This window comes from Grammomys surdaster, unplaced genomic scaffold (genome assembly GCF_004785775.1).
Source record: "Grammomys surdaster isolate TR1022 unplaced genomic scaffold, NIH_TR_1.0 194, whole genome shotgun sequence".
In the NCBI taxonomy this organism is placed as follows: Eukaryota; Metazoa; Chordata; class Mammalia; order Rodentia; family Muridae; genus Grammomys; species Grammomys surdaster.
The window spans coordinates 10,798,015-10,858,619 of NW_021604639.1; the positions used below are offsets into that span (position 1 = coordinate 10,798,015).

The 60,605-nt window shown below is 38.4% G+C and overlaps 1 non-coding gene and 2 pseudogenes across 1 annotated transcript; 2 read left to right on the plus strand and 1 right to left on the minus strand.

Annotated features, from left to right (window-relative positions):
- Window positions 1-6,884: 6,884 nt before the first annotated feature.
- On the minus strand, window positions 6,885-16,394 carry LOC114623169 (annotated as a pseudogene).
- Window positions 16,395-17,915: 1,521 nt separating this feature from the next.
- LOC114623170 lies at window positions 17,916-19,164 on the plus strand (annotated as a pseudogene).
- Window positions 19,165-43,231: 24,067 nt separating this feature from the next.
- Window positions 43,232-43,342, plus strand: LOC114623246. The gene has a single exon (XR_003711741.1). It is a non-coding gene; the product is annotated as a small nucleolar RNA SNORA44 (small nucleolar RNA).
- The last annotated feature ends 17,263 nt before the right edge of the window (window positions 43,343-60,605 follow it).

Genomic DNA, 60,605 nt, shown 5'->3' on the forward strand with positions numbered 1-60,605 from the left:
AGATAGATAGATAGATAGATAGATAGATAGATAGATAGATAGATAGATATAATACATTCTATCACTTCAAAAATTAATTTCTGTTTATAGAAAAACATTCAAACTATTTTAGAGATTTTAAAACTATACTCACCCTACTATACAATACCACATTATAGTTCCTTTCCTGCATCAACTGTTTCTTGGTGTGCTATATTAGTCTTTTCACTCTCTCCCCCATACTCTCTCAGCTTCTGTAATTGTCATTGTACTCTTAATATCTTCCAAAGCATCATTTTTACAAATATTACAAATTTGTGGATGAGATAAGTGCTTCCAAGTAATGTTTACCTTTTTTTTGTTTTGACATGCAGTTCTAGTGATATAATTATTCCCAGGTTCATTTATGTGTTAACAAATGTAAACAAAGCCATTTTAGGTGAATAGCTTTTGTGTGTGTGTGCATGTGCGTGTGTGTGTGCATGTGTGTGTCTGTGTGTGTGTGTATTCAATGCTTTCTTTACTTATTCCTCAGTTAATGGATGATGGGTACCTAGACTCATTTGTCAGATGTCAGAATGATGCTACCTTCCTGTTTCTTTTGCCCATTTGCTTAGAATACCTTTGCCCATTCCTTCAGTCTAATGTGGTATGTATCTTTGATAGTGAAGATTGTTTCATGGAATCAATCCTGTTTTCTGATACATTCTCCTTGCATTAGTTGTATAGTATTCTAAGTAAGCTTATTAAGAAGTACAGTTTTCAGTATATACAGTTTTCTGTATACGTATATACACTTTTCAACAGAGAAATATGGTAGAATAAGCAGAAGATTATCATGAAATAGATCAAAGTTCTCAGAAAGCTATACTACTCACAAAGCAGATAGAGGCCTGGGGATTGATAATCATATCCCCTTTGGGTGGGAAGAGTTGAGTTTTTCACAATGAAGCTTCAGCTCTCTTAAGACTGTGACTTCATATTACTACTGGCTTTGTCAAACTTGCTTCTTGCTTTAGACAAGGAGTTATGTTCCTTCTCCATGCAACAGGTCTTAAGTGAGACCCTTGGATCAGCTTGCTTCTCAATATCTTCAATTCAAGAATAACTTCTAATAACTCCTGTAGGAGTGGCTTATACCATGGATTCCTTCAGTTTTGGTCATGAAATATATTCTTTTCTCCCTCATTCCAGATGAGCAGTTTTTCTGGGAATATTAGTCTAGGTTTAAAGTTGTGGTCTTTTAGAATATGAAGTATATATCCAAGACCTGATTGCCTTCAAAGTTTTTGTTAAATAATTGCCTGTTGTCTTTACTGTCCTGGTTTTATATGCTACATGTTGTATCACTCTAGCACCTTTTAAAACAAATTATTTTTCTGTATATTTAATGTTTCAATTTTGATTTACAATGAGGTAGTTTTTCCTAGCCTTGTCTATTTGCTGTTCTATTAGCTTTTGAACCTAATTTGGCCTCTTTTCATGGATTTGGAAAACATTCAATTATGATTTTATTGAAAATGTATTCTTTGTATTTGTTTTGACGTTTTCCCCTACTATGCACCAGAACAAGGAATACTCCTCCATTGCTGGTGGGATTGCAAACTGGCACAACCACTCTGCAAATCAATCTGTACATTTCTCAGAAAATTAGAAATATATCTAACTGAAGACACAGGTATACCACTATTTGGCACATACCCCAAAGATGCCCCACTATACCATAGGGGCCCGTGCTCCACTAAGTTCAGTGCAGCTTTATCTGTGATAGCCAGAAGCTACAAACAGCCCAGATGTCCCACAATGGAAGAATGGTTACAGAAAATGTGGTTCATTTACACAATAAATGAACCACACTATTCTGCTATTAAGAAAGAAGACATCATGAGTTTTGCAGGCAAAGAGATAGAATTAGAGAATATTATCTTGAGTGAGGTAACTCAGAGCCAAAAGGACATGCATGGTATGTATGAGTACTAATAAGTAAATAAAAAAATGTACAGAATACATAGGATATGAGCTACAAAACTCAAGAAGGTTAATAAGGAGAAGAGCCCAAGTAAAGATGCTTCAATCCCACTTGGGAGGGTAAAGAAAGCATTTATTTGAGGCAGAGGGAGGGAGGAATCTGAATGGGAGAGGGGAGGAGAAGGGGGAAAAGGGAACATGATCAGGTATGGTGGGGGGGGGCAGAGACAGAAGAGAACCCCTGAGGACTATCAGGATAAATGGAAGTATGTAAACTTGGGGAGGTGTGGGAGGTAAGGAACCCTATAGAAAATATCAGAGACATGGAGGTGAGAGACTCTCAAGACTCAAAGGGTCCTTAGATAAGATACCCAACAGTGGGGACGGGGAACTTGTAGAGTCCACCTCCAGTAGAAAGACAGGGCATCAAGTGGAGAGATGGGGTTGCTATACCAATGTCAAAAACTATGACCCAGAATTCTTTCTGTCTAAAAGAACTGCAGGGACAAAAATGGAAAAGAGACTGAGAGAAAGGCGATCCAGTGCTCAGCTCAACTTGGGATATATCTAAAGGGGAGGCTTCAAGGCCTGACACTATTACTGATGCTATGGTGTGCTTACAGACAGAAGACTAGCATGGTTGCCTCTGAGAGGCCCAAAAAGCAGCTGACTGAGACAGAATCAAGTACTTACAACCAACAATTGGACTGAAGACAGAGATCTCTTTGGTTGATTTAGGGAAAGGGTGAAAGAAGCTGAGAAGGGGGGCAAACTCATAGGTCAACCAGCATTCTTAACTCAGACCTCTGATATCTCTTAGACACTGAGCCACCAACCAAGCAGCTTGTCAGAGGCCCCTGACCCATATACAGCAGAGGACTGCCTGGTCTGGCCTCGGTGCGAGATGAAGCAGCTAACTCTGGAGAGACTTGAGGCCCTGGGGAGTGGGGAAGCCTGGTGGGGGGAGGGGTGCATTCTCTGAGACAGAAGGAAGGAGAAATTGGATGAGGAACTGGGATTATGGACCAGGAAAGGAATAATGACTGGATTATAAAAAAATAAAAATAATAAAAAAATGAAGAGAAAATGTAGTGTAAGTATTTGGATGTTTCATACTGATAGTATCTCTCTGGTCGCATCAAGTGGCTTTGGCAAGCTTCCCTTGACAATAACTGTACAATACCATAGTATCAAGAGCAACTTAGGAAGAACTTTCTAGTTCAATAATGAACCCCATCTATTGCTGGGATTTTTAAAGACAAAATATAAATAAAATAATCCCTTTAAAATTACCTCTCAGAGATCTTAAATGATCCATTCGTATTTTTTTTAAAAAATGCCCTTTTAATTAAATGAGTAATCCTAGTACCTTGTTGTCATCCTCTGATAGTTTGTCATTCCTATGTTACATTCAATCTGTGAAGCTCCCCACTGAGCTTTGTGTTTGATTAAATTGTTTTTAATTCTTTAACTAGAATTTCATAAACACCCTTCTCATTTGGGAGGCATTTTTCTGGGATTGTTAATTTTGGGGATGGCGGGTCATCTTGGATTTTCATGTTTCCTGTGTTTTGTACTGGGACTTATACCATTAGGAATTCAATCTTTTGCTTATCTTTTTCAGTATTTTAAGAAACTCTTCTTTAATAATGAGGCCCTGTTGTAGAAGACAATATCTACGTACCTCATTGAATAGAGAGGTCCAACTGGTCCATGCATATAGCCTTCAACCATAAGTTCTAGTCTCTTTGGAGAAAGAAGTTATACTGCAGACTACTAGAAAGAGAAACTTGTACACCAATCCTGCCACAAAACCCGTGATCTACAATCTGATCTGCCTTAAAGATATTCTAGGGCAATGGTGGCATAGAAGTTGTGGAAGTAGACAACCAATGTCTGGTTTAACAAAAAGTCAATGACCATGACCTACCCTGCTTGGATGGCCAGAACAGGATGTATAAAGACCTAAGATACAACCAAACACTACTGTCGCTCCAAAAAAAAAAAAAAAAAAAAAACTCAATAAAATGATTCTTAATGATATTCTGCAACAATCACAAATCAGTACTTTGTCTAGTCATCATCAGAGAGGCTTCCAACAGCCACAGTTGGGAGTGGCTACAGAGACTTCTAGCAAGACATATGGAGAGAAAGTCTAAATTAGAGGACCCCATCTGGTCCCTCTCCTTGAAGGTGGGGAATTTTGTTGAAGAGGGGAAAGAAAGATTGTAGGAATCAGAGGGAATGGAGAACATGGTCCAATCAACCAATCAGGACACACATGGACTTATAGAAACTGATATAGCAAGTACAGGGCCTGCAGGGATCTGCACCAGGTCCTCTGCATATATGGTATAACAAGACCATGTTAGCTTGGTGGATTTGTTTGTTTGTTTGTTTGTTTTGTATTTTTTTGGACTCATAGCAGTAGATGTGTGTGTTATATCTGACCTTTTTGCCTGCTCTTGAGATCCTTTTCTTCCTATTCAGTTGCCTTGTCCAGCCTCCATATGAGGACTTTTGCCTTTTCTCATTGTATCTTGTTCTGTTGACTGTTCTCTTCAGATGACTTCTCTTTTGTGATGAGGAAATGAAAGTGAGTGGATCTAGAAAAGATGGAAGTGGTGGGGACTGAGAGAAGTGGAGAGAGGGAAAATTATGGTTAGCATTTATTATATGAGAGAAAGTCTTGCCAAACAATGAATGGGAAATGTCTTCTTTCAGTGAGAATGTTTAAAATATTGTGGCAGGACTAGACTGTATTATGGTTATTCTGTCATTTTGTTTTGCTAGGTTGGTGTTACGAATCTCAAGCTCTGTCCCCATACTTCATCTCAGAGTAAAATGTCAACTGGAATATTACACACTATCCAGGTCTATGCTCCTGATTGCTGGGTTTCTTTTATGGATTATTACCTTCTTATCTTAGCTCCAAAGCTGTCTTACCGCTGAGCTTTTCCTCTGTGATGGGTAGTCACTTTGTTTCACTTCTGTTTCTGAAGACTGTTTCAAACCTGTGTGTGGCTCTGGCTTTAGATGGAAGCAAGTCTTTGGCTCTGGCTCCAGACAAGGCTGGGGTTTGGGCTCTAGAGCTTGAAGTCTGGAAATAGCTATACTAGTGGATTCTACATTTTGGAGTAAGTATCTGACACTGAGCTGGGTGAGTGTTTGGCTTGATCTAGAGTGCATCCTCAGCTTAGCTTGCCTCTGTAAGATTGGGTCGCCTAAGAAGACATATGGAAATTTTCCTGGTAGAGTAAGTGAGGTGATCTCAGCTTGGCAAGTGGATATACTTACAGAATTCATATAGTAGATGAATTCCTAGAGCCATGGAAAAGACTACATGCTGGAGTTACAGTTCTCTGACCTCAAATTGACCTGTCTGATTTGGTGCCCATCATGAAAGAGCTGTAGTTGTGGGTCTCAGGCTTTAGGTAAAAGTTCAAGGTTGTGGTGAGAGAAAACCAAGGTTGTGGTGAGAGACTGAGAATGGGCTAGGGTTGGGATTACAGATCTCTGACCTCACACAGAGCTAGTTTGAGTTCACACAGGCTTGGGGGTGAATGGCTGGAGTGTTGCAAAACTCTACTTACTTTTCTAGCTGTTTGTTTCATTGCTGTGGACATAGCTTCTTAAAAGAGCCTGAGATTGAATTTGTAATTTCATAAATCAATATTTGTTATCACTATGTAACCTTAATTTCCAGTGGTTACTCAAGAGTTGATGACCACTTTCTGATTGGATTTAAGGATGACTCCAAAATTTATAATTTATATCTGGTACTGTTAACCAACTCACAAATCTGTAGTTGTCTAGGTCATAGGTCCTCAAAGAGAGCCTATTATTCTTCTGCTAAATGGATATACCAATAAACTGCCTGCTACATATTTATCTTTATTTCTATAGCCTAGTGTAGCTCCCAAACCATACCAGAAAGCTTTTTCAGTAAATGGCAATTTATACAAGCTCAAAATTGGTAAAGGTGCAGAACGTAAGAGACTGTGGATTGCTTAGTCCTAAGTTAGAAATCTATATCAAAGGCTTTTCTCTAAGGCTCAGGGATCACCATGGGGCTGGGGGTAGAAGGATGATGGGGCCTGAATGTAGTGGGGGGCTGCTGTGAAATAAGTCTGATTTTTCTTAATACGTCAGGATTTTGTACACATGGACTCACAGCAGCTGTACCTGCATGAACAGTCCTCACAAGTTTAGAACCATTCATAACTCCATGGTGGATCCGACGGATCTTACAGATTCCCATTCCTAGCTGAAGGACTATTGTTAATTGATGGCTGCTACAGGAGAGAAAATCTGTGTTCATCATGTGCAGCTTCTGATAGCGTGCCCGTCTTGGAGTATGTCAGCCATGCACATACAAGTGGTACTAAATGGACTCTGGATTTAAGGAAGAGTACATGAATTTAGAAGACAGTGTGGGTAAGGAGGAGTTGGAGAAAAGGACACAGGCACAGATTTTATTAAAACACACCCGTATATGATATTTCAGAGAGAGCCCTCTCAATTATATTCCAGCCTTCATTTCTTTTTTCCTCTATACTTAGTCAGGTTTTCTGTCTCACTTCTTTAGGGAAACACCTGTGAACACAGGATGCTTCCTGGATTCAAGAGTACACACTCTATTTTTGTAAGTGAAATCAGGACCTGACATTCTCTTTTCAGGTTCTCTGAGGTCTCACCTTTATGGACTCACCTCCCATATAGCACAGAGATCTACTGTCTCAAACAATACTTTTCCATTTTCATCTTTTGTAAATTGCTCCTCTGATGGCTGTAATAAAAGCAGTTGTTATAAAATTCTCTGCAAAGACATGCATTCCACCACATCCAGTGGCCTTAGGACACTACTAGAAATAGGAAAGTAAACATCCATGAAACGGGAGCACAGCATCATCTATCATTAGTATATACAAAGTTAATTAGGCTACATGATGCAAATTACATACCTTAATTGATACTGGGAAATGAATAAGATAGAGGTCAACAAAATCTAGTTGAAAGTTTTTCAGTGATCTTTCTAAGCCAACTTGAACCAGTTCTGGTCAATGGAATGGACACCAAAGCTGTAGGGTTAAAGAATTGAAGATGTCTTAGATTAAAAATAATCAGAATTGAGAAATTTTGTAATGAGTAGAAAGTTATAACCACAGGGAATACTATGCACTTCAGTTGGGCTATTTGATCTAATCTATATATGTATGTGAACTTCAGAATATTTCTGGTTACTAATAGTCAGTTGAATTAATATGGGAAAACATTACTAAAGATAAAAAAATTATCAAGACATAATATTCAAACCTCTGAATCATATTGTCTTAGGGCTTTACTGCTGTGAACACACACCATGACCAAGGCAACTCTTATAAGGACAACATTTAATTGGTGCTGGCTTACTTGTTTAGAGATTCAGTCCAGTATCATCAAGGCAGGAGCATGGCAGCATATAGGCAGGCATGGTGCAGGAGGAGCTGAGAGGACTAAATCTTCATCTGCAGGCCGCTAAGAGAAGACTAACTTCCAGGTAGCTAGGACTACAATATTAAAGTCCACATCCACAGTGACAAACCTACTTCAACAAGGTCACACTTCCTAATAAAGTCATTCCCTAGCACGAGCATATACAAACCATTTGATTCCATTCCTTTCAAACATATGAGTCTTTCTTTGTGTGCCATACGTAAATGTAGCATAATGCAAAGTACATTTAGTACAACTTGCAAAATCCCCATAGTCTATAGCAGTCTTGACAATGTTAAAAGTCCAAAGCTCAAGGTCTCTTCTGAGATTCATCTAAACACTTAACTGTAATCCACAAAGCAAGTCAGGAAATAAGTTGAGAAAACTCCAATCTCTGCATCTTTGTGTCTGATGTCAAAGCAGTCTTCAGATCTCCAACTTCTTTTTCATCTTTGTTGACAACAATAAACGTCTTTCTCCTGGGCTGGTTCCACTCCCTGTTAGCAGCTTTCCTCAGCAGGTATCCCATGGCTCTGGTGTCATGAACATCTTTGGTCTCCGAGGCAACTTCAATGTTACTGCTTCTTGTTACAATGTCTGAGATACACACATGATCTTCTAGGCTCCAAAAACAGGGCTTGGGTCACTTCTCCAGCTTTGCCCTCTGTAGCACTTTAGGTTCTGGTTGACTTCACTTCACTGCTCCTGTTGCTCTTGGTGATAATTCCATGGTACTGGCATCTCCAATACACTGGGGCCTTCTGTTGCAAATAGACTTCACCAATAGCCTCTTACAAGCTCTCTTAATGGTGTCAAGAATCAACTTCTTTGCATGATCCTTTCTGTTCTGGGCTGTGAACTGCAACTGAGGCTGCACCTTCACCAATGGCCTTCCAAGGCCTCTCACAGTGCCAAGCCTCAGCTTTTTTCCATGACCCTCATGCCTTCAAAACTAGTACCACCTGGGAACTGTTACCGATTTCCAACTACGGCTGCAGCACAAGGCGCAACCTTGGCTGTCTCTGGAACATAGCTTCTTTGTACCCTTAGAAAACTGTTCCCAGAAGATTTCACCTCAGTGATGCTGGTCTCTTCTTAATCAATGCTAATTTCTTACCTCCAGCTAAGCACCATTATTTGTCCCAGTAGTCTTCTTCTCCTCTTGACTATAAAGCCAGAGTCAAATGACCAAAGCTGTTGAGTTTTGTTCATTCCTATAGCTGGAACATGGCCCCCTGTTCTATTACATTATCACCAGCTATGTGTTTTCCAACTCCTTCATTGCCTAGACTATCCTGGAACTTGCTCTGTAGACTGACGTTGCCAGTCTCCTAAACACTGGTTTAATGGTATGTATCCCATGCCTGGATCTAATTTAGACCCAGGCTGACCTTGAACTCAGAGATTTACTTTCCTCAGTCTCTTTCGATTAAAGGTATGTACTACCATGCCTGGTCCTAAACTTACCTGGGTGAGATCTTGCCCCATGGTCACTACTCCCTTAGTTCAATTTAATATTCTTGAACACAGCAACAGCTTCACTTCACTTCCTGTTGTAAAGTAATAATACTTGAACCATATATTTCATATTTTTTCTTTCTAAGCTTGCTATGCTTCTTTAAAATGATCTTAATGAGACTTAACCAGAGAACAAAGTAGCTGCTGGTGTTTTTCCAGATTTCTTTTTTTCAATGCAATTTATATAAATCTCCTTACTTTAGCCTCAGGTAGACTCTTCAGACAATGGCACAAAGCAGCCACATTCATCACCAAAATATCACAAAACAACCACATACTGAAATTCTTCTCCACTGAACCATCCTGGGCCAGGTCTGCACAATTCAAATCAATTTCAGCAACAAAATCTTTCATATTCATATTAGGATAGCCTATAAAGCTCCACTTAAAGGATTCTACTGCTTTCCAAATCCAAAGTACCAAAATCTACATTCTTCCAGACAAAAGCATGTTCAGACCTATCATAGTAATGCTTGACTCCTGTTACCAAATTCTACCTTAGTTAGTGTTTTACTGCTGTGAACAGACGCCATGACCAAGGCAACTCTTATAAAGACAACATGTAATTTGGGCTGGCTTGCTGGTTCAGAGATTTAGTCCAGTATCATCAAAGTGGGAGCATGACAGCATCCAATCAGGAATGGTACAGGAGGAGCTGAGAGGTCTATATCTTTATTTGGAAGCCTTTAAGAGAAGACTCACTTCCAGAGAGCTAGGACTAGGGCATTAAAGCCTACACCCATAGTGACACAACTACTTCATCAAGGCCACACCTCCTAATATACCCACCCCCTAGCCTGAGCATACACAAAAGCTAAATTTTTATAAGTATCCCATCCATTCATTACCCTGGAAATATGTTAGCATTTGTTTATTAATGTCATCAAAAATGTTCTTTGTACACTTAATAATCATTGAACACATATTACTACGAACTGGATAGATGTCATTTAACATTCCATAAACTCTGATATCCTGCTGTTCTCAGTAGAAAGAAAAAAATATTAATATTTTACATGTTTAGGATATTCTAAGCCACTCAAGCTATAAAGAAACCTGAAATTAATCAAGTTGATTCCTGAGTTCACAGATCCAACTGGATTATGTTGAATTGAACCTGAGCTCAGGAAAGAAAAAGATTTGGAAGCCATACATTTCTAAAGAGTAAGAAGCCTGTTTCTCAGTGAATGAAACTAAGATTTATGATGATATATAGATAAATATTACACTAATAAGCACACTTCACCAAGACAGCACTATAATTTTAGATTTTTATATCACCCTTCATTAATTCATACACAAGCCTACTATACACACAATACCTTTGTAGTGAGAAATATGTCTTCTCTCTTCACAACACCATCTGCACTCTTGCTTTGAATAGCCTGTCCTGTTTCCTTTTCATTTTTATACACATAAGCAGAATCAATATGGCGGAACCCTGTATCTATTGCTATTTTAGTAGACTCAAAAATCTTACTTGCAGAAACCTAGAGGAGGAAGAAAGGGTATGATTTGGATGAAGATGTGCTGAGGGATGTGAATTTAAAAATCACCTTCAAGCCTCTTAATTAAATGACAAGGGATCAGTTCCTAGAATCAGATTTCACACTTTTCTTTTCCATAAGGCCTTACAGAGCCTCTAATAAGTAGAATGAATAACATAGACAGAAGCGATCACTTTCTCAAAAGTTGAATTTTACTTGACTTGGGGTATTCAGCAGAGAAGACTTATCAGACATAGGTTTAAGCCAATACAAAGTCTTTATTAGCTGGCCTATGACTACACTGGGCATTTGGGATCCTAGTGTAGCATCAAGTCTTCAGTGTGAGCTTTTAAGCACAAAAATCATATCCTGGGTTGACATACTTCAGTTTTATCCCAGTTTGACATACACAGAAGCCAAAAAGCAAGGTTTGTAGATATAGAGACTTTTCCAGAACTATGGACTTTGATGGATTAGGCCTAGTTTTTGGCAAGTGGTACAGTCTTCAAGTTTAGTTTTACAGCCTGAATAAAATCTCCATCCTGTAGTCAGTTATGCTAAGTTCAGGGAGGTTAGTAAGGTCTAGGGCCCTGCTACATTTCCCAGTGGCCTTACTGAATGAGTAAAATCAAGGACTTATCCTGTTTTAATTAAAAATGTCATTAATCCAATCAGAATGAGAACTAAAAGTTCAGCCAGTGCCAGTAGCAGAGTAGTTATCTTGGGGAACCAGGAGAGCAGAGAATGGTACCAGTTATTTCCCACCATGCCAACATTTTTTTTAATTACTGTTGATTAATTAGGATTGAAACAATACATTTTCTTTCAAAGTTAGAGATAATTCTCTTTATCTCATAAGAAGTATGTCCAGGTCTCTACAGATTTGTAGGATCATTTCTGTAATGCAATCTAACTGCTGTTGTAAGGCCACAGGTCCTGATCAACCAGTGTACTTATTTGGGAACACATCAGAAGAGGCATGTTTAGTCAAAACACTACTGCATGCTCACCAAGTTGCCTCAGAGGTCCAGTAATATTGTTATATATATGAAATCACACATGAGGCAGAATAGCAAGCATCAGAATAAGGGGAAATGCCTAGGTTAAAGGTTTCAGATTTTAGACAAGTTTTATTCCGTTATAAGTCTTGTAATTAAGACTTAATTACATTAATTTGGGCTGACCTCAGCCATGGTGAGTTTTGTCAGTCAGTGGAGAGACAGTCTGGTTAGTTCTTATCTATATATTGTACAGTGGATGACTGTCTAAGCATAACCAGAATCTCTGGTTAATTTTTGGCTAGGAATGATTAGCTCTATTCCCAAGGTCCATTGCTGTGGCACAGAATCTGACTCTGCAGTTTTATTCTGATTTCCAAAGACCAGAATTCTTTTTATTTTTTTTTTTTCGAGACAGGGTTTCTCTGTGTAGCCCTGGCTGGCCTGGAACTCACTCTGTAGACCAGGCTAGCCTCGAACTCTCAAACTAAGAAATCCGCCTGCCTCTGCCTCCCAAGTGCTGGGATTAAAGGCGTGCACCACCACTGCCCAGCAAGACCAGAATTCTTTTACGAATTATTTTATGGAAGCCTCAGCTTTATGATCCCAGTTTTTACAAAATGAAATTCCCTTGATTCTGGTAACTTGGGGGTGGAGGCAGCTACAGGATGGCATAAAATTATAAATTCTATTTTAATCACAAAGTTAAAATTTTATAGTGTGTGTGTGTGTGTGTGTGTATGTGTGTGTGTGTGTGTGTGTAAAAATATGGAATATTAGATTGCTGGTTTATAGTCACACTGGCTAATACCATCCCTGTATCTGTTTTCCCCTGTTCTCAGTCTAGGCCTGAGGGTGGTTGGACCATGACACTGTGTTCATACCATAATGTAAAACACAAGTCTCAGAAGGAAGTAGAAGGCCAGGGAATGAAATATTGATTTCCGTGGGTCTGTCATCAGAAACACTTCATTTGGCAGCATGCATAGCTTTCACTTTCTTGTCCTGGGTGTGGTGAATTCAGCATTTAATGCCAGCTACCTACACAGCCATAGGAGTGGAGAGAATCGGTATATGGATTCCTATCTGAGTTGACTTTAGTTCCTCCTGGGTTATATGCTTGATCTAGATAATATCATCAGACTGGCACAAGCAGAAACTGGTGGTGGACTCAGAGATTGACTGCAACTCTTAAATATTCCAATAAATACCCTTTATGGAAGATTGAAATGCTTACAGTGACTTGAGAAAGGAATGGCTAGAGAGTTCTGCCAACTGTTGGTCTCTGAGGCTGGCAAGCCATGAGGGAAGTCCTGCAGAAATAATCTTATTGGGGAATCACGGTAAATGGCTCCTTATATGGGATGTAGCAGGCTGAATCTAAGCAAGACAATAGGCCTCTCCATCATTGCTGGACTCTAAGGAAAGTTGTGTTAGTGTTTATTTCAACATTTTGTTTATTTTTGTCATCTCTGAGGTCTGTATGTAAGATGAAGTTTAAAGCTTTAGCAGTTAATTGAAAAATTTTAGCTAAGAAAGCCAGGTCATAGTCTGATTCCATTGCTAGGAGGATACCAAAGCAGGGGACCAGTTCCTAGAAGAGTGTTTTAGCTACTATTTGAGCAGTTTGAGTCCAGGTGGAGAATGCTTCTACCCATCCTGAAAAGATATCTTTAAAAACTAGCAAGTAATTGTATCCTCTCAGCCAACAGAATGAATCTTGGTGAAGTCAGTTTTCGAGAGTTTGTAGGAATGTTGGTCTCTCATTTGGACCCCTTCCTGGGTAAGAGCTCTTGTTTTATATTCACTTCAGTACAAAGCTGGTATCTGGCTGAGACATCCCAAGTTACGCTGGCCAGTCTAGTTATAACATACCTTGGTCTAAGCAACACAGAAAATTTTGTGGACCCGAAATGAGTAGCCTGGTGAAGGTTAGTTACTCAACAGTTCAGTCATTTCCAGAAGAATGATCTTTCCCTATGACATCTCCATCATTTCTTCTTTACCACAAAGTTTCAGGAAGTACCATGTTGTGGTATGTCATCAGTGTACAAATAGGCCACACTGGTCTTAAAGTTGTCTTTTGGGAAGCCAAGTCAGAACGCCAACAGTTGAGGTTAGTAATTTGTAATGGAAGTCAAATACCCTGGGAAAGTCAAGATTTTCTAATATGATTTTTTCCTATCCATGAGAATCCTTTTTTACACATTATAATGTGGACAAGATGGTAGTAAATTCATACTGATTGATGGTCTGTGTATACAGTGGTGAACTCTTTTCTTTTTCCCTATCTGATAGCCTAGGTTCAGATCAATCACTTGTGTTCTCTGGGCCGAGGTATCTGGTTTGGTTAAAGTAACTACTGAAACTCCCATGTACCTACTTTCATTTTTCATCTCCTGACAGTCTTGGATGAGTGCTTGAGGCAAGAGTATAGCTGAGTTGATGGTGGTGGGTTTCTCAAACCGGTCTTGAGGATGGGCCAGAAGTAGAACTTAGTACTGGGTCACAGTCACTAGACAGCCAGTGTTTTGGTTTTCCATGGAAAAAGGCCTCGAATGGCTCATGGGGTGCTAGAGCATAAGATCTTAATCAAGAGTTAACTTGTTTTATTTCCTTTATTAAATTAGCAGTAGCTATCACAACTCTTAGGTAAGTGGACCATTCTGTGGCTATAGGATCCCTCATTTGGACAGATATGTCGCAGGGCATTTCTATAGCCCCAATGTTTGGGTTAAAATCCCTTTTGTCTTTTGTTTAGTCTCAGTCCAGATTAGGAGATTAGAACCCTCTTTTTGCTGGTGTATAGAGGCCTTGATATTTCCACAAACTCTAGTATTCAGAGGCAGCAATATTCAGCTGCAAATAGGAACACTCAAATCTCTCTCTTGGTTTTGGAGTTGAGATCTGAAGAATGGCAGCAACCTTTCTCTGAGACATGCTTCTTTTGCCTCCCTTTGTATGGTAGCCAAGATAGGTAGCTTAAAACAAAATTTGGCTTTCTTAGCCAACAGTTTGTAGCCTACGGTTTGTAACTTGTACAGCAGTACCTTAGTGGCCTTTATGATCTATTTTCCTGAGCAACCTCTGATAGAAGGCAAGAAGTCTGTATTTAGTGTGTTTAAATCCTGGGACAATCTGGTCCAGGTATGTTGCCTGCTGTAAACTCCCATTTGGTCTGTCCATTTAAATGCAATGATGGGGTGACTCACCCCTGTCAATGGAGTGCTGAACAGTGGTGCATCTTTCAGGTCCACAACATAGTAGACTTATATCTCTAGAAAAATCAGATTCATGAGAATCAGAGGTTCAAGATTTCTTCATAGATTGGAGAGGCATATTCCAGGGTGTCTGGCAGGGCACTAAGACGTCTGTCTCTTTAAGCCAGGAAAAATGGACCATAATTTCCCCCTTTTGTTTCCAAGGTCACAGGGTATTGTTTAACCAGGACAGAAGTAGCTGATCTACTGGTTGGTTAAACAATGATAGAAGTTTGGTGTTGGGCCAGTCCTAGGGGATTTATTGCTAGGTGTTTTTACAAGAATTTTCCCGAAGAAAACACAGAACTTTCATTCAATCATCTTTGAAATGTAACAGTGCATGAGAAATATCTAACAGAAAATCGCTTAAATCACACCCTAAAAAGTCTCACAATCATTACCTTCAGCCCAAAGCAAGCATACCACATATTCTGCTTGTCCAAAGGAAATTAGATGTACATATTCACTGCTATCAGAGGCAGTCAAGACACAGTTAATATTCGCAGTAGTTATGAACTAGAAAACAAAATTTAGATGTCAATGAAAGTGAGATCTGGAAGAGGACTTGAACTGATTCTACTGTGATACGTTAAATCTTTGGAATGCAGACCTTTACTCTGTTACAAAACAAATTGTGGGTGGGTAAATTTATAATCTTTACATTTGCATTTAGAAATGTGAACACGCCATCATTATGTAAGAGGCTTTTGCTGTATCTGTCATCACTTAAAGCCCAAGTTTATTCTTTGCAGACATCTATCTGTCTAAGGTAGCATTTTAAATTATCTTTTCTTTACATTTGGGTCATGGGTTGAGAATTGGTTTCTTAAGGGTAGAGCAGAAAATCAAATACAAGAATGGCCATGCAGTTTACGGGCCCCAAAGTCAAACAGTAGTCCATGGTTTTAAAATGTTTATTGCCATGGCAGAAAGTGGATGAAGCTGTACCCTATGTTCTCAGGGTTGGCCTGAGGTTAAATACCTTTTACAAGTAGAAGGAGGGTCTGTGAAGGAATGCTTAATTGGCTACACATGAATATGGAGATATCTTGAGCCTCTGTGGCCTGTAGTTAGGCTCTCTACCTGTGGAGGGGCGTTGTACTATGTGCTTGAAAGGCAGGATTTGATAGAGATCTTCAGCCTTGTATAAGGAGCCTGGAGTCTGAGAGCGTGGCAAAATGCACGCAGTCCCTTGCAGGGAAAACTGTGAAGTCTCCAACCTGCTGGGTCTCTGGCCATCTCTAGCCAGTGCTCGACCAGAAACCATGCTGTCATTTCATGATCCTACAAAACAACTCCCAATTTTATTAGTATCAAGTCAAGGAAGCTGTGAGGCAGCTCTGTGGAGTAATGACTTTCATATTTAGAATGAAGCTGGGAAATGAACTGAAACAGGGATAACAGTGCTTAGATCAATCAATCACCGATATCCAAGAACAATTTATCACCAATGACCTAATCAGACCCTGTTAGAGTAAGTTCTACCTATTTTTGTTCTTAACACGGAATAACCCCAGCTAGCATAAACTGTGAACTAAATATGAAAATGGAGAGTTTAGCTCCCACATATCATGTGTCAGTTTTCGTTTGAGACCCTCCGCTCCTAATCCTTCATCTTTTGTTACCTCTGGATTTTGGTAAGTGCCGTAGCCTAGTAGTGGCATGAGGTGGCCATCATTGAGTCCCACACACTGCTGTTTGAAACTCATTGCTCTTCACTCTTCTGATCATGCAGAGACTGTATACTTTTTCTTTCATTTATATAGGGTTAGAAAGTAAGGAAGAGTCTAATTCCTAGTGTCTGTTCAATGTTTAACCAATAGCATCTGGAGGGAATGAGGTTGACTCAAAGCAACTATGGAGAGCAATCAGAACCCGTTAAATGATTCATATGATTGTGGTTTCTTCCATAAGCTAGAGCTACTGACACTAAAATAATTAGTTTTAAATAACTTTTCTCCTCATGGTCTCCATATTACTATAGTAATTATAACATTGAATAATTACCAGTAGCTAGAAACTGTCAGATTGTTTTTGATGTTTATTTTATTTCTCCTCCCCTTCCTCTTCCATCTCTCTCTGTGCATGCAAGTGCACATGGCAGTGGGAAGTAGACATTGTATCCCTTGGAGCTGGAGTTCTAAGTGTTTGGAAGTAGCTTGCTGGAGATGACCAGCCTGAACTCTGGTCCTCTGACACAGAACAAGTTCTCTAACTATGTGCCGTATTGCCAGCATTGTTCTTGGTATAAAATTTTTGCATTATAATGAGTCTGGTTATTTTATATTCCATAAAACAAAACATTTTATACCATATACAGAAGGCTATTAAGAAAATACGCTGAGAATTTCATATATTATGACTCTCTAGAATCTAGAATTAAGTAAAGAACAAAACCAAAAATGACTTTTTAAACTGTGTCCTAGACAACAAAATATTTTTAGTTTCTTCTTCTTTTCCTCTTCCTCCCCCCATCTTCATTCCCATCCCCCCTCCTCTCCCTCCTCCTTCCTCTCCTCCTCCTTCTTCATGCTCTTAGAGGATTAGCTGTAGATATTCATTGAAGACCTGGTACAGTTCTGCTATAAAACCTTCTGGCCCTAACTTTTTTTAATATGAAAGGATTTTTATTACTATTTCTGTTCTTTCATTTTTTTTTAATATAGGTCTATTTAGACTGTTGACTTCTTCATTTGATTTGGTAGTTTGACTGGATCTTGAAATTTATCCAATTCTGTTATGTTTCTCAGCTTAACAGACTACAGGTTTTTGAAATGCTGCTCTTAAAATGAAATAAAATTTTAAAATATTGCTTTTAAAGCAAAATAAGAAATTTAAATATTTAAAATACTTAAAATATAAAATACTTAAAGTATAAAACTCTGAATGTTTTAATGTCTGTTGTAATGTTTTCCTGTTCATTTCTGAATGTGATAGTTTGGATCCTCTCTTGATTAGGGTACCTTGAGCCAAGGGTAGTCTGTTGATCACATTTCTTTTTTCATGGAACTAGCCTGTAGTGAGAATTTTTTACTTCCTAAAAACCCAGTTATGTTATATAAGTATTTTTGTTTTAATCCCAGGTGTGGAATATAGTGATGCTTCAGATTGTCCACAACCACTAATTATAATTGTCTCGTGCTCTAGCAGGGGCATGATTTTTGCCAGATGTAGATAGTTTATAGTTGGAATTCTTGATTTTCTTGAGAGGGTATAAATGCTAGAGCCCCATGGAGGCTGATGGTCATCCTCGGCTCTACCCTCTGCCTCTGGTCCTTGCTGTTACCTTTGCTGTTTGCTGGTTTACTAGATTGCTGAATGGAGATATTCTGGTGATAAAGATTAACTTGCGTCTAGGAACTTGATGCCCCTATTCAGCAGGATGTAGGCTAATGAGATCAACGCCCGCCCGTTACCCTTCTAACCTTCTTTCTTGCCTACCTAGATTTGGGGAGTCGGAAGGGATTGGGGTGGAGAAGGGAAGTAGAGATTAAAGAACCCAATAAAGTAGCCAGAAAACCTCAGATTTGTTGATTTTTTTTTTTACTCACATCATTTTACCTTTTTCACTTTACTGACGTCTGCCCTGATTTTTATTATTTCATATTTTTTATTGGTTTTTCTTGTGTTCCAAATTTTGAGTTGTATTACTAAGCCATTTATTTGTGATCCTTCTGATTTTTTTTCTTGTAGGGACTTAGAGATATAAATTTCTCTTGTAAATTTCTAGTAAACTGTGTATTTACTGGAAATCTGCCTGTTGCCAATTGTAAATGTTATTGCATTGTGGTTAGTTAAGAAACAGAGAGTGGAAGAAGATTTCGACTGTGGAACCAGAAACCACCCCTACCACTAATCCCCAACCTGGGGAAGAGAAAAAAAAACAGAGTCTAATCAAGAGGTTGCTAACCCAGAGCACTATACTAAACACCCTCTATAGAACAGGTAGGCACTCTGTTTTTTAAAAAATGATAAAAGCAAAACATGGCAAGCAAACAAACCTTCTATTGATCTCTAAATTTGATACTGTTGAAGACTTTTGGACTCTATACAACCATAACCAATTGTCTAGTAATTTAATGGCTGGTTGTGACTACTCACTTTTTAAGGATGATATTGAGCCTATGTGGGAAGATGAAAAAAACAAGCGAGGAGGACAGTGGCTAATTACATTGAACAAGCAGCAGAGACGAAGTGACCTCGATCGCTTTTGGCTAGAAACACTGCTGTGCCCTATTGGAGAATCTTTTGATGACTACAGTGACGATGTGTGTGTGTAGAGCTGTTGTTAATGTTAGAGCTAAAGGTGATAAGAACAATACGGACTACTGAATGTGAAAACAGAGATGCAGTCACATACATAGGAAGGGTATACAAGGAAAGGTTAGGACTGCGCCGAAGATAATGATTGGTTATCAGTCCCATGCTGATACAGCTACAAAAAGCGGCTCCACCACTAAAAATAGGGTTGTTGTTTAAGAAGATACCTTCTGAGTATTCTCACAGGAGACTGCGGCACACAGTTGAGATTGGGAGCTGAACCAAAGCCTCGTCAAAGCAGAGTGGACTGCACTGAAGTTGATTCCATCCAAGCGTTGCTGAGATATAAGAGAAGTCTCATTTGCCTTTGTCTTGTACTTCTGAGTTCATTCTCCTCCCCCACATTCAATTTTTGCTAGTGTGTTCACTATCCCAATCAAAGAATTACAATATACGCCACCCCAGAACCACAGATGTGTTCCTGGCCCACTCTGTAACAGCTGGTTAGAATTACCATGACACACATATTTGCCTTTCCATAGTATTCAAAAAAGAACTTGCATTTCTATTACCTTAGCAGGAAAAGATCTGGTTTGTTCCACTCCACTCAGGAGCAGATTTTGCTGGTGTGAGAGTCAGTACAGCTTTCTAGCAACCTTCTATCTCCTTTCACAGCATTGCCCTTGTTGTCCTCTTGCTGAAGGCTACTAGATTTTAATTTATTTGCTTCCCTCCTTGATAATATTAGTGATTCTGATTTCAGTTTTTCATTTGTTTTGTTTTTGTTTTTTTCCTCATGTAACATTGGTGAAGGAACCAGGAATATGACAGAAAGGTTGAATAAACATTAAATTTGTGCATTCTTTGGTAATTTTTTTGGTTTTTGTAACTACAAAGCTTTGCTACAAATTTATGCATTTCATTCAAATCAGTGATCAATATCTGTGTGATCCCTAAACATAATTGTGGACTATAAAAATGTAACACCATAATTACATTCCTAAGTAGAATTAGCATGTCTGCTTTTGTATCTTTCTGCTATACTTGAATACTTCGTATTACTTAGGTTATTTTGCTATGGTTACAATAGCTCAAGTAGAAAAGTGGTCCCATCCATATTAAGACAGTGTACAAAACTGTAAATAAAATGTGTACGGTGAACTGTCTTTTAGACAACTAGATTTGTCCTTTTATTTCTCCATCTCTAGAAGGAATCTGTACTTCATATTAGAAGGCAGTATCTTGTGTCTTCTTAGAGTGTCTTCCCATGCACAACCTCAGTTTGGAGCACTAGTTTATTATGCTTATTACAATTTTTAAGAAATTAAATAGATCATATCACATATGTAATTTTAAAAAAGAAACAGAGTCATTTCAATCTTTCTGAATTTGTAAAGATCTGTTTTGTGTCCCAGGTTATGGTTTAGTTTAGAAAATATTCCATGTGTTACTGAGTAGAACATTTATTCTCTGATGTTTGGGTACAATTTCTGTAAATATGTTAAGTCTATTTGATATATGAAAATGTGTTTTTCTATTTTTTTGTCTGATTAACTGTCTATTGGAGAAAGTGTGACATTCAAAAATCATCCACTAATGAACTGGTGTAATCTATGTCTTTAGATCTAGTTGTATTTTTTTATGATATTAGGAACCCAAAACTTTTATGTATATCTATATCTATAACTACATCTATATCTATCTATTTATTTATGTCTATCTATCTATATCTATATTTACGTTTGGGATAGTAATGCCCTCCTGGTTAACTGTTTCCCTGATAAGAATGAAGAGTACTTTATATCTCTCCTGTTTATTTTTAGCCTATTTTTTCAACTATTAGAATAGCAGCAACTGCTTAGTTTCTGTTCCCATTTAATTGTCCAACATTTTATTCTAAGTTAGCACATATCTTTAAAAATAAAATGTGTTTCTTGTAGACAGCAGGTAGCTAGGCTTTGTTTCCTCATCCGTTTAGTAAGCCTGTATTTTTTGATTAGGTAATTGAGGCCATTGATATTTAAAGTAATTATTGAATTGTGTATGTTACTTGTGATCCTCATGTTGTTGACTTTTGATGTTGTTTGTGTTCTCACATATGTAATGTTACAAGAATAAACATTTGTGGTCATATTTTATGCATAATTGAAAAGGCATAGTTGCAAATAATTGTCACTTTTCCTGAAAGTGCAGACTATGAATGATTCATAAAATGATTTATATTTTTCACTTTTCTGGAACTAAATTATATTACCTCTGAAACTGAGAAATACGTTTATATATAAAAGGGCAGTGGAATCATTGAGTTAATAATTTCCTTGGGGTTCCTAGAAAGAAACTTAAAACTTTAAACTGCCTAAATCTGAAACTGCTTTGCTTAGTATAAGATGGTGAACTTTGCTCCTTAGAGTCTCAGTTGTTAGAAATCAGGCATTTGCCCAAGCCTGCCTTCAGGGACTCAGGGACTCAACGGCTACATCATCACTAGCTGCCAACCCTTTAAAAGTTCCTTCATACCCTGAACACCACAGACTGTTCTCTTGGTTTTCTTTAGTTTCTATCTATTCATTTGCCTTTGCCTCTTTCTCATTCTCTTTCTCGTTTTTGTCCCCAGTCTCTCTGTCTATCTGCCTGTCTTGGCCATTCTCTCTGTCTCCTGATCTCTCTGTTGATCTGCCTGTCTCTTTCATTCTCTCTGTCTCCTAGTCACTCTATCTCTCTGTCTCAGTCTCTCTCTCTTATGTCCTCCCACCCCTATAATCCTCTTACTTGAGATCTGTTACATAGTGTGAATAATTTGTGGCATATCTTGGCAAGGACTTGTCAGGTACTTCTGCTGCTTGATCCTAACATTGTACCAATGACTTGGCAGGCTCTACTGGTGCCTAGTGTTCTTCCCATGGGTGTTTGAAACACACCATGACCCTACATGCCCAGTTCACCTGCAACAAATCCACCTTGCAGTCCTCTGGTGATTTGGCCTTCCATTCATCCTGAGCATTTAGTGTAAATGCTTCTCTGAGTCTCTGGTGGAGGTACCCACCTCTGACTATTTCCCTTGGTGAATCTTTTTTTTTTCTGAGCATGTTTTTGCCTTCTTGATTTGTTTAAAAGCTCTGGCCCCAGGCATTTGTGTCTCCTCTGGCTTTTAGCCCGGTACCTTGAACTGTGAGCTAACTGCTTTTTCACTCATTCCTCTCTACATCTTTGGGATACCTTGGACTTTAGGCCTTGAACTCCTTTCATAAACTCAAGTGAGTAAAATGTAAACACAGTTACTTTTTTTGTTGTGATTAATCAGTTAAAAATGTGAAAGTTAATAAGTCTTGGCAAATGTTACAAAAGAAGTACAGTGTCTCAAAGACCAAGAACAAAGCCTTGTGTGGTTCATATGCTTGCCATTTACAATTTCTGGCCATATGCTTGGAAAAGTCTACATTCAATTCAGTTCTAAGTACCATGCAGATTTATAATTTTCAGTAAAAACTATTGAAAATTGACTATTGTAGTATTTATATACATCATATATCAATGAACTAGAACTGTGATTGAAGAATTTTAAATGCTTAATAAAATCTCCTTAAGTTTTATAACTAAATATCAAGTTATTAAATGCAATTTTTTTACCAACAATTGAAGAATATTTAACTTCAGCATATCAACTTCATCAATCAAGTCAGATCCTGAAAGGGAATATTTTCTTCGATAAAATTGAGTAAAATAGAGAATAAGATGAGTATTTGCTGTAGCTTAAATGACAAAAGAGAAAAGGTCCAACATCATCTTATATTTAGCAGTTAGTTGTTTTCTTTAAAAATGCAAAGAGAAGTGAACTACTGAAAGATAAAGCAAGGTAAAACATTACCACCATGTCTTAAGAGTCTGGAAGGACCTTGGAGACCATATAGTTCACTGTCTAATATAGAGTGTTCCTATCCCTCACAGTTCAAAGTCTAGTTTGAAGTGTATAAAAATTAAATTCCAGATATGGTTTATCATAGTTTTCCTGAAATAACAAAGGACTTCTTCCTGTGACTTTGGTGAAGAAAGGTCACAATCAGAAGAAAGCTTTATTATCCTCAAAACAATGGAAAATTTGCCACATAGATATTATGGTAAATGTCAAAATACAAGCATAACATTTTACAATTCACTACACAGCCTGGTAAAAGATGAGTGGTCAACTTGTGGGAACCTCTCCAGAATAATAATCCCTACACCAATGGGAATAGAATAGAGATGTATTCACTGAAACTAGGATACTTCTTGGAAAACTTCCATTCCAAGTCCAACATGCATTTTCACTTCATACTTTGAAGTCATAAGGTAGGGTGAGCAGGCAAACAAGCATATTTGCCAGAAGCATGGATAGCAGTTAGCTTTTTGGTTTTCAAAGACATATGTTATAGCTGACAGGCTAAGTTTCACTGGTCAAATTGCTAAGTGTAATAACTATTGTGTTTCAGCTCTTTCTCCAATTTGTTCTGTTTCAGGTAGTAAAGTGAAGTCACACTTAGAAATGAGAGTACAAGCAGCACTTTAAGTAAATCATAAAATATATTAATAAATCACTATCAAATGATCTCTCTTTGCTTTTTATCTGTGACTTCAAATTGTGCAGAAGAATTAACATAATTCATCTCATCTTTGCTCATTACCTTCAGAAGTTGCTTCCATGGTACTTGTCATCTGAGTCGATCATGACAAGGAAGATGGTACTTGTCATCTGAGTCAATCATGACAAGGAAGGACACTGAGTCACTGACCAGGAATCTCCTACAAAACTATGTAACTGTAACAGGTAATTTTCATGGTGAATTTTACAAAAATAATGTGAAAAGAATTAGTCCCAGCCATCATATTCAGTATGGGATGGTCCTGGATACCTGACTGGGGAGCCAGGGAATGAAGAAAGGACAGACATACATATAGAAAAGAGGGACCAGGAGGTCCATGCACACTAGGCTGGGTTGGCACCAACTAACCAACAATCTGGAAACTCGGCAAGTTTATTATGCACAGTGCTAAAAGAAGGGGTTATCTAGTCTCAGTGCTGTTGTTTTTAACAAAACCCTAAACGTTTCATTTTATCAAAAAGACTCAGGAGCCAATGCTGGGGTGAAAGCCTGCTAGCTCAGGGAGGAAGAGAAAGCAGCCTTCATCCTCAACTGATCTCCAAAAAGGAAGTTCTCTTTTTCCATATCATCTCTCAAACTCCTCAGACTGAATGTCACTCCCTTCTACTTCCTGGGTGTCTCTCTATTCATCCTTCTGACTTCCTCTTACTCTCTATGTTTTTCCCGTATGTTCACTCCCTGTCAACTTGCTCTGCCTTTTGACCTATGGTTTACTTTTTGTAAACCTATTTATTTATAACGAACAGAAAACCCTTGGATTAAAAGTGTGTGGTGTAGCTGAGCCATACCACAGCATGTGTGGCTAGTAACTAGAAACAGGTTTTCCCAGTAAACAACACAATCTTGGGATTCACAGTGTGATCAAACATCCTGCAACATTTTCCCATTTTTACCCAAATAAGTGGGGAATATTTTAACTCTAACACAGTAAAAAACTATTTACAAATAATAAGGCTATTTCTTCTAAGCTTTCCACAATGTCCAGCTTTGTTTTATTTGTCAGTCTTAGGTTTAAGTATTTTGAGTTCAAAGTTCTGTAAAATGTTACTGTCAATCTCATTATGAACTCAGCAATTTGAATGTTCTGAGCAGTTTGTTGCCTAAAACTGATAGTTGGATGGTGTTTGTCAGTTTAGTAGTAATCATGGGTAAGTAGAAGATAGCAGTGAACCCACAGGGGTCCACCGTTTGTGTAGAATCTGGCATAAGAGAAATGGGGCAATGTTTCCCAGTGGTTAGTGTTACCACACTCCAGTGATTCTTCACTGTAGGCTCTCTTCATCTTAGAGATCTCAAAGTATACTGTAAGGAATGCTATAAAATGTTCATATTTTAAATGTCAAATTTAGAAGATCTCATAGAGGTTTGAGGACTATAATCTATTAAGTACATCAGAAGTACACACACTTGTCCTAGTGACCTGATTCAGGCTCAAACCTGAAAATACTTACAGAAAGCTAGATCAAACTTAGTCTAGAATTACTTAGTATTCTGTATGACTACTAGTATTATAACTGAATGCTTATATATACATAATAATCTTTTAGACTTTGAGATAATATTTATACATTAAGAAAAGTTCTAATGAAAGCCAAATGATTATGAGGTTAGTGGCAATAGATCAATCTCTTACTTTTTGTTTTCCTCGGTTCCATAGCAGGTGGATCTTGATATGAGACAGAGATTTTGAGGGTTGTTTGTTTGTTTGTATGTTTTTAAAGCATGTGTAGGTTTAGAGAAGGAGAGAGCCATGCTCCAACTCCAAAGCCTGCTTTAATTACTAGTTGATTTGGAACGATATAAATACCATTTACCACTTATAACTGTAGAGGGAAGCAGAGACCAGCATTTGGGAATCTGCCATGAGTGGGCCAACTGAATGGTGGGAGGAAAAAACGGAGCATCTGCCTAGGCTGTCCTGTCTCAAATCTGGTGGTTGTCCAATGGGAAGCAGCCTCTAAGCTGGAATGGGTGTCAGGGCTTGACTGGCGCTCCAAGCAATAATTTCAGGTCAGTCAGCTGGAAGTGGAAAACTTCCCCAACTCAGGATTTTTCTTTTGTTGGCTGGTTATACCTTTCCTAGGGCAAAATGGTTTTGGCAAAAGAAAAAGTGTTATCTTTCAGTTGAAATTTTTAAAAAAAAATCTTTTGAAATGTTAAAACTAAATATACCTTAATATGTGCAAATAAATATACCTATATTCTTTCTTTTTATATATAGATTCAAATTATGGTGTGTTTTATTTTAGATCACAAAGGACATTCATTCACTTTCAATTTCTTCCAGACATTTGCAAGTGGCTTTTAAATTTAAATCACTAATTCTTATGTGCCTGCCTCTGCCTGAAAGGATTGTAATTAAAGGCAGCTGCCTCCCAAGTGCTGGGATTAAAGATGTGAACCACTGCCTTTGACTATGGATTCCTTATAATAGTTATTCTCATAAGGTTGCCCCGGCTTAATTTGGTTCTCCATTTCCCCTCATTTTTTCAGTGTTCAGTATAAACTTTCAAGTTTTTTGAACTTGTATCTATCATTCTTTCTGATTTATTCTGAATTTGTTCCCTGGCAAATTTTAGTATTCTAGTCTTAATTAAACATGATACCAATTTGTCCACTATTTCATTGTTTTCAGACATTGTGTATGTCTTGTCTGCATGAGCTGCACAAAATTTGGTGTCTTTGCTAAATTTTGCCATTACTGTTCATGCCTCCCATGACCAGATATTTTTGCCTCAATTTTGATGACCTTATGTGTATAACATTGCACATGCACCGTGAATTGAAGAAGATATTTTTCTTTTGCTTTCCTACTTGTCTTATAGCCATAGTGCTGTGCTGATTTTGTGATTTCTTTCTCAATTTTGGCCATTTCATCCCCAGGTCTGTAGGCTGCCGAATTCTATTAGCTTTGGTTTCATCAATGGTTGCTGAGTTATCAATAAACCTTCCTCAGTGTGGGGAATCAAAGACCCCTTTCCTATCCGATCCTGGTCATGAAGGAGTTCAGATACATACCAGATCCACTGTAATACCCTTCCTTCCATGGCTGAGTCTCTAAAGGAGAACAGATCCAATCTATCATTGTAAGTGTTGGAGTTAAGAATCGCCAAACACTGATCTCTGTTAAGCAAAAATAGTTTATTGAATGCACACGCTAAGACTGATTGATTAGGACCATAAAAATGGACTCTGGAGCAGTTTGTTCTTAGGGCAGGCTTTACATAAGAAAACCCAGGTTCAGAAGGCAAAGTTATAGACAGTACTACATTTAGCTAACTAGACAAAGTATTATTATCTAACCTTTAAGCATATTGGTCTTGAGTGAGTCATGAAGGATAATGGACAGGGGATTTTCAGAGTATTGAGATAACAAAACATGAGTATTGCAGCCATAGCATTATGAATTTTTAGGTGAATTTTTCAATGTCAGCTACAGATAATTACTCCTGGCAAGTAAAATCTGAGAGCCTGATCTTAATTTCACCTTATGAGCAAAATGGAGACTGAATACAAAATAGCCACATTATGTTGAAAGGAGCAGGCCTCAATAGTAAGGATGTTGGGATTCGGGAATCACCACACAAACCACACAAGCACTGATCTGAGTTAAGCAAAAATAGTTTATTGAATGTACACCTCAAAATGGAATGTTCAGGACCACAAAAATGACTTGGATGTCTAATTGTGGTACCAGTCTCAGGGAAGTTTTATAAAGGAAAAGAACAGTAAAACTCACAATGAGCTCATATGCTATGCAGGTGTAGGAAGTGTTGCCTGGTGGTCAGCTCTGACTTGAGCCATTTTAGACATAACAGTTCATGTTGAAATAACGCTTTATGAGATTTTTTAAGATTAAGAAACATCTAATAGAACATATAGAACATAATAGGGGATTGATCTGCAGCATGACCTACTCTGACTCAAGTTATTTTTCTGTGTCAATGACAGGCAAGCATTTTACAGCAGCAATATGAAATAAGTGGCAGACATGGAACAAAATGGCTGCAGCTATGCTATAGGGCAGACCTCAGCAAGGATTGGCCTTATGACCATAGGGTTGTTGGCAATGACAGAGTATAAGGTTCTCCATGTCTGGTAAAAGGTCCAGAGTTGTTTCTTAAGAAAGATTATTTATTCTCTGTATATGGGAGTCATTTGAAATGGAAGGAAATAGGCAAATACTGGTGGACTCCTTTTTGCTTTATGAAGAGACTTCAGTTGCCAATTCACCAATAAATACGATATCCACAATTAGGGTATCATTCAGTTCAATATTGGTCATGGTTGCTTGCACAGAGATGAGCTTACCAACAATCATAAAAACTGATTTTGGTTCTTGTCCCCATTGGAAATTAGCTGTCTTACTAGCAACCCCACAGAGGATTACTATAATATGCTAGATGATTTAATAATAATAATTATAATTTTATAATAATCTGTAAATATGTGATTTCTCTAATGTGAAAACATACCAATTAGGAGTCGTATCCTAGTTTTGTTTCTGGCTGTCAGGATTAAACACATGTGCTACAACCACCTTGTTCACTGTAACTCTACAATTTAGAAAACCAACTTACAGAGATCCACCTGTCTCTGCTGAGATTAAAGACATGGGCTACCATCACCCTGCTCAAATATTTTTATCTTAACTGTAATCCACTCCAACTCTTAGAGATTTAGAAAACACTTCTGAACTGTAGTACCCCTTTGAATGTACTTAAGACATTTTAAATCTCTTAACTATGTTTTTAGTATCAAACAATAAAAATATACTTTTTCTTTAAGAAGAAAACTCAAAAGCATTCCATGCCAATAAGGCAAATGTGCCTTTGGTAAATTATCATTCAAAAATATTATTAGTTTTTAGTTTTATTTTCTCATGGCTTGTAGAATGACAGGCATTTGTTAGTCTTTATACGTTAGTTTGGACTGAATGACCACACTGCCTAATGAGCTATTGCCTCTCCTTATTAAGGCAGTCTCCCCTGTTCAAAGCTAATCTTTATCAATGTTGATGGTGTCCTCAGCTTTTCTTCTCCTATGGAAAACAAAGACAAAACCTCTTTCCCAGTGTAACACATACACTAATTTTCATTCTGAGGTCAACACATCTTTAGAATATACAGGTTGATTTAATTCAACAGTTTTCTACTATCTAATCCCTCTCTCCAGCTGCTGTTCCTTTCTCATTAACATTTTAAAAATGTAAAGTTAATAAAGTCCTGGGTAATCTATCCCTGGGTGGGGGGAGTATTTATTATCCCTTCTGTTTGTAAGCATATTGTCTTAGTCAGGGTTTCTATTCTTGAACAAACATCATGACCAAGAAGCAAGTTGGGGAAGAAAGGGTTTATTCAGCTTACACTTCCACACTGCTGTTCATCACCAAAGGAAGTCAGGACAGGAACTCACACAGGTCAGGAAACAGAAGCTGTTGCAAAGGCCATGGAGGGATGTTTCTTACTGGCTTGCTACCCCTGGCTTGCTCAGCTTGCTTTCCTATAGAACCCAGGACTACCTCCCAGTGATGGCACCACCCACAATGGCCCCCCACTTGATCACTAATTGAGAAAATGCCTTACAGCTGGATCTCATGGAAGCATTTCCTCAAGGCTCCTTTCTCTGTAATAATTCCAGCTTGCATCAAGTTGACACACAAAATCAGCCAGTACACATATCTTTTAAAGTAGGATCAGATCTTTAACTGCTTGTTCTGATGATTTGCTTGGTATACCTGTAATGTTTTATGATGTAATTCCAAAAAAAAAGCTGTTTCATTTTACTAAATCCATATGGTGGACCACTGTCAGTCTCAATTTCTATAGGCATCCCCATAATACCCACAACTTTTTTGTTTGTTTGTTTGTTTGTTTTTTGAGGCAGGGTTTCTCTTTATAGCCCAGGCTATCCTGAAACTCACTCTGTAGACCAGGCTGGCCTCAAACTCAGAAATCTGCCTGCCTCTGCCTCCCAAGTTAGCCACAACTTCTAATAAATGTGTAATTACAGAAAAAGCCTTTTCAGAACTTAAAGCAGTTGCTCATTGAAATACAGAATATGTATCTATGATATGGTGCACATATTTTATGTTTCCAAATTCTGCAAAAAAGAAACACATCCATTTGCCAAATTTCATTTCTTTGAGTACATTTTGGATTACTTCCTGAAAGTAATGGGCTGTGGCTATACAAAAACAAATAGGACATTTCCTTATAATTTCCTTGGCTGATTGCCAAGTGATAGAAAAATCTTTCTTCAATCCTTTACTATTAAAATAGTGTTCTTCATACAATTCTGACTTTTCTAGCATATTTTGTATTGATAGGTGGTCAATTTCATTATTACCTTTTGTTAGAGGGCCTTGTAGACTTATATGGGATCTGATATGTGAATATATAATAGATGATTTCTACTTCTGATTACTTGTTGAGTTGAATAAATAGTGAAGTGAATTTTTAATCATCTGAAATAAGTTCAATGGTTTTAATATGTTAAATAACTCTTTACATATTGATATTCAGTATATATTTTATGAGATTCAGTAAAATCTAATTCCATAAGAATGGCTTACAGCTCTGATTCTTTGAACTGAATCATAAGAGCTTTTAGCCACTTTATTTATTTTTTCTGAGTTACAGCCTGCCTTTCTTGATTTATCTGCATCAATATAAAATGTAGCAGCTCCAGAAATTGATGTCCCTTTTACTATATAAGAGAGAATCAAATTAGGTTTCTGTTTGTGTTTGTTTTGTTTTGTTATAAACTGATGTCTCTTGCTTTGGGGATATTTGTTGTTAATCTCTCTCTCTCTCCTCCCCCACCAAAAAAAATTACTGCAAGTGTTCATTTTCTGCCCATGATGAGGCAATTGCATCCTTAGTAAAAGGTTTCACAATTTCTGCTGTGTCTATTCCAACTAATTGATGAAGTCTCATTTTTCATTTTAGAACTAGTTCAGAAACATGTTTATATAGGTCTATATATTTTTACTCTCCTTATGCTAAAAACATTCATTCTAACATATTATCTCTATGCATGAGAATGCCTGTGGGAGAATTTATAGAAGGCAAAATAACCAAAATACAATCCCATTTTGGATCCAAAGAGTTCACATATGCATCTTGTCATATCTTTTCTACCAGAGCCAAATGTCTCTCAGCTGATAACTGATAACTTTCTATGGACTGTTTAAGTCCTTATCACCATGTAAGGTTTGAAATAAATTACTTAGCTCTTGAGTAGTTAATCCAATTGTAGCAAATTTTTAACTTAAGAGTTTGTAATTGTTCCCTCTTGATTTGTATTTTCTGGGGTGAAATTCTCTGTAGATCTAGTTTCTATTCTAGATAATTAACAGAATCTCTTTGTTGTATTTTTTCAGGCGCAATTTAAAATCCCCAGCAAGGCAAAATTATCTTTCTTCAACAAACATTTTTTTAATGTATATGTATCTGAATTAGCCAATAAGATGTCATCCATATAATGATAAATTTTAAATTGAGGAAACTGCTTATGAATCATTTCTAATGGCTATGTACAAAATATTTACACAATGTAAGACTGTTTAACACCTCTTGTGGTAAGGCTTTCCAATGATATCTCTTCATTGGACAGCTACTTTTGTAAGTAAGTATTGAAAAGGCAAACAGTTCTTTATCATGCTCATACAAAGTAATTGCTTAAAAGCAATGTTTTAAATCAATTACTATCAAAAGCCATGACTTAAGTAATAAAGAAGGCAATGATATTCCAGACTGTATAGAACATATTGGCAGAATCATCTTATTTATGGCTTTTAAATCTGTTAACATTCTCCATTTCCCTGATTTCTTTTTTATAGCAAACACAAGGGAATTGCATATGGTGGTAGGTTCTTCAATGTCTTGAGCAGTTAGGTGCTCCTGTACCAGCTGTTCTAGTATCTCAAATTTTTCTGATGTCAAAGGCCATTGTCATCCCTCCCCCCACACACACACATCTCACAGGTTTTTCAGTTGATCATTTTAACGTAAGGGCAGTTGATACCTTTGAAAGACCAACACCTCTCCTATTGTGTCCTGCTTTGGACAACCTAGACAGTCTGTGGTTCTTCTTGATAACACCTTTTAATATTTTTCTCAGGAGTATTCTTTATTTTATGGTTTGTTTCTGAGATTGGAGGAATGCTAATCTGTGCTTTCTGTTACTGCAACAAATTATGTCCCCTTAAACTCATGGATTTAATTAATGACATATGGTTTTAATTTTCCAATTTGTCCTTCTGGCCCTATACAATCAACCCATCTTGCACTTTGTTTTCTGAGAAATAAAGTTCCAACCCCTAGAAAGCTGAATATTTACCTCTTGAAGAGGCCAATCTGGATGCCAACATTTTGGTGAATTATTGTTACATCTGCTCCCCTGTCTACTAACCATTCAATTTCAATGCCATTTATTTGTACTTTCAGCTTGGCCTCTGATCATCTATAGCAGTTTGCCAAAACATTTGTTTTCTGTTTTTTCCTGAATTTTTTGTTTTATCTACTGAAGCTGTTCTGTCCTTGATTACACCCAGAGCTGTGTTGTTTTTAACAACAGGCAATAAATCTTTTATTTGCTCTGTGGATTAGTTTCTCTGATGCTGACATGAAATGGTTGAACCAAATTTGATATCTGGGCCTGAAGGAGGCCTCCTATGGTACTTCTAAATGGCAAAGGATTACCTTGGCTGTCCTTTGTTGATCTGCATTTATTAGTCCAGTGCCAGCCTTTGCCACATCTTCTGCATACTCCATAGAGAAAAGGTACTAAGACCCTATATAGTGATACTTTAGATGGTTTGAAAATACAAACAGAGAATGAAGATAAATGACTTGAGATTGGCATAATACCCACTATAATTGCTATCAGTCTGGTGATTCATATTTTTTCCTTAATAGCCATAGTATTTTTGAGCTAAATATGAAAAAAATGGATTAATAAGTGAATGAAAAGAAGGAAAATACTCAGTCACAGACAGAGGAATTTAAACAAGAACCTACCATGTCACCACAAGATAAAACTGAAGAGAGGCAGCCCAAAGATTTTTTTAAAAAGTCTTTGTTTATCAATCTTACTTTGCAAGACCTACCAAAAGATGATAGAGACTCCAAAGGTTATGAAGAAGTTAATCAGAGTCCTATAGACATTAATTAGATTTGAGGAGATTTAAGGAATTGATCTTTTTATATAATATCCATTCACCTTATGTGAAGCAGATTTTAAATTCATGGGCAACTCAGAACCCCCAAGAATAGAAAGATTTGGCAAAAGCAATATTGAAAGTTGGTCCTCAGTTGCAATTATGAACATACTGGAAAGAGGAAGCTAAGGCCAACAACAAAATAAGACTAGAGGTATTAATATTTCCCAAAATCAGTTGCTAGATAAAGGTCTGAGCTACAAAGGAGCTTGAATTTGATAATCACGCATTTGCAATGTCGTTTAGCGGCTTTACATACTTGGGACAAAGTTAAAGAATCAGAAAAGAAGTCTTAGTCATTTACTAAACTTATATAAGGACACAAAAAAGCCTTCACTGATGTTTTGCAAAGATCGACTTCTGGTGTCATATTCAGTATCATATTCAGAAGTCAGACAACACACCCTAGGGCTTCACAGTGTGATCACACAATGGGAGATCACACAATGTTGGATGGAAGCTCAGGTTGTAAAAATCCTGGAGGAGGAAGTTGAGTTTTCGCTTTCTGTACACTCTGTCAACTTTCATATATGACTAGAGGAAGGCTTTGCAAATTTTGAGGCTAAGTCGAAGAAGACTTTGCTACTTCTCATGGGTCTGAGGCAATGATCTTGTCAATAATACATATTAATGCATGAGTTTATTGGCTCCTTATAGACTCAATTGGAACTTCTTTAGCTATTCATACTTAAGTTTGGTACAACTGTTTCAGTGAAAGGAAGAAAAGAAAAATAATTTCTACCTCATTCTACAAATTCAAGGTTAACTTAGTATTGAAAAAAGATGCAGGCTTTGTAAAAAATAAAATTGTAGTGTTATGGACCTGAGTTGGCTCATATATTCAACATGACCTTGAATAAATTTTAACAAATAGGTGGTTTTATTAAATACTGACACTGGCTTCCCAAGAGGGTCTCAAGATTCAGTTTTGAATTACATTAATCATGAATTTATAAAGGCAAAATACTCACAGCTATGTATTTCTTGCGTTTGTACAATCAGGGGCAAGCACACATACTATAACCAGGCACACATCTTACCTCTATACAGTCAAGCACATGTCCTGCCCATATGCAGTTAGGGTCAAGTAAGCTTGTTTACAGAAGTGAAACAAAGGCAATTAGAAGAAAAACCCACAGCATTCTGGGAAGTCATCTGTCCTTAGGTAAGTGGGACTTACAAGTCAGGCATATTAATTTTTTAGTTCCTTTGGACATAGTATTTTTAAGCTTTTAAACATAATGTTCACTATCACAGTAGAATGATATATCTCCTTATCTCATTAATACTTTTAGTTGGGACTTCTATTGCTGCAATAAAACACCATGGCCAAAAAACAAGTTTGAGAGAAAAGGGTTTATTTGGCTTACATGTCCATATCTGTATTCATTATTGAAGGAAGTCAGGACAGAATCTTAAATGGGTTGGGAGGGAACTCTGCAGGCAGGAACTGATGCAGAAGACATGAATGAGTGCTACCTTTGACCTGCTTCACCTGGCCTGCTTTACCTGGCCTGCTCAGCCTGTTGTCTTATAGAAGCCAGGACTCCCAACCCAGGGATGGTGATGATCACCATGGCCTGGGACCTTCTGATTGATCACTAGTTGAGAAAATTCCTTACAGCTGGGTGGCATGGAGGCATTTCCCCAGTGAAGGCTCCTTCCTCTCTGATGAGGAAACACAAAACAAACAAGTATAATATCCTCTGACAATCCTCAGTGGAAAACAAACAAACCAGCTTTAGGAGCTTACTAAAGACATTTTTATACAATGAAGTAAAATTTATTATTAGAATTCAAATCTCATTCAATGTACAAAGTTCTACCAATGAAAATATACTGCACAGGGGGGATAAGAGGGAAAAACAAGTAAGATCTCAATGCAGAAACCTCAACCACTAGATAAAATTCATCATTCTCTCATAATGAAAGAAAATATTCAGAATGTAGGAGTAGACAGATCTTATCTAAATGTAACCATCTTCACAAATGGAAAACGCACAATTGACATTATGCACACTGAATTCGTGTTTGACATTTCCACAACTACTCAGCATGATATAGGTAAGTTCTAAACAGAACTCTTAGATAACAAAAATACATGGAAATTATTATGGGATGTCCACTAGAAAAGACCACTCAGACATACAATTGAAAAAGTCTTTATTACGCTATCTGGATCTGTACTTGGGTATTTTGGATTCAAATGTAGCATCAAGCATTTAATGTAAAGGTGGGGTTTTTTTTCATTTTTTTTATTGGATGTTTTCTTTACATTTCATATGTTATCCCCTTACCCCATGTCCCCCCACCCAGGAACCCCCTATCCCCTCACCCCTCTTCCTGCTTCTGAGGATGTGCCCCTACAACCCCCCACTTCCACCTCCCCACCCACAAATTCCCACCCACTGGGGCATCCAGCCTTCATGAGACCAAGGATCTCTTCTCCCACCTATGCCCAACAGGGCCCTCCACCCTTACATATACAGCTGGAGCCATGGATTCCTCCCTAAGTGCTCCCAGGCTGGTGGTTTATAAAGCTACAATTACACTCATACCCAAACCTCACAAAGATCCAACAAAGAAAGAGAACTTCAGACCAATCTCCCTTATGAACATCGATGCAAAAATATTCAATAAAATTCTAGCAAACCGAATCCAAGAACACATCAAAACAATCATCCATCATGTTCAAGTAGGTTTTATCCCAGGAATGCAGGGATGGTTCAATATTCGGAAATCCATAAACATAATCCACTATATAAACAAAATCAAAGGAAAAAACCGCATGATCATCTCACTAGATGCTAAGAAAGCATTTGACAAAATTCAACATCCCTTCATAATAAAAGTCCTGGAAAGACCAGGAATTCAAGGCCCATACCTAAACATAGTAAAAGCAATATACAGCAAACCAGTAGACAACATCAAACTAAATGGAGAGAAACTTGAAGCAATCCCATTAAGATCAGGGACTAGACAAGGCTGCCCACTGTCCCCCTACCTATTCAATATAGTACTGGAAGTCCTAGCCAGAGCAGTTAGACAATAAAAATAAGTCAAAAGGATATAAATAGGAAAGGAAGAAGTCAAAATCTCACTATTTGCAGATGATATGATAGTATACTTAAGTGACCCCAAAACTTCCACCAGAGAACTCCTAAACCTGATAAACAACTTCAGCAAAGTGGCGGGTTATAAAATCAACTCAAACAAATCAGTAGCCTTCCTATACATGAAAGATAAACAGGCTGAGAAGGAAATTGGGGAAATGACACCCTTCACAATAGTCACAAATAATGTAAAGGGTTTTTTAAGGCAAGATCCACACCATGATATCTCACTTGGCCGTGGCAGGAGTAGATTTTACAAAGATAAGACAAGCAGCTGAAAGCAGGCTTGAACTTGCAGGTAGTTTAATAGGAAATTAGCTGGGGCATCTTGATCTAAGGTTCTTAGAAGAGAATTGGGCAATTTTCCAGGGGATTTTCCACCAAGGAGATCAAGTTCTAGTTGAACCTGAAATAGTATCAGCAGGAATATGAGATGGAGTAATCCCTTCACTGTCTGTCCCTGTAAAAGAATGTACTCAATGTAGAGAAAAAAACATTATATTTTGCCACAAAGAGCATGATCTTGTATGTAGAAAACCTTGTAGATTCCACAAACAAATTTGGATATTAAAAATAATTTCTAAAAGTTAAAAACATCAAGAAACAACAATTACCATCAAGTATTCATGCCTTAGAGTCACTGAAATGGGAAACAAGCCAATGACATCACAATGTAGGTTGTCCTGAGATTGGTGTCACTCCACTTGTCAGCATTGATTGGAAACAGGCCTACAGAGCACCCAGGCATGAGAAGTCACTCCATGCAGCTGTGGAAGCAGGAAGGGGGCCAATAGTGACCTAAATTGTTTTGATCAAAACCATCAACTTTACTTCATTTCCTATTGTTTTCTTGGTTGTTCATTCTTGAATTATGTAATGTTTTTTCCTAAGCCTCAAGGTAGGGTGTATATGATGCTTTGAGTCACAAATGTTCCCTATAGACTCATATATTTGAACACTTGCTCTTCAGTTGGTCGTGAAGCTGGAGAGGTAACAGGAACTTTAGCATCTGGAGCTTTGCTGAAGGAAGAATGCTACTAGAGGAAAACTCTGAGTGAGTTCTTTTCTTCTTCTTCCTCTTCTTCTTCTTCTCCTTCCTCCTCCTCTTTTCTTCCTCTTCCTCCCTCCTCCTCTTCCTCTCTCTCTCTCTCTCTCTCTCTCTCTCTCCTCTCTCTCTCTCTCTCTCTCTCTCTCTCTCTCTCTCTCTCTCTCCTCTCTCTCTCTCTCTCTCTCTCTCTCTCCTCTCTCTCTCTGCTTCCTATCTTTGGATAAAATGTGATAAGCCAGCTTCCTACTCCTGCATTTTCTAACATTATGGACTCTATCCCTCTGAAACTAAATGAACATTTGCTCCTTTAAGTGGTTTGTCTGGGTATTTTATCACAATAACATAAAATCAAGCAATACAGGATGAAACAGGCTGCCCCATTTGAGCATGAGCATTTCATAGCCTGTCATTCATTTTGACTAATGGTGAGTCTCTGTGTTAACCACGATGATGATGATGATGATGATGATGATGATGATGATGTAGGGGGAGTGATTCACAAATTTATATGTATAAGGATAATTATTTAGAAGTCACTTTGATGCTGGGTCCATTTATCAGAATAGCACTAATAGGTTCTATCTTAGGGCATGTGATTTTCCTGGCCATGAATTATTAATCAGTTGAATAGTATCATGTAAGAGTTCCCTCCCATGAATCTGGCATTAAGTAATTTAAGAAAAGTGTTGATTAAACCCATAACATCCATGCCATTATTGTACCAATGGGCATATCTTGCCTGGTAGATAGTCATAGCAAATTGTAGAGTTGGCAAGTAGTAAGGCTTTTCTGCCCCAGTAGCCTGACTAGAATCTTCTGGTACTTTTGTGAAACTGATCACTTGGGAAGGAGGCTTCAAAGACAGTACCAGCTTAATTTCTTCATGTGTTTTGACCAAAGTCTGGTGTCTTCAATATAAAGGTCTTACTCTCACGTTCTGATTGGCAACTAAAATTAATGGCAATAAAGTGTATTAGTTTGGAGCTTTTGGTCAACAAGTTGAAAGGCGGTATGTAGATAAATAGGCGTGTTAGACACGCACTAGACTTTTTGTTTGACAATCTATGGCTTCTGGGAGGAGGATCATCTTCTCCCCACACACTCTTGTGCATGGAAACTCCAGAAAACTGTTTTAAAATGTATGTTTAAGGAAATTTATAAAACAATAGGTTTCCATATGGCTTTTTAAAAGACCCACAGTGTTCATGATTCATCCCCCAACCTCTCCTATATTCTGCCCTTGCAACCCTTTCCCATTTAAAGATTCTGTAGAAGTACATACCACTTGTGTTTTGCTAACTCTAATCCCATTAAGGTCCCCCTTCCCCCTTCCCAGTAACCCTTTTATAGCTACCTGGCTTCTGATGGCCAAGTTAAACTCACAATCAAAAGATTTGAGGCTAGGATCCACATATGAGAAAAAAATATGTAGTAATTTTGTATATGGTCTGAACTGCTTCACTCAGTATCATTTTCCCCCAGTTTCATTTATTTAGCTGAAAACTTTACGATTTCTTTTTTCTTTATAACTGAATAAAATTTCATTGTACGCATGTGCCATGTTTCCAAATAGTTTTCTCAAACATTCTATAAATTCTTTTAAGTATAGAATCAAGCCTCTGAAAAAGGATCATTTGATGTCTTATGGGGTATACCCTCTTGAATCTAGGGACACACCATGTTTATAAGGGTGTTTTATTGGAATTGTGGGAATGATTTTAATCCTGGAATGCTGTAGGAGAAGTGGAGGTAACCTGAGAATACTCAGAGCAGAAATGTCCTTTCTTCCTATGTTGTGGTATCTCTTGCCCTTAATTAGGCATAGATACATTTTTTTTTCATTTGTCAGTGTATTCTCCTACATTTTGCCATTTTCTCTTAGTAGATATCAATTATAACCAGCCTAACTGCAATTCTTTTTTAATCAGTTCTATCAACTCTTAGCTAAATGTACAAATGACTTTCACAATGTGTTCCTTCCTCAAATCAAGAAGACAAATTCTAGAGCATGTGAACTGTGATACCAGATGCGCATAGAAAACTGGGGAGGTAGAGCCTGTGAAAACTCGAGGCATCTCAGAGATCTGAGAAGGCAGGAATGGAGCTGTTCCCTCCCACCCTCTGTACCTGCTCTGGACCATTGCAACATCAATGATTCTAATATTGATTTATAAATACTGGGACAATTTATTGAGTTGAGTTCTCATGCCCTTGAAGTCTGTAATACATTTGTAGAACAGAATGACTCTTATACATCAGGATGCTGATTGAGTTGTTGCCTGTTTTTTAACTTTTAATTATTTTTTTAGCAATTTTCCCTATGTTTCTTCCATATACCAGCAAACATTTCAAGGTTTTACATCATGTTGTATCACTATGAGTAAGCAGTGTATAGACACATGTAAAGAATTTTCATTCCTAAGGTCAGATAGGCCCATCTTTGCTTGCACCAAGTTCCTCCTCCCTCTCCCTCTCCCTCCCCCCTCCCCTCCCCTCTCCCTCTCCCTTCCCTTCCCCCTCCTCCTCCCCTCTCCCTCCCCCCCTCCCTCTCCTCCCTTTTCTCCCTCTCCCTCCCCTTCTCCCTCCCCTCTCTCTCTCTCTCTCTCTCTCTCTCTCTCTCTCTCTCTCTCCCCTCTCTCTCCTATTTTTGAACTTTTAAAATTTACTTTACACCTCAATCACATTGTATCTTCACATCCAACTTCTCCTCCCAGTCCCCCTCAGTCCCTGTCCCCATCACTCTATCCTCCCTTTCTCCTCAGAAAACAGGAGGCCTTCATATCAACAAACTTTTGTATACTAAGTTACAGTAGGATTAGGCAAGGCAGTCCATTTAGGGGAAAGGGATCCAAAGACAAACAACAGAATGAGATATAGGCCCTTTATTAGGAGTCCCACATGAAGACCAAATTGCACAACTGTTACATATGTGCCAAAGGTCTAAGTATATCTCATGAATGCTCTCTGTTCAGCAGTTCATTCTCTGCAGGCCCCTATGGGTCAAGGTTAGTTCCAGGTTAGTTGATTCTTTATGTTTTCTTGGGGTATCCTTAACCCCTCTGGCTCCTTCCATTCTTCCCCTTTTGAATAGGATTCCCCAAGCTCTACCTAATGTTTGGCCATGGGTCTTTGCATCTATTTCCATCAGTTGCTAACAGGAGCCTCTCAGATTACAGTTATGCTGTCATCTAAGTGCTTGTCTGCAAGTATAACAGAGTATCATTAATAGTGTCAGGCTCTCTCTCATGGTATGTGTCTCAATCTAGGTCAGTCACTAGATGGCCATTCCCTCAATTTCTGCTTTATCTTGTACTTTGTACATCTTGTAGTCAGGACAAATTGCAGAGCTGAGGTTTCATGGCTGGGTAGGTGTCTCAGTCTGGTTACAAGAGATAACCATTTCAGACTCCATATTCCCCATTGCTAGGAGTCTTAGCTAGGGTAGTCCTCATAGAATTCTGGGACATTCCATTGTTCTAGGTTTCTAGCTAATTCTAGAGATGCTCCCCCTCCCCTCTATTCCAGTTTTTTCTCCATGTACTCTCACACTGAAAAGATTCTGGAAGGCAAATAACACTCCTAAAAGGACAAAATGGCAAACTGGATATCAACAAAACAAGTAACCCAATTTAAAATGGGGTATGGATCTAAACAGAGAATTCTCAATGAAGGAATCTCTGATGCCCAAGAAGCATGAGGGGGGACAAGGAGTAGATAGTTTGGGGGATGTAAATAAATAAAATAATTAATTAATAAAAGAAGAAGAACTCAACATCTTTGGTCATCAGGGAAATGAAAATCAGAATGACTTTGAGATTCCATCTTATATCCATCAGAATGGCCAGGATCAAAAACTCAACTGTCTACACATGCTAGGAAGGATGTGGAACAAGGGTAACACTCACTCATCATTAGTGGGACTACAAAATTATGTGACTACTTTGGAAATCAATTTGGTAGTTTCTCAGAAAAGTACGATAGTTCTACCTCAAGACCCAGCTATAGCACTCCTGGACATATACCCAAAAGATGTTTTACCATACCACAAAGACACTTGCTTAACTGTGTTCATAGCAGGTTTATTCATAATAAACCTGCCAGAAACTAGAAATAACCTAGATGTCCCTCCACAGAAGAATGGATAAAGAAAATATGATACATTTACACAATGGAATATTACTCAGCCACTAAAAACAACATCATGAAATTTGATAAGTTCTTAATTGCAATTACAACCTTTTTTTTTATTCTTTAATCTTTTTTTTACAGGTAGACTTTATCTCCCTTCTGGTCCACCCTCCAACTGTTCCACATCCCATACCCTCCCACACCCACAAACATCCTCTAGCAGTGCCAGCCCAAACACTGTTTAGGAAGAGTGAGAGAACATGGTACTGGGGAACACGTAATCCCTGGGATGAACAATTGGCACCATATGTCAAGGACTTTCCCAGGGTTAGGTGCATCTTTTCTGACTGAGGCCAGACCAGGCAGTCCTCTGCTCTATATGTGCTGGGGGCCTCATTTCAGATGGTATATGCTGCCTGGTTGGTGGCTCAGTGTCTGGGAGATCCTGGGGATGCAGGTTAGTTGAGAATACTAGTCTTCCTATGCTTACAAACAGAGGTCTATCATGACTGTCCCCCAAAAGGACCAACAAGCAGCTGAATCAGATGCCGATATTTACATCAAACCAATGAACAGAAGCTGGTAACCCCTATGGGTGAATTAGGGAAAGGCTGGAAGAAGCTGAGGAAGAGGGCGACCCTATAGGAAGACCAAAAAAAGACCAGCAATTACAATCTTAATGACAACAGGGTACCAATCAGGCATTGGGTGAAGAAATAACACACTCTTTTGGAAGGAGATATGCATGGAGGTATGAAAATTAGTTGAGATTGGGAGATGCCTATTACAGTATACATGCCTATTACATTTTATAGTCAATTTATCATACTTATATTTATCATACTTGTATATATACTTGTAATATATATATGTAATATATATATATATATATATATATATATATATATATATACAAACATATATATGCTAGACTATCTTCTACCAAATTCCATGAAAATTTTGTGTTTCCTTGTTTTACTTTTATGATTAATTCTACCTCCCACAAGAGAATAAAACAATTAACTTTAATTCTGTCATCAAGTCCAGAGACGTCGCATTTTATGTGTTTATTGTCAATTATCCATTTCCTGTTGAGTATTAAATGGGGTGTTGTCATGACTTCTGACAGAAGTTTCTAAGTGTGGATGAGGGCAGTGGCATCCCAGATATGACTGACTGGACATACCACTTTTCATCTGTGCATATCATTTAAATACTAAAATGTAGCTACTTTCACCAACCTTGGAGAGAAGGTATTGGACTTTCACCATGCTTTGATATAAGTAAAATTGCCTTTTTTCCAAATAATCTTTTCTATGGTCTGTTGGTTACTTCACCGCTTTTATTTTTCCCTCTTCTGAACTATTATTCCCCTACACATATTTTGGTGGAATTTATGGTCAGAGTTTGGGAGATGATAGTTTCCATTTTACAGATACTTCAGGGATGAGGTGGGTGGAGTCTCCAGGAATGTGACATTCAGCAGTCATTTATGTGGCAGTGTATCAACAATCCAGCAAACAATAGGTGACACGTCACGTGTATATGCAGGGTATAATTCTAAGTTATGTTAATATGGTGCTACTGATTGATGGTGTTATTTTGTTTGCCTTATAAATTATTTACCATGGAATACTAATTAATGTAGAGGAAAGCACACCTAATGAGTAGAAAAGATTTGAGAAAATTGGAGTCCCTAATCTTCTTTCATTTTTCTTTCTTTCCTTCCTTCTTTTCTTCCTTTCTTTTTTGTGTCAACTGTGTAGCTTTAAGTAAATGCATTTGTTGATGAGTTGATCTTTCTCCAATGCATAATTTTGGCATACTTATTGAGAATCAAATGATTGAAAATTCCGTAAAGTCATGTCTGTTTCTACTGCTGCTTCATTCAGCTAATATGGTGCTTAAAAACTGCTGCTCTTGGTCAGTATTAGCTGTTCTGAGTCTTCAGTGCTTCAATAATAATAGGATTGATTTTTCTAGTTGTTTGACAAAAAAATGGTATCATTCTCCCATTGTAGGGGAATGCAAGGGTGAGGAAAAGGGAGTGTGTTGGTAGGGGAACACCCTCATGGAGGCAGGGGCAGAGGGGATGGGATGGGAGTTTCTGGGTGGGATGGGAAACTGGGAAAGGGGATAACATTTGAAATGTAAATAATGAAAATATCCACGTGCCAAAGTAATGGAGAGACTTTGATAGACCAGGTTATCACAGTGCCTGCAGCTGCCACTCAGCTTGCCTATATATTTTTGGGAAAAAAAAAAGAAAAAAGAAAATATCCAATAAAAATAAAATTAAAAAAAGAAGAGACCAACATCACTGAGGTGAAATCTTATGGGAAGGTTTTTACTGAGAGCCCAAAAAAGCTGTGTTCAAGAGATAATTAAGGTTATACATCCTGCAGCAGCTGTACTTGGTAATGTGTAAGAGTCACCCAGGTGGTACTGATTTTGAAGGCATGAAGGGGTCATGAAGAGCAGCTGAGGTTCAACACTGTGAGAGGCCATGAAAGGCCATTAGTGAAAGTGCAGCCTCAGTTGCAGTTGATGGCCAGGACTGAAGGTGTCATGCAAAGAATTTGAGGCTTGGCACCATGAAGAGAAACTATGTGAGGCTATTGGTAATGCCTAGATGTATCAGAAGGCCCCAGCATATTAGAGATGCCAGTATCATGGGATGATCACCAGGACTAGCAGCAACAGTAGAGTACAAGTCCCTCCATGTGTACTCCTTGGTTGGGGACTCAGTCACTAGGACCTGTGAGGGGTCTGATTGGTTGATGTTATTTTTCCCATGGGTTGCAAACCCCTTCAGCTACTTCAGTCCTTTCTCCAATTCCTCCATTGAGGTTCCCATGCTTAGTAAAATGGTTGGCTGTGAGCATCCACCTCTGTATTTGTCAGGCTCTGACAGCCTCTCAGGAGACAGCTATATCAGACTCCTGTCAGCATGTACTTCTTGACATACATAATAGTGTCTGGGTTTGGTGACTGTATATGGGATGGATCCCTAAGTGGAGCAGATTCTGATGGCCTTTTCTTCAGTCTTGGCTCGATATTTTGTCTCCATATTTCCTCCTGTGAGTATTTTGTTTTCCGTTATAATAAGTACTGAAGCATCCAAACACTGATGTTCCTTCTTCTTGAGCTTCATGTGGTCTGTGAGTTGTCTTGGGTATTGTGAGATTTTGGGCTAATATCCACTTATCAATGGGTGCATACCATGTGCCTTCTTTTGGGATTGGGTTACATTACTCAGGATATTTTCTAGTTCCGTGCATTTGCCTAAGAATTTCATGAATTCATTGTTTTTAATAGCTGAGTAGTACTCCATTGTGTAGATGTACCACATTTTCTGTATCCATTCCTCTATTGAAGGACATCTGGGTTCTTTCCAGCTTCTGGTTATTATTTTTTTTAAAAAAAGGCTGCTATGAACATAGTGAAGCAAGTTTCTTTGTTATATGTTGGAGCACCTTTTGGGTATATGCCAAGGAGTGGTGTAGCTGGATCCTCAGTTAACACTATGTCAAATTTTCTGAGGAACTTCCAGACTGATTTCCAGAGTAGTTGTACCAGCTTACAATCCCACCAACACTGAAGGAATGTTCCTCTTTCTCCACATCCTTGCCAGCATCTGCTATCACATGAGTTTTTTATCTTAGCCATTCTGACTGGTGTCAGATGGAATCTCAGAGTTGTTTTGATTTGCATTTCATGATAGCTAAGGATGTTGAACACTACTTTAGGTGTTTCTCGGCCATTCGAGCTTCTTCAGTTGAAAATTCTTTGTTGAGCTGTGTACACGATTTTTAATAGGGTTATTTGTTCTCTAAAGTCTAACTGCTTGGGTTGTTTGTACGTATTAGGTATTAGCCCTCTATCAGATGTAAGATTGAAAAAGATCTTTTCCCAATCTGTTGGTTGCCATTTTGCCCTGTTGACAGTGTCCTTTGCCTTATAGAAGCTTTGTAATTTTATGAGGTCCCATTTGTCAATTCTTGATCTTAGAGCATAAACCATTGGTGCTCTGTTCAGGAAATTTTCCCCTGTGCTCATATGTTCAAGGCTCTTTCCCACTTTCTCTTCTATTAGTTTCAGTGTATCTGGTTTTATGTAGAGGTCCTTTATCCACTTGGGCTTGAGCTTTGTAAGAAGGAGATAAAAATGGATCAGTTTGCATTTTTCTACATGTTGACCTCCAGTTGAACCAGTACTATTTGTAGAAAATGCTGTCTTTTTTTTCCACTGGATAGTTTTAGCTCCTTTGTCAAAGATCAAGTGACCATAGGTGTGTGGGTTCATTTCTGGGTCTTCAATTTTATTCCATTGATCTTCTTACATGTCTCTGTACCAATACCACGCAGTTTTATCACTATTGGTCTGTAATACAGCTTGAGGTCAGGGATGGTGATTTCCCCAGAAGTTCTTTTATTGTTGAGAATAGTTTTCCCTTTCCTGTTTGTTGTTGTTGTTGTTGTTTTGTTATCCCAAATGAATTCAAGAATTGCTTTTTCCAACTCAATGAAGAATTGAGTTGGAATTTTGATGGGGATTGCATTGAATGTATAGACAAAATGGCCATTTTACTATATTAATCTTGCCAACTCATGAGCATGGGAGATCTTTCCGTCTTCTGAGAGCTTCGATTTCTTTCTTCAGAGACTTGAAGTTCTTGTCATACAAATATTTCACTCACTTGGTTAGATTCACACCAAGGTATTTTATATTATTTATGACTATTAAGGGTGTCACTGTCCTTATTTTTTTCTCAGCCTGTTAATCTTTTGAATAGAGGAAGGCTAATGATTTGTTTGAATTAATTTTATATCCAGCCACTCTGCTGAAGGTGTTTATCAGGTTTAGGGGTACTCTAGTGGAAGTTTTTGGGTCTCTTAAGTATGCTATCATATCATCTGCAAATAGTGACATTTCACTTTCTCCTTTCCAATGTGTATCCCTTTGACCTCCTTTTGTTTTCTAATTGCTCTGCCTAGGACTTTGAGTACTGTATTGAATAGGCAGGGAGAGAGTGGGTAGACAGACAGGTCTAGTCTCTGATTTTAGTGAAATTGCTTCAAATTTCTCTCCATTTAGTTTAATGTTGGCTATGGGTCATGAATTCCTGATCTTTCTACAGTTTTTACCATGAAGGGGTGTTAAATGTTGTCAAATGCTTTCTCAGCATCCAATGAGATGGGTTTTTTTCCTTTGAGTTTGATTATATAGTGGATTAAGTTGATGGATTTTCATATATTGAACAATACCTGCATTCCTGGGATGAAACCTCCTTGATCATGATGGAGGATTGTTTTGATGTGTTCTTGAATTCAGCTTGTAAAAATTTTATTGAGTATTTTTGCATCGATATTCATAAGGGAAATTGTTCTGAAGTTCTCTTTCTTTTCTGGGTCTTTCTGTGGTTTAGATATAAGTGTAATTGTGGCTTCATAGAACAAATTGGGTAGTGTTCCTTCTGTTTCTATTATTTGGAAAAGTCTGAAGAGATTTGGTATTAGGTCTTCCTTGAAGGTCTGATAGAATTCTGCACTAAATCCATCTAGTCCTGGGCTTTTTTTGGTTGAGAGACTTTTAAAGACTGCTTCTATTTCTTTAGGGGTTATGGGACAGTTTAGATGGTTTATTTGATCCTGTTACAACTTTGGTACCTGGTCTCTGTCTAGAAAATTGTCCATTTCCTCCAGATTTTCCAGCTTTGTTGAGTATAGGCCTTTGTAGTAGGATCAGATGATTGTTCTAAATTTCCTCAGTTTCCATTGTTATATCTCCCTTTTCAATTCTGATTTTGTTAATTTGGATACTGTCTCTTTGCTCTCTGGTTAGACTGGCTAAGGATTTATCTATCTTGTTGATTTTCTCAAAGAACCAGCTCCTAGTTTTGTTGATTCTTCGTAGTGTTCTTTTGGTTTCTACTTGGTTGATTTCAGCCCTGAGTTTGACTATTTCCTGTTGTCTACTCTTCTTGGGTGTGTTTGCTTCTTTTTGTTCTAGAGCTTTCAGGTGTGTTGTCAGGCTGCTAGTGTATGCTCTCTCCAGTTTCGTTTTGTAGGTGCTTAGAGCAATGAGTTTTCCTCTTAGCACTGCTATCATTGAGTCCCATAAGTTTTGGAATGATGAGCCTACACTTTCATTAAATTCTAAAAAGTCTTTCATTTCTTTCTGTATTTCTTCCTTGACTAAGTTATTGTGGAATAGAGAGTTGTTCAGCTTCAATGTGTATGTGGGCTTTCCATTGTTTTTGTTGTTACTGAAGACCAGCCTCAGTCTGTGGTGATATGATAGGATGCATGGGATTATTTCAATCTTCATGTTGAGGTCTATTTTGTGACCAATTATATGCTCAATTTGGAGAAGGTGCCAAGAGATGCTGAGAAGAAGGTATATTCTTTTGTTTTAGGATGAAATGTTCTATGTATAGCTGTTAAATCCATTTGGTTCATAACTTCAGTTAATTTCAAAGTGTCTCTGTTTAGTTTCTGTTTCCATGATCTGCCCATTGCTGAGAGTGCGGTGTTGAAGTCTCCCACTATTACTGTGTGAGGTGCAATGTATGCTTTGAGCTTTATTAAAGTTTATTTTATGAATGTAGGTACCCTTGAATTTGGAGCATAGATGTTTAGAATTGGGAGTTCATCTTGGTAGATTTTTCGTTTGACAAGTATGAGATGTCCTTCCGAAACTTTTTTGATAACTTTTGGTTGAAAGTTGATTTTATTCAATATTAGAATGGCTATTCCAGCTTGTTTCTTGGGACCATTTGCTTGGAAAATTGTTTTCCGTCCTTTTACTCTAAGGTAGTGTCTATCTTTGTCACTGAGGTGCATTTCCTGTATGCAGCAAAATGCTGAATCCTGTTTATGTATCCATTCTGTTAGTTTATGTCTTTTTATTGAGGAATTGAGTCCCTTGATGCTAAAAGATATTAAGGAAAAGTGATTGTTGCTTCCTCTTATTTTTGTGGTTTAAAGTGGAATAATGTTTTGTGGCTAACTTCTTTTGGATTTGTTGGAAAAAGATTTTTTGTTTTTTCTAGGTGGTAGTTTCCCTCCTTCCATTGGAGTTTTCCATCTATCATCTTTGGTAGGGCTGTATTTGTGAAAAGATATTGTGTAAATTTGGTTTTGTCATGGAATATCTTCGTTTCTCATCTATGGCAATTGAGAGTTTTGCTGGGTATAGTCGTCTGGGCTGGCATTCGTATTCTCTTAGTAACTGTATGACACCTGTCCAGGATCTTCTGGCTTTTATAGTCTATGGTAAGAAGTCTGGTGTAATTCTGATAAGTCTGCCTCTATATATACTGATTTTAATATTCTTTCTTTGTTTTGTGCATTTGGTGTTTTGATTATTATGTGATTGGAGGAATTTCTTTTCTATCTAGTCTATTTGGAGTTCTGTAGGCTTCTTATATGTTCATAGGCATCTCTATCTTTAGGTTAAGGAAGTTTTCTTTTATAATTTTGTTGAAGATATTTACTGGCTCTTTAAGTTGGGAATCTTCACTCTCATCTATATCTATTATCCTTAGGTTTGGTCTTCTTGTTGTGTCCTGGATTTTCTGGATGTTTTGGGTTAGGAGCTTTTTGCATTTTGCATTTTCTTTGACAGTTGTATCAATGTTTCTGTGGTATCTTCAGCATCTTAGATTATCTCTTTTATTTCTTGTATTCTGTTGCTGATGCTTGCATCTATGACTCCTGATCTCTTTCCTAGGTTTTCTATCTCCGGGGTAGTCTCCCTTGGTGATTTCTTTATTGTTTGTATTTCCATTTTTAGATCCTGGATGGTTTTGTTCAACTCCTTCACCTGTTTGGTTGTGTTTTCTTGTAATTCTTTAAGGGATTTTTGTGTTTCCTCTTGAAGGGCTTCTAGCTGTTTACCTGTGTTCTTCTGTATTTCTTTAATGGAGTTATTTATGTCCTTCTTAAAGTCCTCTATCAGCATCATGAGAAGTGATTTTAAATCAGAATCTTCCTTTTCTGGTGTGAGGGGGTATCCAGGACTTGCTATGGTAAGAGAACTGGGTTCTGATGATGTCAAGTAACCTTGGTTTCTGTTGCTTATGTACTTGTGCTTGCCTTTTGCCATCTGATTATCTCTAGTGCTACCTGTACTCACTGTCTTTTACTGGAGGCTGACTCTTCTGTTACCTTGGTTGTGTCAGAACTCCTCAGAATCTAGCTATCTCTGTGATCTGGTGATCCTGGGATCCTGGGTGTAAGAGCTCCTGGGAGTCAGGATGCCTCTAGGATCCTGAAATCCTGGTGTGACCAAGCTCCTGAGTTCCTGTGATCCTATGATTCTATGTTCCTGGGTGTGTTAGAGCTCTTGGGAGTCTAGCTTCCTCTGGTTGTTATGGGATTGGGTGCAGAGCTATGATCCTAAGCATGTTAAAGCTCCTGGGAGTTCAGCCTCCTCTGGATGTTGTGGGATTGGTGCAGAGCTGGCACCCAAGGTCTGCTCAGGGCACCAGGGTAAACTGGAAGGAACCCATGCCACTGCCCGCGTGGAGGTTCCTGCATCCCTGGGGGGGGGGGGTCCCAGTTACTCCCTGTTTGGGTGGGAGTTGTGCCCTCCTCACCTATAATCCAGGGTATGTAAGAACTACCGAGAGTCCAGCTTTCTCTGGATGTTGTGGGATTGGATGCAGATCTGGCGCCCAAGGTCTGCTCAGGGACCTGGCTCAGACAAGAAGGAACCTGTGCCACTAGCTGGGAGGAGATTCCTGTGTCCTGGGTCCCAGGAGGTTCCAGTAACTCTGGGTTTAGTGGGGATATTGTGGTATCGTCACCTATGATCTTGGGCATGTTAGAGCTCCTGGGAATCCAGCCTTCTCTGGGTGTTGTGGGATTGGGTGCAGAGCTGGCACATAGCGTCTGCTCAGAGCACAGGTGCAGACTGGAAGGCTAGTTTGAATGTTTATTCTATAAAAAAGTAATTAATTTTTGAAGGCACAGAATGTATTATATACATTTGTATGTATATATAAAACACACATATATATGTAGTATGTGTATATGTATATATAAAACATATACATATATCACTTTTTCTGATTTAAATATTATCAAAAACTCAGATGATACCTCATTACTATGTACTTTTTATGTTTATGTAGAATTAAATAAGTCACATTTAAAAGAATATCTTTGTAATATAGAGAAATATATAATATGTTTAAGAACCTAGAAATTACTATGCATGCATGTTGCCCACTGATGTTTGGCAAAATGTCAAAGACTTTCATTGAGACAAAGACAGATTTTAACTGATGGAATTGAGTAAAATGGAAATCTAAAATGCAAAACAAAGAATTCAGACCTTTATCTCATATTGTATATGAAAACCATCTTAAATTGATTCAAAATTTCAATTTAGATGATAAGACAGTAAAACCAAGGGCTATGATACTAGACTAGACTGTGATATCTAGAAGTTATGGGAAACAAAAGGAAAATGCTGAGAGGTCATTAGAGTTTAAAACTTTTGTGCAGCAAAAGATGCAATCAAGACAATAATTGACAAATCACAGGATGGAACATTTCTAAGAGAGGTGTTTGGAAATGTGGCTTTTCCTTCACTTACTACATAATTTCCTGTTTTACTGTATTCTGCTTTGCCAGACACAACATGATCTCAGCATACAAATGAAGGAAGGGCCAGGAAACAAGGGAGGACAATTTGGACTTTCAGTGGACAATACATAGAACTCACTCTGTCTCAGGTTCTTCTTATAAAATTAATATTTTGAAAGGATTAAGCCAATCATATACAGGGTTATAGCTTAGTTGGACCTAAAGAAGAAAATAATTTTCTGCCATCCACTCCTCACTTCACCAGAATTTTTCATACTTCTCAAAGCACTGAAAATATTTGAAAACTCTTAACTCCTCTGAGAGCATGAACCTCTGTGAATCTAAATGCTGTTCATAAGAGTGACCAATATCACAGTAATAATGTAGAAGACTAGCTAAGAAATGCTGAGAGTGGGAGGAAGAGTCTTCCACAAGGAAGAATACATCACCTGATTGTCCAATATGATATGGTCAGCCCTGAAAGCTTACATATAAGTAACACAATATATAAGGAACACATTATAGCTGTTTATTTAGAAATCTGTGTATATGTTGTATATATAATATAACACCTAATATATAATATATAACAATAATGACAAAAAATCTGAGAATTTGTAGAAGAGCAAGGAAAGGTATACCGGAGTTTTTGATGGTAGAAAGGGAATGGAATATGATGCAATTACATCATAATCACAAGAAATAAAAGAAAAATTAAAACAATGAAGAAGACACTCCTGCCAGGGGAGCAGACCTGCCTACAGATCTTCGTCTCTCCTTTTTCTCCAGAGGCAATCTCGTAGTCTCATCCCTAGATGTGAAGCAGAGCACCTGTTGAGGTCTTCCTGTCTGACCCATTGACAATGGGTCATAATGATCTTCTTCTCCAACCTTTCTTCCCTGAATCAATTCATCCCAGTATTCTAGTGTCCAATAACATCAAGCATTCCTGGGAACAAAGCAGCTGAGCAGGCCAGCAAAACAATTAAACTAACTGAAGACCTTCATCATTCTCTTTTCTTCTCCAAATCCAATACCCCAGTCTCATCTATAGCTCTGAAACAGAACACCTGCTGTATAGAGCCTTTCTTTCTCCTTCTGCCTACATCTCATGTAGTCTTCACTTTCTTCCCTTCACTTCACTTCACAGTCTTTCCCCTCCTAACCTCCCACTCCCAACTTAAAGCTTTATCCCACTCTGAAAATCCAGCAGGCACCTAGTACTAACGCATAGACCACTTCTGTCAGAGAACTAGGTAGTCTGACTACAGATCTTCACCTTTCCTCCTGTTCCCTCTGTTACAGCTATGCAGTAGAACAGCTGCCTTGGCCTTTCCTCACCTTATCTCTAGTACATCCCAAAGATCTTTCCCTTCTAATCACCTCCCTCAACCTGTTACTTTTTTCCAGCCCCAAAATCCAACAGGTGAACCTAAAGTCACCCCTGCCAGGCAAGCAGGAGGGCTGACTAAAAATTTTCACCACTCCTCTATTCCTCCAGACCCAAGCCCCATGTTTCAGCACCATCTTTACAACTGCACACATGCTTCAGCCTTCCCTACTGCTGCCCAACACCCCATCTCCTGTGGATCTCACAGGTCTCCATCTCCATCCCCCAACTTGACTCATTGCTTTATCCCAGCACTGAACCCCAGAGGGCATGCCATGTTAACTCAAAGATAACTCTTGCCTGGAGAGTAGGTAGGCTGAATGAAGGTCTTCATATCTCTTCTATTCCTCCAGATTCAATACCCCAGTTATTCTCTGACCCCAATGGATCTATTCCCAATGGATCAGGAAGTTCTCCTCCATCCTCCCTTCTCCCAAATCTTCCCATTATCCCAGCTGCCAACACTAGAAGGCATTCCTTGGAACATCCCAGCTGGGCATCCCAGTGAAAATAGGAAATTTAACTGAAGACCTTCACCACTTCCTCTTCTCCTCCAAAACCAATACTGTAATCCCTTCCCTAGCTCCAACACAGATCACATGCTGCAGCCTTCTTCCCCACCTCCAAGCTCCCCACATTTACTGTGGATCCTACAGATCTTTCTTAACTTCCCTTTCCTCATTCATTTTTTTCTCTTAGCCCCCCCCCCCAATTCCAGCAATACTCAATGCTAACTCACAAACTACGCTTGTCAGAGAAGCAGGTAGGCTGACTATAGATCTTCCCCATCTCATTCTCTTCCAGATTCAATTCCCAGTCTCATCCTCAATTCTAACTCTGACTTTCTTTGGTGAGCTTTCTTCACCCTTTACTCCCAACTGAAGGAGATCAATAAATTGATCCAATTGAAACACTCTGATTTTCTCACTTCTGTGAGCCCCTCCAGAACCATAGCCTTTTCCCTTCCTAAGTGTCAGCTGCCAATTTCTAGATCCCAATACTTTGTCTAATATCCAAAGTATAATAAGACTCCAACAAACCAAATAATGTATTTTAAAAATGGGGTACTGAGCTAAACAGAGAATTCCCAATTGAGGAATCTCTAATGGCCTATAAGCACTTTAAAAAAAATGTTCATCATCCTTAGACATCAGGGAAATGCAAGTCAAAACAACTCTGAGATTTTGCCATACACCAATCCGAATGGCTAAGATCAAAAACTCAAGGGACAGCATATGCTGTCAGTGATGTAGAGAAAGGGGAACACTCCTCCACTGATGGTGAGAAAATGCAAATCAAAACTACTGTGAGATTTTATCTTATACCTGTAAGAATGACTAAGATTTATAACAAGTGACAGCTCATACTAGCAAAGATGTGGAGTAAGGAATGGAACATTCTTCCAATGGTGGTGTAAGTCAAAAGTTGTACAGCCACTATGGAAATCAGTATGGTAGTTCCTCAGAAAGATGAGAATCAAACTATCTCAAGATCCAGCTATATCACTGTGCATATACTCTTGAGCATATACCCAAAAGGCACTTCATCCTACCACAAGAACAATTTCTCAGTGATGTTCATTGTTACTCTACCCATAATGCTCAGAAAAATGTAAACATCCTAGATATCCCTCAACTGAAAACTGGATGATGAAACTGGTACAGTTACACAACTGAGTATTTCTGAAGACTTAAAAAAAAAAAAACAAACATGGAATTTGCAGGCACATAGATGGATCTAGAAAAAAATCATCCTTGGTGGAGTATCCCAAATGCAGAAACATAAATATGGTAAATATTTGCTTATATGTTGACATTAGCAATTAAATGAATGATAACCAAGCTACAAGCTGTAGACACTGAGGGGTTCGCTATAGAGGAAAGGATGTAGTGAGTCATGTAGATCTTCCTGAGTGGGGGAAATAAGATAGGTTTTATGAGTGGAGTGGGGATTTAGGAAGATGTGGTGGCAAGCAGGAGGAGAGGTGAGGTTGACAAAAGGAATGAGGGACAAAACACCTAGAACTGAGAGGCATTTGTAAGGTGAAATGAAAATGCAGTGAAACCTTCCTAAAATATATGAAGGTAACCCTAATGAAGTCTTCTACTAATAGGGAAATGGAGTTCTAACTGTCCATCTCTTGTTACCAAAGGAAGCTTCCAGTACCAGGACTGGGTTGCATCCAATTGAGTTGTTGGCAAAATAGGTCCCATGGAATTCTCCGAACAATCCAAGCTGTTGACAAACCAATAGGTTGCTCTCCACATACAGACAGCAAGGCCCCATTGCTGAAGAAAGCATTCACAAAATTCATTGAAAGTGGAGAAACTGAACTGATGCCTACATACAACCTTCACCCCTATGTTCTAGTGTCTGTGACATGGGAAGTTACTCTTCAGGATACCAAAACAGAAGCACACCCCAACCCAGCCACAAAGCATTTGATCTACAATATTTTCCTCTCTGTAAAATATGATAAGGAAATGATGATGCAAAGCTTTTAGGAGTAACCAACAAACGTCTGGTTTGTCTTAAGGTCCACTCCACAAGATGAAATCCATATCTCAAACTGTTTGGGTGATCAAGAACCACAGACTAGACAGTCCTAAGACCTAGGGTAAGGCCACATACTACTGGTCTTTAAAATGTCAGTAATTAAATGACTCCTAATGATATTGTGCTAAATTCATAGATCAGTGCCTTGCCCAGCCATAATCAGAGAACCTTGCCCCTGTAGCAGATGTGAACAAACACAGAGACCAACAGGCAGACATTATACAGAGAGTGAGAGATTTTGAAACACATGGCTCTAAATGGAATGTCTCCATCAAATCCCTCCACTAAATGTTCAGGGAAACCCAAGGGAAAAAAGAGTCTAAGAGGCTGGAGAGATAGAGGATGCTCACAGCCAACCATTGGATTGAGTGTGGGGGTCCCCAGTGGAGGAGTTGGAGAAGGGACTGAAGGAGCTGAGGGGGTTTGAAGCCCCATGGGGGGAGCAACAGTGTCAACTGGCCAGACACTCCAGAGCTCCAGGGACTGGACACCAACCAAAGAGTATACATGGAAGAACCCATGGCTCCAGCCACATATGTGACAGAGGATGGTCTTGTTGGACATAAGTGGGAGGAGTGGCCCTTGGGCCCGAGGGACATCAATGCCCCAGTATAGGGGAATGCCAAAGAGGGAAGGTAGGAGTGGGTGGGTAAGTAGGGGAGTATCCTCATAGAGGCAGGTAGAAGAGGGATGGGATAGGGGGTTCCAGAGGGGAGACCTGGAAAGGGGATAACATTTGAAATGTAAATAAAGAAAATATCCAATAAAAGAAAAAAAAAAGAGTCTAAGAGCCAGAAGCCATGGAGGACACTAGAAAAACAAGGCCCTATAAACCAACTGTAGAAAACTCCTGGGAACTCATAGAGACTGAACGTGAAATCTCAGAACCTACATGGTCTGTACGAGGTCCTTGACATACAATTTGTAATTTTTGATTTAGTGTATGTATGGGAATCCTGAGTGATGAATAAGTAGGTTTGGTTCTTATTCCTCCTTTGGTGGATCTTTTCCTTTTGTTGGCTTGCCTTGTTTAACTCTGATGTGATGTGTTTTATCTTATATTTTATTCTTTTATGTTTGGTTTTAGCTCTTAGAAGCCCACTCTCTTCTTATGAGAGAGAGAAAGAGAGGGGTAGGGATGGGAGGGGAGGCTAGAAGTAGCTTGGAGGAGTATAGGGAGATGAAACTGTAATTAGGACATATTGTTTGACAAAAGAATCTGTCTTAAATAAAAGAGGAAACATCCTTAAAAAGGGAAGAAAAAAAGAACAAGGGGGAGTTTGATGTCCAACAGGCTGTCAAATTTTCTCCTCAAATGTAGCATCATGATCTATTTTCCATATTCTAATAACAGATATTGGTCAGTAATTTTCTCAAGAGCAAATACAATCCAAATTTATTTCCATCTACTTTCTGTAGTTTACAAAGATTCTGTGGTAAATTATTTTCAAGATTAAAAAAAAGCAGCTCCATAAACCAAAGGTTTCATCATTTGTCTGAGTGATTTCAGGGCTGAGAGGCAAGGGTAAGTCATTTTACAGATGATAAACTTTGCTCGGATGCATCTTCAGAGCATGGGACCAATAAGATAATATTGTAACTTCCAGGGTTACTCAGATTTGAAGCAAGGAATTGGTTAACTGTTGTGATATTTCTAGTTGTCAACTTGACTACATCTGGAATAAACCACAATCTAGAAATGGAGGGAACACCTATGAGCCAGATCTTGAGGCTGGAAATTATACTCCTTTAATCCAGATCTTCAGGCGCACCTTTAATCTGGGCCATGCCTTCTGCTGGAGGCCTACATAAGAACAATGGAAGAAGGAAGGCTTTGTTCTTTTTTGCCTGCTTGCACTTACTTTGCCAGCACATCTATTGAGCCTACTTCTTCAGGATTCCTGCTTACGTAGAAGACTAGCTGAACCACCAGCCTCATGGGACTGAGCAACTACTTGATTCTTGGACTTCCCATTCACAGCTGGCCATTGTTGGGTTAACTGGACTGTGCCTTCTAAATCATTCCAATAAATTCCCTTTGTATATAAAGATTCATTCAGTAAGTTCTGTGACTCTAGAGAGCTTTGATTAATACAACTGTGGATGGGACCTAAGGACCAAAGTCTCACTGGGCATGTTTTGTAAGGCTGGATAAAACACAGTCAAATTGCCTACCAAGTGAAATTGCATTTATTATGATTGGCGATTTATTTTGTTGCTGTAGACATTTGACTGTTTTCAAAAGTCTGGATAATAGTATTTAGCCAATATCAAGTAGATCATTGATGTTTCTATAAGCGAATGTAAAACTTCATGCTGTCATACTTATTTTATTTTTTAATATTTTGGTGTTTTTATTGAAGTTTTTATATACTTGAAGTTGTTCTTTATTATTATGAAAATGAGGTGATGCTCTAGGGTCTGTGAAACATATGCAGGCTTTTTGAGTAAGATCATACTTATGTTATTAAACATGGAGAAATAAACCTGGGGCCAAATTAGAAGTTTTAACCTACCAAATAGCGGCAATGGTACTAGAGAGTATTTTTTTATGCTATCAGAGGACAAAAGTGATCATCAACATCACTTAGCTACAACCCTAAAACCTACAACAGTGACCTGCCTGCAAGATATACTGGTGTAATAGTGGCACAATTGTTATCGAAGGAGCTTTGTTAGATTTAAGGCCGACTCCACAAGTTGTAACCCATACCTGGCACAGTTAATGAGAACTAGAACCTAAGACTAAATAGGTCATGGCAACCAGGGGAAACTTACTACTGTTTTACTCTGATAAAGGAACATAGCAACAGAATGACTCCTAATGACATAACACTATACCCAACGATCAGGGCCTTGTTCAACCCTCCTAAACCTCATGGGCCGAACTATTTAGGTAATGTCTCATTCTCCAATCCAGAATTCTGTTATTTAGATCCTGTGAAGGAAGCCAGACACTGATGGTCAGTCAAGAATTCTTCACCTTACATACTGAGAACCATGAACCACATGCAATGTGTCACAGGCCAGATGAGCCCTCTCATAAATACCTGATAACTCCAACTTCTCTAGAGCCAACAGTCTCTACACACTACCTCCCCTTAGATTCTCATTTTCTAAACTCAATCACCAGAGTTTCACAGAAGTTAATTTTTTGTCTCAGTCATTCAAAAGGAAACAAACCACATAAGAAACACTGAAAATATTGACCAAAGAAAGACCTTTATAACAACCATTACAACAATGTCTAATGATGAAAATGGAATGCCTTATGTTCCTGGCTGGTTGGTGGACACGGATCTGGCTGAAGGAGGCCTGTCAGGCAGCTCAGACTGAGCAGAAGTGAAATATGTTGAATAAGTAGCATCTGGGATGTCACATACATCACTGTCCATATAGAAGAACTTTGAAACTGTGTGTAGAAGTCATGACACAGGTCTCCACATTAAAACTCATCAGAAAAGGGGTATTCTGGGTGTCCCTCTCCACTAAAAAATAAAAGAAAAATGTAAAACATTAACTCTTGGGTTTATTTCTATGGTAGCAAAAGCAGAAATCTATGATGCTATCATTTGACTTGACCACTTTGTTCTCCTGTCCAATTGTGGAATATATTATTTTTATTTTTATAAACTTAACTATGAAGGAAATCTTTTTAAAATATTATAACTGAATTTTTCATATTAAATTTTCTTGCCAAGATCTAAATGATCCAGAGAAATAGACATTCATAAAATGCTCCTTTCTTTCGGCTTCTACAGTCAGCCTGCCAAAGCACAGAAGCCAAGATTGGGTCACATTTCAGTCAGTCAGTAAAAGCATAAAGGGAATATTTTGTTTAATGGGAGTCTGAACATTAATCATTATACAGTAATGTGGATAATATCTTTTCATTTAACTTACTCATTTGTTTTTATGCACTATCCATTAAATACAACACATTCTGTTAAATTCAGATAAAGAATGTCATTGATACGATAGATTTCTAAGGAGAAAGGTTATCATATAATTTGTAGATCTTTATACTTTAGCACCATTACAAAACATAAATTGACAAAAACCATTACTTACTAAACTGGTTAATAGGTGGTCAGAGTTCCTGAGTGCTTACCACTCTCTGACTGACTTGCATTATGTCCCACTTTATCTTTCATTTTGCTTTATTAATTAAAAAACTCTTTAGCAATGATAATGCACATTCTTGTCTTTGGAAACTATTTATCACTTTTGAACATTATTATATTTATTTCTATTGACAATTAAATTCTCCCCAAGTAACAAGGGATTATATATTCTGTGTCTGTCTTTATTTGAAACATGAACTATCAGATTATATAACCATGGCCTCAGTAGGAGATGTGCCTAAACCTACAAAGGAAAGATTTTTAATGACTATCAATTTAATAGTGAAGGAGTTTTTCCACCATATATATTCTCCCTTTGTATTACATCTCTTTCTGCATAAACTTTGTCTTCAGTATTAACATATTTGTAACTCAGACATGGAAAATCACAATTGTTAAAATAACTGTATTCATGGCAGCTTTCAAGAAACTAAGAAAGTATTTGGTTTCTGAACAAGCATTCACTAGAAAGAAAAAGACATAAAGTAAAATAAATTGTCGTCTACTTATCAGAGTGACTTACAGTGGAGCAGGTGCATATCTTAAATTTCTGTTCAGGCTATCTAGGATTTTCAGAACAGATCACCATTTTAATGAGGTACCTAAAGGCCTGAAGGGCTTAGCCAATTAAGCTTTCCTTCACAGACACTTCTGCCTGCAAAAAATATTTAACCTCAGGCCTGCCTTGAGAAGTGGGGTATGGTTTTACTCGTCTACTTTCTATCATGACAATAAATGCCTTAAAACCACTGATTGCCTCTTTTTCATTGAGATCTGCTGTAGGGTGCAGTGGAGAAGGAAGCACCTAAGGAGCCGGCCTAGTCTCCCATACCATGCTTCTCTGCACTCCCAGCCACAACCACCAAACCAAGCCAGCCACTGGCTGACCAAGCTAAGGACTCTCATCCCCAACATCCCTGCTGGACCAGCCAGAGCTCCCCTCTATCCCCCCTCCGCCCGGAGCTGGCTAGATCCAGCCCTCAGGCCCCTGTTGGGAGCCAACTCTTAGCTGAAAGTGGCTATCATCTTTACAGCCATCTCGAGCCATATACCCTGACATGAGACTTGTTTTCAACAGCCCACAACAGCTGAGCACACTCTGATAAACATCTTGTTACACTGTTTAGTGCCCCCAGCTGCAAGGCGCACATGGTATCCATGGCTACAAGGCACAAGATGTAGTGCCTTCAGTTGAGCTTGTCCACAAGGAACACCAAGACCTTCCTTTCAATAAAAGAGACTTGAAGAGACTTGACCAGACTGTCTTGTATCCATCTTTTGTGTCTCTCACCCTTCCATCCCCACTGTCTCTCTTGTTAGGCCCTGACCTGTGGATCAGAGCAGCAGAAACAGCCATTATAAAGTAGCAGAACGGGCCATTACAAAGGAACAGCCATTACAAAGGCTCCCACTCTGTTCTCAGCTCTTCCACAGCTCCAGGCCCCTGGGTGCCCAAGAACCTGAGAACCATACAGCCCCAGCCTCCCTGCAGGCTCAGGGACCCCGAAGCCAGCTCCAGCTGTCCTTGGAACCTCAGACTGTGCTTCCTCACCCCAGGAGCTGTGTCAGGCAGCTTCCCTAGAGCCCAACAGCCCAACACCTGGCTGTGCCAATGTGGAGTAAGAGCAGTCAAAACTTCCCTCATTCTGTCTCCCTGAGCAGCCTGAGCCCTGTGACAGAGCAAAAGCTCTGTCTCTATTTGACTGTCCTGGACCCAAGAAAAGAGCTGGAACATTTTCCTCCCTTTACAGCACCTTCAGATTTGCTACATCCTGCCTACAATCTACACTGATAAATTCTCTCGCTCTCGCTCTCGCTCTCGCTCTCGCTCTCGCTCTCGCTCTC